The 69,125-nt window shown below is 50.8% G+C and overlaps 3 protein-coding genes across 11 annotated transcripts; 1 reads left to right on the top strand and 2 right to left on the bottom strand.

The window, feature by feature from the left end:
- The first annotated feature begins 7,797 nt into the window (after positions 1-7,797).
- On the top strand, positions 7,798-12,901 carry LOC127542598 (uncharacterized protein CXorf49-like). 3 transcript variants are annotated; one of them, XM_051968331.1, is made up of 7 exons: positions 7,803-7,955; positions 8,605-9,675; positions 10,139-10,292; positions 10,655-10,716; positions 11,187-11,232; positions 11,662-11,703; positions 11,809-12,901. In XM_051968331.1, the coding sequence occupies exons 1-7, from the start codon at positions 7,953-7,955 to the stop codon at positions 11,853-11,855; spliced, it is 1,425 nt and encodes a 474-aa protein (XP_051824291.1). In that variant the 5' UTR covers positions 7,803-7,952; the 3' UTR covers positions 11,856-12,901. The 3 variants fall into 3 exon arrangements, 1 of the variants encoding a protein (XP_051824291.1); XR_007948759.1 differs by having other exon boundaries at positions 7,798-7,955; positions 8,605-9,666; positions 10,655-11,232; positions 11,809-11,819; XR_007948758.1 differs by having other exon boundaries at positions 7,798-7,955; positions 10,655-11,232; positions 11,809-11,819.
- A 3,627-nt stretch (positions 12,902-16,528) lies between these two features.
- RPS4X (ribosomal protein S4 X-linked) lies at positions 16,529-20,474 on the bottom strand. Its single transcript, XM_051968144.1, has 7 exons — positions 20,207-20,474; positions 19,878-19,955; positions 18,450-18,630; positions 18,209-18,306; positions 17,531-17,702; positions 16,999-17,156; positions 16,529-16,687 (listed from the first exon to the last, which is right to left on the bottom strand). Exons 1-7 carry the CDS (start codon positions 20,279-20,281, stop codon positions 16,586-16,588), a joined length of 864 nt encoding a protein of 287 aa, XP_051824104.1. The 5' UTR covers positions 20,282-20,474; the 3' UTR covers positions 16,529-16,585.
- Positions 20,475-21,415: 941 nt separating this feature from the next.
- Positions 21,416-36,149, bottom strand: CITED1 (Cbp/p300 interacting transactivator with Glu/Asp rich carboxy-terminal domain 1). 7 transcript variants are annotated; one of them, XR_007948749.1, is made up of 5 exons: positions 36,054-36,149; positions 35,190-35,307; positions 26,429-31,161; positions 22,515-22,593; positions 21,416-22,090 (listed from the first exon to the last, which is right to left on the bottom strand). XR_007948749.1 is itself a non-coding variant. In XM_051968328.1 (4 exons), the coding sequence occupies exon 4, from the start codon at positions 21,958-21,960 to the stop codon at positions 21,547-21,549; it is 414 nt and encodes a 137-aa protein (XP_051824288.1). In that variant the 5' UTR covers positions 21,961-22,090; positions 22,515-22,593; positions 35,190-35,307; positions 36,054-36,149; the 3' UTR covers positions 21,416-21,546. The 7 variants fall into 7 exon arrangements, 2 of the variants coding, with proteins under 2 accessions (XP_051824288.1, XP_051824289.1); XR_007948748.1 differs by lacking the exons at positions 26,429-31,161; positions 36,054-36,149 and adding an exon at positions 35,586-35,667; XR_007948751.1 differs by lacking the exons at positions 35,190-35,307; positions 36,054-36,149 and adding an exon at positions 32,622-34,272.
- Between the last annotated feature and the right edge of the window lie 32,976 nt (positions 36,150-69,125).

The following is a 69,125-nucleotide window of genomic DNA, read 5'->3' as shown; positions in this document are numbered from 1 at the left end:
GTGCATACCCTTTGATCCAGCAGTGTTTCTATTGGGCTTATAGCCCAAAGAAATACTAAAGAAGGGAAAGGGACCTGTATGTGCCAAAATGTTTGTAGCAGCCCTATTTGTAGTGGCTAGAAACTGGAAAATGAATGGATGCCCATCCATTGGAGAATGGCTGGGTAAATTGTGGTATATGAAGGTTATGGAATATTATTGTTCTGTAAGAAATGACCAGCAGGATGAATACAGAGAGGATTGGCGAGACTGACAGGAACTGATGCTAAGTGAAATGAGCAGAACCAGGAGATCATTATACACTTCGACAACGATATTGTATGAGGACATATTTTGATGGAAGTGGATTTCTCTGACAAAGAGACCTAACTGAGTTTCAACTGATAAATGACGGACAAAAGCAGCTACACCCAAAGAAAGAACACTGGGAAACGAATGTGAACTATCTGCATTTTTGTTTTTCTTCCCGGGTTATTTATACCTTCTGAATCCAATTCTCCCTGTGCAACAAGAGAACTGTTCGGTTCTGCAAATATATATTGTATCTAGGATATACTGCAACATATCCAACATATAAAGGACTGCTGGCCATCTAGGGGAGGGGGTGGAGGGAGGGAGGGAAAAAAATTGGAACAGAAACGAGTGCAAAGGAAATGTTGTAAAAAAAAAATTACCCTGGCATGGATTCTGTCAATATAAAGTAATTATTAAATAAAAATTAAGAAAAAAAAAAGACAACTCTGAGGTACCACCACACACCTCTCAGATTGGCTAAGAAAGACAATGATAAATGTTGGAGAGGATGTGGGAAAAGTGGGATACTAATACATTGGTAGAGTTGTGAGCGGATGCAACCATTCTGGAGAGCAATTTGGAACTATGCCCAAAAGGCTATCAAACTGTTTTGATCCAGCTGTGTTTCTATTGAGCTTGTATCCCAAAGAGATCAGAAAGGAGGGAAAGGGATCCACATGGGCAAAAATGTTTGTTAGCCTTTTTTTGCAGTGGCAAGGAACTGGAAACTGAGTGGATGCCCATCAGTTAGAGAATGGCTGAATAAGTGATGGTATATGAATGTTAGGGAATATTATTATTCTGTAAGAAACGACCCAGGATGATTTCAGAGAGGCCTGGAGAGACTTACATGAACTGATGCTGAGTGAAATGAGCAGAACCAGGAGGTCATTATACATAGCAACATCAAGATTATACGATGATCACTTCTGATGGACGTGGCTCTCTTCAACAATAAAATGATTCAGGCCAGTTCCAATGGTCTGATGATGAAGAGAGCCATCTGCACCCAGGGAGAGGATTATGGGAACTGAGTGTGGATCACAACATAGTATTTTCCTTTTTTTTTTTTTTTTTTTTTTTTTTTTTTTTGCATTTTTTTCCTTTTTGATCTGATTTTCCTTGTGCAGAATGATATTTGTGGAAATATATAGAGAGGAATTGCACATGTTTAACATATATTGGATCACTTGCTAACTGGGGGAGAGGGTGGGAAGAAGGAAGAAAAAAAATTAGAATGCAGGATTTTGTAAGGGTGAATGTTTATTATTGTTGAAGAGGGCCACATCCATCAGAATTGATCATCCTATAGTATTGTTGTTGACGTGTATAATGATCTCCTGGGCCTGCTCAGTAATATCCTTTTAAATAGGATATTAAAGAAGACATATAAAAAGTAATTAAAAACACACAAAAGAAATCAATGAAATGGATGTATGGCAAGGAATCCTGTAATCAACTGAGAGAGAATTAACTAGAGATGGAGAAATAAAAAGCTTTAATTTAAAAAATGGAAAAAATGTGGAGAAAGATAATAGCAGGCAAAACATAGGAGGAAGTGTAATATTTAGGAAGAGAGTCTATTAAAGACATGGCCTCATATGTTTATATGCAAAGCACAAAATGTGGGTAATAAACAGTAACTTATAGAAACTAATGCACAGAAGAAAATTTGACCTCCTAGATACTGTTGAAATTCGGTAGAATGGGATTGATGATGAATTTGGCAATAAAAGGGTATGTTTTATTTAAAAGGAAGACTGTATTTAAAAACTACAATACAATAATCCGAACAGAATAAACAGGTTGGAGAACATTTGGTAAGGATCCAAGGAAGGAGAATCAGAAATGGTCCTGCTGTACAGAGTTATGTGAATTACGTGGGAAAAATAAAAATTTATATGTTTTCTACCTACACTAGACTGACTCAGAACAAACAGGTTTCTCCATCTCTAGTTAATTCTCTCTCAGTTGATTACAGGATTCCTTGCCATACATCCATTTCATTGATTTCTTTTGTGTGTTTTTAATTACTTTTTATATGTCTTCTTTAATATCCTATTTAAAAGGATATTACTGAGCAGGCCCAGGAGATCATTATACACGTCAACAACAATACTATAGGATGATCAATTCTGATGGACGTGGCCCTCTTCAACAATGAGATGAGCCAAATCAGTTCCAACAGAGCAGGAATGAACTGAACCAGCTACACCCAGGGAAAGAACTCAGGAAGATGACTATGACTACTACGTAGAATCCCCAATCCCTCTATTTTTGTCCGCCTGCATTTTTGATTTCCTTCACAGGCTAATCGGACACTATTTTAAAGTCCAATTCTTTTTGTACAGCAAAATAACTGTTTGGACATGTATACATATTTTGTATTTAACTTATACTTCAACATATATAACATGTATTGGTCATCCTGCCATCTGGGGGAGGGGATTGGGGGGAAGGAGGGGAAAAGTTAGAACAAAAGGTCTTGCAACTGTCAATGCTAAAAAATTACCCCTGCATATAACTTGTAAATAAAAAGCTATAAAAAAGAATATTACCCTAAAGAAATATGAAAAAGTTGTTCCTTTTAAAGAGCACACTTCAGTGACTGGTAAAGATATTACAGGAATTGTTGCTATGGAAAATTGAAGATTTCAAGCCAACAATAAAACAACATTAGTCACAATGAATTGTAAACAAACAAACAAAAAGGCTCCAAACTAACAAACTATTTTTGTAAAAACAGAGTAATGAGTCCTCAGAAAATAAAGACCTGCAGAGGGGAAAAAAAAATTATCCATGTATACATGTTGAAAATAAAAAGCTTTAATTAAAAAAAAAAAAGAATGAAAACAATGTGGAGAGAGAAGGGCAGGCAAAACCTAGGAGGAAGTGTAACATTCAGGAAGAGAGTCTATTAAAGATATGGCCTCGTGTTTATATGCAAAGCACAAAATGTGGGTAATAAACAGAGTAATTGATAGAAATTAATGCACAGAAGAAAATTTGACCTCATACTGTTTTTATTTTATATTTAAATATATATATTTTTTGAAAATAAAAGGCTCTAATTTAAAAAAATTGAATTACTCTTTTTTGGTTGTTTCTTAAAGTAACACTAAATCAACATCACTGATCAATACATGATCAAAGCCTGAAAGCTAACATGCTCAATGTAGAATATTGTATATAGACATCTTAAACTCAACATGTCTAAGACTGAACTCATGATCTTTCCTCCCCATTTTCCCCCTCTTCCTAACTTTCCTATTAGCTCAAGGGCACCACCATCTTCCTAATTACTGTCCCAGTCGCAACCTTGATGTCATCTTTGACTCTTTATTTTTGCCCCATATCCATGCCCCCTTCCCTCCTCTGCCACTGCCCTTACCCTGGTGTAGGCCCTCAAGCCTGGACTATGGCATTAGCTGTTGAGGGGGACCTAGGGTGGGACGGTTCTGCCTCCCTTCGGGTTCTCTCCACTCCAGTCCATCCTCCATCCAGCCACCAAAGGGATCTTCCTAAAGTGCAGGTCTGACCATGTCATGTACCGCTCTCCACTTCACTCCATAAACTCCAGGGGCTCCCTATCACTTCCTGTTTCAAAGCCCTCCAGGGTCTGCCCCCTCCTGCCTTTCCAGTCTTCTTACACTTTACTCCTTCAGATGTCCTCTTTCATCCAAAGATACTGGCCTCCTGTTTATTCCTACATGTGATTCTCCATCTCTCAGTTCTGGAAGGCTCCCCCTCCGTGTCTCCACCTCCTGGAGTCCCTGATCTCCCTAAGTGTCAGCAAAAATCCCACCTCCTAGCACCAGCCCTGAAGTCAGGAGAACCTGAGTTCAAATCTGGTGTCAGACACTTAACACTTCCTAGCTGTGTGACCCTGGGCGAGCCACTTAACTCCAATTGCCTCAGCAAAAAAAAGGAGGAAAGAAAGAAAGAAAGAAAGAAAGAAAGAAAGAAAGAAAGAAAGAAAGAAAGAAAGAAAGAAAGAAAGAAAGAAAGAAAGAAAGAAAGAAAGAAAGAAAGAAAGAAGAAAAGAAGGAAGGAAGGAAGGAAGGAAGGAAGAAAGAAAGAAAGAAAGAAAGAAAGAAAAAGAAAAGAAAAGAAAAGAAAAGAAAAGAAAGGAAAAGAAAAGAAAGGAAAAGAAAAGAAAAGAAAAGAAAGGAAAAGAAAAGAAAAGAAAAAGAAAAGAAAATTCCACCTTCTACCTGATTCCCCTTAATTCTAGTAACTTCCCTCTGGGGATTATTTCCAATTTTATCCTGTCAATAATGTATTTCTACGTACTTGTTTGCATATTACCTCCTTCATTAGATTTGGAGCACAATGAAAGCAGGGTTTGTTTTTTGCCTCTTTTTGTATCCCCAGTGCTTAGCACAGTGCCTGGCACATAGTAGGCACTTAGCCAATGTTTGCCAACTGACTGATTTCCTCCAAAGGGTGAGTAGGGAGGGGGTGCCTTTTCACATATTTTCTTTAAAGTTATATTTGTTCCTTATAATCTTTTTGATTCCATTGTTTTTTGTTTCCATTAAAATGTTCTGTTTTACATATATTGGATTACTTGTCATCTGGGGGGAGGGGGGAGGAATTGGAACACTACGTTTCACAAAGATCACTGTTGAAAAATGACCCATGCATGTGTTTTAAAAATAAAAAGCTATAATAATAATAATAGTGAATTAAAAAAAAAAGATTTCTGTTTTCATCAGCCAAGTTCCTCCTTCTCATCCGTGGACCCCAACTCCCCCAGTTGAGACCACATACACACATGGGGTAAAACTCTTTGTTACTAACATGTCTAGTCAATCCAAACACATTTTCCTATGTTCAGAAAATTGTCCAAAAGAAATTGTGTCATTGTGCATCCTGAGTCTTTCACCTCAGGGGGTAGCATGGTACAGCATTAGTCCTCCAGTATCCCGCTAATCATGCTGCTGATAAAAGTTCAGCACAATCACGTGCCATCACGCTTATATACCTTAACTTGCACAGCCATTCCCTGATTACTAGGCACTCTCCCAGATTCCCACTCTTCGCCACCTCAAAAAGTATTGAAAATATAAAATATAAAAATTCATTTTGAACTCGGGTCCTCCAGACTCCAGGACCAGTGCTTCCCCAGACTCCAGGACCGGCGCTTACCCACTCTACTACTTAGCTGGCCCCTCTAAATGTGTAAATTCTCAAAGTTTGTTTTCCTTAGGACTAATCCCTTCCTTAATCTACCTTTCCTCCAATCCCCTCTTCTCACTTTCCCTTGCTACTTTTCCAATGAGTGAAATGGATTTTTGTACTCCTCTCTCTGTCTCTTGTCTTCCTCTCTCTCTCTCTCCCCCTCTCTTCATTTCCCTCCTCCTCCTCCTCCTTCTTCTTCTTCCTCCCTCTACTTCTCCCTCTCCCACTCCCTCTTCCTTCCTTCCTTTCTCTCTCTCTCTCTCTCTCTCTCTCTCTCTCTCTCCTCTCTCTCTCTCTCTCTCTCTCTCTTCTTTTGACCAATTCATTTGAGGGTGAGGTTCAAGTATTAACCACCACCATTGCCCTTTCTCCTTGTTTGTAGGTGAGATAACTTTCCCTAACTTTCCTTTCCCTTCTTCTTCCTCCAACTCCCAGCATTCTCCTCTTCCTCTCTCCTTTCTTCTCTTAAGAGTGCCCTGATCAGAGCACCTGAGCCAGCATCCCCCAGGGACAAAGGAAGCTCAATGAGCCACCCAACTTCTGGTGCTTTGGAGCCTTACCTGGGACCTCAAATATGTTCAAGGTGATTATAAAAACATCTTCGGTCTCATTTAAATCCAACCCAGAGGCAGCATCTCTTGAACAGCAGATAGTTTCAGGGAGGAACCTTGATTCCCTGAAGCTAAGCTTATAAAGGTTTGTCCTATGGTTGGAATAGCTTCTTGTTTGCCCCATTCTACATTCTTGACGTCCATTGTCCATTGAATACCTTTCTCTTCTCCACTTTTGGGAGACTCTAAATGGGAGCCAAGACCTAAGGAAGAAAACAAACATTTATTAAGCACCTACTATGTGCCAGGCACTACATTAAGCACCTTACAAATATATCAGTTGATGCTCGCAAGTCTAGTAGATAAGTGCTGTTATCATCTCCATTTCACAATTGAAGAATTTGAGATTATATGTGACTTGCCCAGGGTCTCACAGCTAGTGTTTGAGGTAGAATTTAACTCAGGTCTTCCAGAGTCCAGGCCAAGTGCTCTATCCATTTTTGTCACTTAGATGCTTCAGGCACTTTGTTTTTAAGTATCTCTTCCCTGGGGATATGGAGTGGAGGTGTAAGGATCGCTTAGTAGGGAGAGAAAGGATTATGCAAACACTAATCGCTTCCTTCGGCAGCTGCCGTTGCTATTATTGTGATAACTCAAGTGTGAGCCCCTTAGCATTGCAGTTACCAGAGAGGATTCTGGTTACTCTGAACTTCTCTTCAAGCAGACATGCTTGTATCTTCTAACGAATCATTTCTGATAGCCGGGCTAATATCCAAAATGGTTTTTGTCTTCTCCAGAAGTCACTTCTCCTTTGGTCACTTTCAAGAGGGAAAGACAGGAAGACATGAGAAAGAAGTGACCAGGGTGGCATAGTGGATAGACCATTGCACAGGGAGTTGCCAGGACCTGAATTCAAATCCTACTTCAGACACTTTCTTGGCTGTGTGATACTGGGTAAGTCATTTAACCTGTCTTGCTTTCAGTTTCCCCCTCAGTAAAATGGAGATAATAATAGGACCTTCTCCACAGGATTGTTTGGAGGATCATAGGAGATAATATTTGCAAAGTTCTTTGCAAACCCTCAAGCCCTGGATGAACGCTAGCTAAAACGGGTCTGGGCAACCCCATGTGAAGGGACACAGGCGCATTGCGGCCATCAATCCCCTCCCCCCCCCCCAATCTGTCACTGTCCAGATCCAAGCTTCTTAAACTGTGGGGCTCCATCTCATGTGGGGAACCCGAAAAATTCAGCAACGGTATAGATAGCAAACATTCCACCAAGATTTAATTCTTTACGTAAAAGTAAACGGGTCCATATATCTCATTAGTACGGAAATTTGCTTTCATCTGTAATAAAGGGTAAAATGATATGCTTACCAAAGAATTGTTTTAAAATACATTTCTTTATGATTTCTTATGAGCAAATGGTTGCTTTGTATACCCATTTTATATGCCCGGAGTCATGTAAAAATTTCATGGAGAGAAGAGGGGTCACCGCCCTCTCTCCCCACTCCCCCCTCTCCTCCCCTGCCTTCCTCCCAGGCTTGCATCCTCGCCCCTACTTCCCGGGAAAAGACTGGGGCGGGCCGTCGATCTACCCCGTCGCCACAGCAGGCCCTACAGCCCCAGCAGGCCACGCCCCTCGGCGTTGCCCGGACGCGATTCGGGGCCCCTGGGCGGCGGCCTCAGAGACCCCGGCGTTCCCATTGGCCGTCGCCTGCGTCTCTACGCCGCGCTCTCCAGATTGGCTGAGTCCTCGAGGGGCGGGCATACAAAGAAGGCGCTGATTGGGCGGCGGGGAAGCCCTATAGGGGTGCGGCACCGGTTTTGAAAGCGAGGCTGCTGGGACACCTGGTGCAGTAGAGGTGCTGGGGCTCGGAGTTCTTTTGCTCTTCCGACGCGGCGAGAGACCAGCGAGTAGCCATGGTAACTTCTCTCACGGGGCCTAGCCCTCCGAACCTTTCTCAGATCCAGGAGAGAGCCGTTCGTGGCCCTAACCTTCCCTACTCAGGCGCCCGGGGCCTGGGTTCCAGTTTTTCCTCAGCCCGCAGAGCTGTGTGCGCCGCGTGGAGGGGGGGAGGGGGGAGGGGGACCTTCCCGCCCAAGGCATCGAGTCTCTCAGAAGGTACTAGGCCCGAGAGCAATTTTGGGGTGGGTGAGGGGCGGGGCAGTGCTGGGAGTACCCTGAGTGTACTCCCACTCTCCTTCCTGCTCCCTATCGCGTTCGTTATCCTGCTCCCATTCTTGCTTCCGCTCCCCATCCTGCTCTGGCTTCTGCTTCCTAACACGCTCAGTATTCCGCTTCCGCTCCCTATCCCACTCCGGTTCCCACTTCTGCTCCCTAACACACTCCGTATCCCGCTCCCATTCCTGCTTCCACCCCCCATCCCACTCCTGTTCTTGACCCTGGTCAGGATTGGTGGGGTGGCCTTTGGGCCTGTGCACTCGGGAGATCCCTCTGTATTCTCCGGAGAAGGGAGGGGCCTGAGGGTGGACCTTCGGTGGGAGCCGCCCGGGATGATCCACGATCACTTACTAATTGATCTCTACGCGATCGTGTTCTTTCCCTCTTCAGCAATCTCCCAACAACACTCTGGGCTATAGAGCTAGCTTTGCCGAAGAGGCCAAGGTGATTTCGGATCAGCTCCAAGGCCAAGAGGGAGCAGATGTTTCCACCATAGAGGCTGAGGTCCCACCTCCCGAGCTGGCTTCCTCTGATTCTTTCCTGGTCTCAGCAGCTGTCGTGGAGGGCCAGGAGCAGCGGCCCATTGACAACCCGGCCACGCCCCCTGCTCCAGAGCAGCAGGAGCCTAAACTAGCAATCACCGGTTCCCAGAACCTTTTGTTTCTCGAGGAGGCGCCAGCTTCAGAGGAGGCTGCCAGCCCTGTCGACTCAATCAGATGGCAACTTAATGTGACCATGGAGCTCTGTAGCCTGTCCCCCGATGGCATCCAGGCTGGTGATCCCAGTACCGTGACCTCTCAGCCAAGCACTGAGCTCAATCAAACCTGTGTGCTTAGTGCAGCTAGTCCTCCTCCCCCTGAAACAGTCCAGGCAGAAGGCAGCCAGACCCCAGATGATGGAGCCAGTGGAGAAGGGCCCCTGTTGACCACCCAGGATCTCTCTGACACACCCATGGATAAGACTTTCTTATTTAGCCAGGCTACCTTTGTGACCTCCACTCCACATGGAGCTTCGGGAGGGTTGAAGCTGCTCAAAGCAGCACCTGGTTTTTCCTTCCCAGACAGCCCCCCGATTCGGGAAGCCCCCAGTTTAGTCAAGGTAGAGCAGCCCAGTTCCAGACGACACGGGGTTCTCCCAGCTGCAGGCAGCCCACCCAAGGTCACTGCCAAAAGTGGCCCTTTGGGAAAGGTAGTCCAAGAGAAGAGATCCCTGGGTGGGACCTCTTTAGCTATTTCCAGGAGAGGGCATCAGGCCCTTCCTCTGCCCGGGCAAAAGAGATGGTCAACTGTCCCCTACAAAGCCTCTGCCTTGCCTGTCCTACTCAAATCCAGAAGGGAACCCTTAGCACCTCCGGGACCTCGGCAGCCAAAAGGCAGGACCATGGAGACCAGCAAGATGAAAGAAACAGAGCCAGCATCCAAAGCAGGGAACAACCCACCCTCAACTGCCAAGGTATCTCAGGTGATTAAGCTGCCCCTTCCTGATACACATGCTTGGTCCCAGACATTTGTGGCTCCTAGGGTAAAGGTCATCCTTTTACATGGTTGAAAAGGGGGAGATGCTGGCCCTCTGAATAATCCCTCTCATTAGATCAGTGTTTCTCCCCTTCCCCAAACCAGTCACACTACAAGTTCACTGGGAAGGCTTGGGCCTTCAGGCTCAGTCCTGCTCTGCTGTCAAATAATGGCCTTTGCCCTCCCTGTAAGGATATCAGATTCTCCACTTTCTGTCTGGCCCTGTGTGATCACTTTTCCCTCCTGGGGTAGCTGAGGCAAGAGCAGTGGATAAGGGGCTGAATCCTCCCTGCCATGTGCCCTTGCCCCATCTGTAGCCAGTGATCCAACTGTGAACAAAATCTGTTAAAACAATAGGGGTGTGTGTGTGTGTGTGTGTGTGTGTACGTACATACATGTATGTATTTCAGCTCCTGCGCAGCAAATCAGTGCCCCCTCGATTCTCCTTGCATCAGAGAGGCCCCGCTACTCGAGACCCTAAGGTCAAGGACCCCCAGGTACCTCGGAATTTGAAGCCTTTGGCTCCCAACCAGAGCACCCGATCCAGAGCTCCATCCAGGGCAGGTGAGTTTGGGAAAAGAGGATTCTAGAGAGAGGGCTTGGATACAGTCACCCCACAGGTTCTAGTCTCCTTTCCAGTACTTGCCAAGCCAGCTGAGCTTCCTTCATTAACTAGGGCTATGAGCCCAGCAAGCTGGGCTCCACATGGCTACCTACTGGGTATGGAGAGCTCAGAGAATCCCAACCCCCCTGCAGCTTGGGGCATACACCTGGGCCTGTGCTCCAGGCTGCCTCTGGCTGCAGCCTTGCTAAGTCTCTTAGCCCCTCAAAGACGGTCATGGTCAGAGCCAGAGACGACATGCCAGCAGGGGGCAACACTGATTCAGCAGCTGTGATCTTACCAGGTCTGGATTCCTTTTTTTCAGAGGATCAACCCTCCAGGCAGGAAAAGAAGTCCCAGTCTTCTCTAGGGCAGTCATGCCCTCAGGTAATTGTGAGCTGGCCTCCAAGCCAGTGGGTCCCTCCCTCTAGACCCAGATTTTTCCCAGTAGCAGCTTTGACAGTGCGGGTAGGGGACTGGCCGGGCCCTCTGGGAAAGAGAGAAGTCTCATATGCGGCCACATGGGACAGAGCGTGGGCTGAGAGGCCATGGTGGACGGAGCCTGCGACCCTGGACGAGGCAGCCCGCCGGAGCTTTTGTCTCCTCACCTGTAAGACGGGCACCATGGTAACTACTGTTATGAGAATGAAATAAGGTAATGGATGGAAAGTGTTTTCTAAACCTCTAAAGCAGCGCGCGCACACACAGAAGCTTCGTGTTAGCTCCATCACTTCGGTGTCCTTTTCCCAAAGGAGACAATCAGGACCCTTGTTCTCCTGGGAAGGGAGGGTGGTTGGTTTGAGTTAGAGGGTGGCTGAAGTATTTTAACCTTTTTTCTGTGGTATCTTTTGGGACAGTGCCTTGTGCTGCAGAAACAAGTTGAGGATCTCAAAAGCCAGCTAGGTATGGCGGGGAGAGTAGGGCAGGGGCAGGCGCCCACGGGCAGGGTTGTCCGGTCATCCTTGGCAGCCAATTCCTCAGCACCCTTTTTGACAAAGGCCAATATCCTAGAGTTGGGAGGCAGGTCGACCCTGCCCTCATGCATGGGAGGAGGGAGAAGTTAGGGCCTTGTTTCTGTGTAGCTGGAAGGAGGCTAAGTCACATGGAGAATATGATGGGAAGCGGCCCTGAGTGAGGAGACCACGGTAGGGGCCAGTCGGGGCCGAGGGCAGACCTGCTGCTGTTTGCTCTCCTTCACGGTTCTTCCCAGTTTTCTTTAGCTTTCTGAGCCCCAGGAAAGCTTGAGTAGGGGAGGAGGGCATTGGGCAAATACACAAAGGCTGGGTGGTGGGTCCTGCTTTCCAGGGCCTCACGAATGCCCTTTTATTCCAGCTGCCTTGCAGTGCCTCAGTGGGGAGCTCCAGGGCCATCGAGGTTTGTAGCCAGGGGCAGGGACGGAGGGCTGGAGCAGGATGGGAGATGTGGAGACTCCCTTTGCTCACTTATTTCTTCTCTTCCTCTCTTGGTTCTGTTTGACAGGCTCAGTTCAGGATTCACCCACAGCAAACACAGGGGGCACCACCTGAATGCCAGCTCCTCCCTTCCCCGACTCCAGGACCCTCTTATCCCAAGAAGGGCCCTATTATAGAGTTTTTCCAGGTTCTTGTTTCCCTTAACTCCACCCTGACCCTGTTCCCCACCCTAGACCATTGGAGCTAATAAGCACACGGGTGGGGATCTACCAGTTCTGTTTGGAGGGTTGGCTGAGGCCGGGTTTTATTGAGAGGCCTCATCACTGCGGGATGATAGCTCAGTGACCTCCAGCCACTCTGTCGAGTGGCTGTTCCCCATCCTCACTTGGGACCCCACTACCCAATTTTAGGTGGATTGTCAGGAAGAAATGCCAGGAGAGAGCTGGGTTCCAATCTCCCATCTGAGGGGATTTTAAATGATCATGGCCAGCCAGAAAACTGGAGGGGACTTTCCAGGCCGTCCAGTCTGATGGGACACACACCACACAGATACTAAGTTATCTGTTGGGATTTGAACTCGGGATCTCATAGTTGAAAGCTGAGGGTCAAAAGAGAAATTTGGAAACCACTGTAGTAACCCCAGCAAGAAGAAGAAAGGCCTAGAGTAGTGGCAGCTTGAGTGGGGAAAATGTGGTTAGGTCACAAAAGGCAGCCAGCCAGCATTTTACTTGTTGGGGATTTGGGGGGTGGGGGGTACATTGTTTATGGAGTTTGAGGTATTAGTAGGACTAAGCGAGGACATGTGGCCGAAGCTTGTGGGGATAGGGCATCTCCCCAAGAGCTCAAGACTCCCTCTGACTTGTGGGAGGGCCCCCTAATCTGCGTGAGGGCAGGGGAGTAACGGGTGCTTCTGTCTTGTCAAAGGCAAGATCTCTTTAGGGCCAGGCAGCTTCATTAAGGTTTTAAAGAGGTTCAGGCAAGAGAAAAACACCCTTTTAGAAGGTCGAGAAATACTAATGGGATGGACGGTGATTACTGTCGTTCAATTTAAATCTACACCTTCAGAGCAGAAAAATCTTCTATACGATCCTCTCTGCATATGAAAATGTCCATGTTACTTATGTTTTAAGAATAAAGAAGTGTTTTTTAAAAAAAAAAAAGTCTCCTGCATATATTTGTACTTCAGGACCATTAGCCTAATTCAGTCCGGGGCCCGGTGGAACCCCTGGCACCCCTCCCAAGTGGCAGCCCTGTTCTCCCCAACTTTTGTCTTCTAGCCTCGTCCCCGCCAGCCAGCCTGTCCCAAGCTCCCATTGTGGGCGCTCTCCCGGCCGGTCCTCTGGGTCCAAAACCATTTTGATTAATGCTAGAAACCTTTGTTCTCGGTTGTGAGGGCAGGTTCTCTGGGTTGGGGGAAGATATATTGGGAAATGAAATGATGGGGCCGGGCGGGATCAAAGGAAGGGGATGTATCCAAGGGCTGTTCCAAAGGTTCAATGCACAGGCCTTGGATGTTGGGGGTGAAGGTGAGGAGTCTGGGATGACGCCAAGGAGGTGAGGCTAGAGGGCTGGGAGTCTGAGGGTGGTCTCCATGGTAATGGAGAAAGGGCGGGGCAGAGGGAAAGAATGAGTTTTGGACGGATCGAGTTGAAAATGTCCACTGGCCATTCAGTTTGAGGCATCCAGGAAGCAGTTGTGGGGGTGGGACAGGGATCCTGGGGCATACTGGGTAGGTCCTCAATACAGAGAGGGTCCTTAAATCCAAGGAAGCCCAGGAGATGACCCAGTTATATAGAGAGAAGGGTAGAGGATCCCCTTTCCCCAGGCCCGACCTCTGGCTTCAGTCCATGGAGTCGTCCTCAGCTCCCCAGGCTCCCTCACCCCCCTATCTCAGCTGTGACCAGATCTTCCCTCTGCCAGGGCCCCCAGTCATGTGCAGACCCTCATTATATCACAGCCAGACCAATGCAAAAGCGGCTGCCTCAGTCTCCCTCCATGTCGGAGCCATCTTCCCTCCAGTTATCTCCCTCTGCTGGAAAACTAACTCCACTACATTTCTCCTTGGATTTCCTGATGGCTCCTTTTGCCATGATCTTTATTAGTTATGGGAGAGAGCTGGACTGCTCTCTTCTCTTCTACCCCATGGGCCATGGTCATCCATCTCCTGAGTTCCAAGGCTAGAAGATGCTTCCCGAGATGGTGGGCAAAGTGCTGGACCTGTGGGCTCTCCCCTGACCTCCCCCTCGCCCCTGGCCGCCCTCCAGTCCCGACGGGACCCTCACCTGGAGAAGGTCCTTCCCCGTGGCCCTCCGTGCCAGCCCCCGCCTGGCACGCAGCTAAGCTAGCGAGTCCCCGAGGCCACGTTGGATCGCGGCCAAACTCGTCAGCCCCGTTTTGCTTAAGCGTGCGTCCCGGCCTCCTGTTCTGTACAATCCGGAGCATAATAGCGTCCAGCTCCCAGCGTTGTTTAAAAAGGAAATTTGATTCTCTTTATCGGGCACTTAGCAGGGTATCAACACTCAATAAATTAAGGCCTGCTCCTTCCCTCCACGCCTGGAGCTATCTGATACCCCAGGGACCTGTAATTATGGCTCTTTCACCACATCGTGGAGTCCTTAGATCTTACTCGGGCATCCAAGGTACCAAGATCATCTACTGTATCCCCAGCCACAGCCGACCACCCGGACCCCGGTCCTGCCACGACTCAGGAGGGAACGAGGCTGGCGACCTGGTGCGGCTCTGGCTCGCTTCAATTCACCTGCGACTCGAGCCAGAACCTGTCACTGAGGGATGAACTGAGCTCGTTCACACAAAGCCAGAAGCTAAGCCCAACTCATTCGGACAAAGCCAGAGGATGGACTGAGTTCCCACAAAGCTATTTGCAGCCCGGGGAGGAATGATTTGCTCAACTTTAACCGGCCAGGAATTGGCCCGACCAGATCAAGAACCCAGCTCCAAACCTTGCACTTGTCCCGCTCCGTCACACTAGGAACAACAGTGTGATGTTCCCTTGGAGAACTGACCCCAGACAAGTCCCCTCACCTCTCCCTCCCTCACAGTGATTCAGGTGTGGTCCATCATCACTTCCATTGCCTTTCTCTCCACTCCCACCTCGTCTAACCTTACTCGCTTCGTGGGGAGAGCCTCCTTGAGGAGCGTCCGGGCATCTGACGGGAGGAAAATGAGCCTCGAGCCGGAGCCTTCCTGAGCACCCCTCCCGACAATCCGGGAACCGGCTCTCGGGAGGATCCGGCAGCCAGGACTCGGTCAAATTACTCCTGGGCTCCCAATCAAAACCCAGCTGATCCCAATCTCCACAGGAGTTTTGGAAGGCTCTTTACCTGAACAAGTCCTCTTCCAATCAGCTTCCCCCGCCCCTCATCCAGAGGGGAAGTCCCTAGGTGCAGCAGCGGAAGTGGAAGCCCCGCCTCAAGTTCAATCTGGCTTCCCATCAGTCGGGCCCAATTGTTACACTTCCATGCCGAGGCTGCCGTGAGCACCCAATGGTCCTGTTTGAAAACAGCGCTTAACTAAGGGCCTGGCACACAGTGGGTCCAGGATGTTTGTTCCCATTCCCTTTGCAGCAACACAGCCCATAGCAGGGCAGAACTTTGTGGGGGGGCTTCCTGGGCACTGGGAAAAGCTTCCCTTCTGTAGGGGGATAGTGGAAGACTAGGAGGCCCAGATGAGGAAGGCAGACAAAGGGAGATATTCCAAAGGCTGGGGGGGAGGAAGGGAAGACGACATGTTTATTGGCACCAGAGGACCCACGGGGAAGCCCAAGAATTGGCCACAGTATGGTTAGCTGATGATCAAAATGAAAAAATGGGGGTCCTCAATGAAGGCCCCTCGGGAGGCTTTTTCAGGCAAATCCTCATTTCTTTCCATGCTGATGTTGACTTCCCAGAGACGGGGCATTGCTCAGTCTGCCTTTCAACAAGTGGCCAGAGGCCTCTAACCCTGACTGCCAATCAATGCCATTTCTCAGCTACTTGGCCCGTGGTCTCGGGTATACCCTGGTGGCAATGAGAACTTTGAACCATCCTCCCGGTGCCTTTATTAATGAGCATCCTTTATGGCGGGCCTATGTTAACTCCAGAAACCTAGCCAGTCTCTGGAATAAACACAATCCTCTGAAAGGAATAAACAATGTTCTCTTTGACGGACCACCTGCAATAGAACATCCCTGTAGCCAAGAAGGGCTGCTCTGTCTCAAAGGTCATGGGTCAAGCGAGAGTATTTAGCACGGGGCCTTCTTTGTTCCCAGTCCATAAACACCCTTTACAGGAAAGAGACAGACCTCAGGAGCACTGATGCCTGGATAGCTGGGATTCGGGTTGTCCTTGAAGAGGTGCTGATGTGTTACATGTCATCTATTGTCTGTTTCTTATGCTGTCTTAGTGATCACGGCATCTCTTAATGGCACATTACTTTTATGCTAATTTTCCTCTTTTCCTCATCTCTTAAATCAAGGTTCTGAGCAGTAATAACCTTGTCCCCACCCTCTCGAAGACTATGGCGAATTCTGAACCCAGATTAATCCCACAGATTTATAGAAGAAGTGGGAACAGACCATTCAGGGCTCCATGCAAGAAAAATCAGCCTTTGCCTCACTCCGCAAGTACGCCTCCAATCTGGCCCAGTCCCCAAAGCCTGAATCGGCCGGCTCCCATCCAGTGAGACGAGGAGCGCTTCTCTCCTGACCCAGAGGGGCGGCTCACCCCTGGCTTCTGGTTCCTCTGGCGTCCTAGAGGAAGGGAGCAAAAATGAAAACAAACAGGGAGAAACACCTTGTGAAGTCTTTATTTGGTCAGAGAAAACACATGGTAACGTGCCGACGTCGTTCACCCGTTGCACTGTTTGGCCGCCAACCTCTTGTCTCTCTCTTCAGCAATGGTGAGGCGGATGCCCTTGCCTCGGGGCAGAGATATCCAAGGCTTGTTACCCTGGAGGGGAATCGGACCGGGCAGGGATCAGCAAACACCGGTTTTGTACCTCCCCAAACCCAAACCCAGATTGGAGCCATCTGGAAGGTATCCCCAAAAGCCGAGTCAGCCCTCAGAGCCCAAAGAGAAGGGCCACACGGCAGTGGCCACCAACTCAATCCCCCAGGCAGTCAACTCGAGGACTGAACCCTATCTCCCGGAGGACTGGCCCCTCTCTGGCCAAGAACCCCCGGGCAGCACTCCACGATCTCAGCGTAGGCCCCCGGCCTTTCTCTCACCAAGCTAGAGAAAAAAAGACAAGCCGGACTCACTTTGCCAATAATGAAAATGTTGGAAAGCCTGGTGGCGAAGCTGTTGCCATTGGCATCCTTCACGTGGACCACATCAAAGGAGCCTGGATGTTTCTCCCTGTTGGTGACCACCCCAATCCGACCCAAGTTGGCTCCACCAGTGACCATGCAGAGATTCCCTGGGCAGAAAGGACAATGGGAGTTTTATGGGTGAGGGTAATCAGAACCTGGGATCGTGGAGCAGGAAGGGGGCACATCTCAAGGGGAGTCTAGTTTGGGGAAGCCCAGAAAGTCTTAACACCAGAGGCTTTCGAGGCCTGACCTGAAGGTCGGGGGCAGGAAATGGACCAATCTGAAGTCGGGATTTTTCAAGTTACCCACTCTGCCCAACACCTCACACTTCCCCCTTGAGGCTTGGGGATCCCCATTTCCTTGGCTGTTGCCTCAATCTGCATTACAGTCCACTGCCTGGCAACCCTCCCCCACTTTGGATGTCCAAGGACGCCCCCCCATCGAGCTGGGTGCCAAGCTCTGATACACAGTGTCCCCATACCAGTATCAAACTTGATGAAATCTGTGATCTTGCCAGTCTCCAGATCGATTTGAACGGTATCATTGACTTTGATGAGTGGATCCGGATAGCGGATGGTGCGGGCATCATGGGTCACCAGATGGGGGATGGCCTTGGTACCCACAAAGGTCTTTCTCACTTTGCACAGCTTATACTGCGGACGCAGGAAGAACCGTCAGTCATCGGAAGCCAAGCTGCGTGTTGATGACAGACTCGGCGCCTCACTGGGAGGGAGCATGGCCAGGCCCTCCCAGTTTGGTCTATGAGGCCCAAGAACACGATTCAGAGGGAGGGCCCTGGGCCTTAAGGTGATGGGGACTAACCGCCAGGAATTAACATGCCTCTTCCAAGGCAGAATATGTTATGCTCCGCCCTCCCCCTGCCTGCTCCTCTTCCACTACTTGTAACCCAGGGCCCCCTTTATTTAGAAATCACTCAAGGTTTAAATCTATACCCGATCCCCACCCCTACCCAAGGGCCACAGGTACTCAATTCAAACCCCATCTCCAACTCTGGCTCCCAATGTCGGTCATCTCCTCATGCCCCCCAGCCCCCATCTCTACTACAAATCATCTCACTTCTGGATCACAGACAGGAAATCCGCCTTCCCCACTTGGGGGGTGGGGGGAGAGCGGGCGCTTGGGAGCGTCTCCCATTCACCTTTGCCTCCTCGGCTGTGATGCGATGAACGGCAAAGCGGCCCTTGGTGTCGTAAACCAGACGGAAATTCTCGCCGGTCTTCTCGATGCTGATGACATCTGATTTCAACCGGTTGTGACAATTAGAGAGGGGACGGGTAACCCTCCCCCACAAACAGGAAGCCTCACGAGCAAGAGAGGGATTGGGGACCCATTTGGGGGAGCCCAGGCTGCGCTCCCGCCTCTGGTTTCCATGTACTCACCCATGAAGCCCACGGGATAGGTGGTGTCCGTGCGGACCTTGCTGTCAATCTTGATAAATCTCTGCATGCAGATTTTCTTAACTTCGTCTCCGGTCAGGGCATACTTGAGACGGTTGCGGAGGAAGATGATGAGAGGAAGGCACTCTCTCAGCTTGTGGGGGCCTGTGGATGGTCTGGGAGCCTGGGGAGTAAATGTCACATTTTAGCTCCCATGGCGAACACAGGATGTCTCACAAAGTTGTCTTTTTTTTTTTTTTTTTTTTTTGGAGGCAACTAGGGTGAAGTGACTTGCCCAGGATCAGTCACACAGCTAGTTAAATGTCTGAGATCAAATTTGAACTCAGGTCCTCCTGAGTCCCACAAAGTTTTAATGAAGTATTAAGCTATCATGGCTTAAAATGGCACTAAGATGTTGGGGGCACGGGGGGGAATGATGACTCACATCAATATATTGACCTGGAGTAGGCTTGGGGGAAGTAAAGGTTGGAACCAAGCCTTCCTAGTACCAATTAGCCTCTAGCACACTGCTAACAAGCCCATGAACCCGGCTCCCCAAAGTGGAGATGAAGGAGGCTCCCAATTCAAATAGTGCTTTCCCCCTTTTTGGCATCCTTCCCACCCCCACCTCCCATCCAGCTGGCACCAATGAGAACTGCAAAGACAGTTGTGAGCTGGTGAAATGGCAAGTGTGAGGGTGTGGAAGGAGCAAAGCTAAGGCAGGAAAAAAAGGAGCAAAACAGCCCCCTGACCCAAATGTCCTTGTCTGATGTCAGGTTTCTCTTCACATTGGGAACAAAGAGTTTTCTATTCCAAAATTGCTCGTGGGAGGTGGGCGGCCACCAAGATCACCAGGAGGATCCTGGACTAGGATCCACACTAGGGATGGCTGGGGAGCCTCAGCCAGGGAAACTGAAAAGCCTCGTTACCCACATTTCCTTAGGTACCCTAAGGAGCTACAACTGCCCTGGACTCTCAGGGCGCCTACATGCTTCCATGTCTCATAAAGAACTTGTCAGCTGAAGGGGATCCAAAATGCCTCCTTGTTCCATTCTGCTCTTGGGGGGTGGGAGGGGAAAACGGCCCCCAACAAAACCCAATGGAAGCCCTGCAGGAAAGGGCTTCGATCAGGGGGCGGAACAAGACAGCAGAGGGCGGAGGTGCAGGTCGGAAGATGGAGGATGGAGCATTTTGGGGCAGGCTCGTCCAAGGAACCCGGATGTTAACCTTCGGACTCGCTTTTAGCTGTGCCTTAGGTACCCCAAGAACGTTTGAGATAGACATCAAGTGACACGGCCAGGGTCAAGGCCGACCCTCCCTCCTCCATCCTTGACCTCTTCCGGCAGGGTTTGTCACTTAACGGTTCGGGCAGGGCCCATCCTCCGCCCCGTGACCCCGATCGGGCCGACCCAGTGCCCGAGGTTTACTCACAAACACGCCGGTCAGCTTGTCCAGCATCCAGTGCTTGGGGGCGGCCACGCGCTTCAGGTGTTTCTTGGGTCCACGAGCCTGCGGACAGACCGCAGGGGTTCAGGAGACTACCGGATCCCGAGGCTCCCCCGCCCCACCCCGCTCCCGGGGGCCCCAAAGCGGGGATATCCGGAAGGTAGTGCGGGACGCCCCGTGTCTCCGAGCGGCCCCGAGCGGCTTTTACCCTTAGGCCCCGCCGCCCCTCCCCTGCCCGGCCGCTCTGAGGGGCCGCCGGCCCGGGGGATGGAGGACGATTGGAACTGGGCCGAAGGCGGACAAGGAAGACCCACCATAGCTGCGACGAGCCGGGGGAAAAGGACCCGCGGCTTCCGGTGATCCAAGGAAATAGGCGAGGGCTGGGGCATTCCAAGGCCCGCCTCTTCCGGCGGGCGGCGGGGCTGAGCGCACTGCTCTGCTGCCTCCTGCCGTTCGGAGGCCGCCAGGCACCTGGCGGCACGCGAACTGGGCGGGGCTACGGGACGGGGCGGGGCGCCTCTTGGGTCGCTCGGAGGACGGTCCGGCCCGGAAGCCCCGCCCTCCTGCCCTCGGGAGGGAAAAGTGCCGGCCTAAGGTGAGGAGATGGGCGCCCTCGGAACGAGGCCTGTGAGGCATGGATGCTGACAGCCGTCTGTTGGAGGCAGGTCCCCCCTCTCCCCACCCCCACCCCGGCCCCTGGCTTCTCTGTCGTAGGCGCCCGGCTCGGCCCCAAGGGAGAAAGCCTTAGGGACGATAGAGCCGAGGCTGCCTTGGCTTGTGCTCTCTCTGAGGATGGGCCAGGAGGCCGCGGCATCTGGAGAGCCGACCCGGCCCCTTCTTCCTGGGCTCTTGCAGCATCCATGGCTTCGTAGGGATTCGAACTCGGGACGCTACAGGGAGTAAACGCGAATGGGAAGGCAGAGGGCTGGAAGAGGGAGGAGGAGGAGCAGGAGCTCTGCTCCGGCAGCCAGGCCTTCTTATGGGGCTCAGGTGGAAGCTTAGCTCGAGCCCCAGATCCCCTTGGGTCTTATAAACAACCCTCTGGCTGGGAGGTTCTAGGATTTAAGGCTACACACAATGGTGAGGTGGAATTCCACATTGAAGGTTGGAAGGGAACTTGGAAGTCCTCAAATCCACCCCCTCATCTAGAGATGCTGGGGAAACTGAGGCTCATAGAGAGCAGGGGACTCAGTCGCTGGGTCTCAAAAGCAGAAAGTAACTGAGGCAGGATTCGCACTTGGGTCTTGGGGCATCCCAGATCAGGTACTGAATATGTTGTGCTGAATCTTCAGGCTGATCCCCAGCCTCTTTCCGGAGACTTAGCTGAAGCCACAGGGGCCCTATCTGAACACAGTGCCTTCTGTTCTCCAAAGTGGGATGTGTCCCGCCCCCTCCCCCCCTTTTGGCCATCCACATCCCAGGGCCTTGCCTTCTTCCCCCCAGCCCCGATCCAGGCCTCCCCTTCAAGAGCACGAAGACTCCGAAAGAACTGGCTGGCCAGAGCTCTGGCCCGACAGCTGTGACACGGGTAAAATTGTTTTATTGATAATGAGCACAGGAGCTTGTCAAAAGGCTAGCTAAGCTGGGGCCCATCTCCATCCCGCTACCCGCAGTGGGTACGGCTGCCCCTCTGCCCCCTGGGATGCCCAGGACTTTAGCTGGGGGGCAGGTCGGTGGACAAGTCAAGGTCATCTTGGTCCAGCCAGAGCTCGGGTAGCTCACCAGCTTGGTCCAAGCCCAGCTCCATCACCAGGGACATGAGCAACTCCTCGTCTATGGGGTCAAAATCGAAGAGGTTGTTGAAGGCCTCGATAGAGGCCGTCTCTGACTCCACGGGCTCGTCCCCCTCCATCGGCCACGAGGGCAAGGCCATTTCCTCGTCTTGGGGCTCGGTGCTAGGCACCCCCTGGTACTGACTGTTAAGCTTCTGCAGCTGCATGCTGGCCACCAATGGGCCCTGTGTGCGCAGGCTGAAGGGGGTTACCGCAGGGGAAGGGGACTCTGCGGGTGGCAGTGGGATCCCTGAAGGGGCCACACGGGTTCCTTCGGGACTTTTGTTCCCATTCATTTCTGTTGGAGAAGTGGAGGCGTCTAGCCGTGTAACTTTTATACTCAGTTTGAACTGTGGACAGTTCTGTCCCCCTTTTATACTCAGTTTTGGACAGACCAGAGAGAGCTCATCTCTTGGAACCAGAACCCTAGGAGACAGAGAAAAAAAGTCGAGGACACACCTAGTCTAACCTCCCTTCACTCACATCCTAGTAGGCTCGGGACTCCACATCTACACTGAGCCCCGTGGTAGCCCTTTTCCGGGGAGAGAACTTCCACTCGGGCCCCACTTTCATCACTTTGGCCGCAACGGGAGCGGGCACGGCCCGAGTGACCTCTGCCGCCTCATCCGCTCACCCCGTGCGGACTCCCAGAGCTAGCTGTGCTCCCCACCGGGGGACTCACGTCCACCCCCACCCCGCATCTCGCCATCAGCTGCTTCCGCCCGTCTAGGACCGTCCACTAAACACTCGAAGTCTTCCCAGGACGTTCACCGTAGCGATTGTCTTCACCGGATCGTGACCCGAGGAAGAGGCCTTCCTGTTTCAGGGGAGTAAACGGGCCTTGACATACCTGTTTCATAGAGTCACGTAGCCCAGTGCCCTCATCAACTTGTGGCGGGCTACGGGAGGGGCAGCCTGGCAGTGGTCTCCTGCAAAGAGAAACTAGTCCCATGAAAGGAATTTTCAAAATGTGACGTTTCAACTATTCCTTGAGCACCTACTATGTGTCGGGCACTCTGCGAGAGCCATAGGGAGCACCCGTCTCATGGGGGCAAAGCGACGCGCAGCCAGAGAAACACAAAGTCTGGGTCCAGAGGGGTTTCTGCAGGACAGGGACAGGGCAGGCACTGAGAGGGGCAAGGAGGAGTTTCCCGGGATCCCAGCTCAGACTGAACTTTGAAGGGAGGTGGAGATTCAGTGAATCAAAGTGAGGGAAAAAGGCATTCCGGGCACGGGGGAGGCTCTGCAAAGGTGTGGAGGCAAGGAGATGGAACGTCCCACGTGGGGAACGGCAAACGGGGCAGCGGTGCTGGAGTGGAGAGTGACAGAATAAGAGAGAGAATGAGAAAGGACCTGCAAAGGAATGCTGGGTGGAGGCTGGCAAGTCAACAAAGCCATGATTAGCGGGCAGCGTGCTGAGGCCCCGGGTTACAAAGAAAAGCAAAAGCTGGAAAAAAACAAGAGGAAGGAAGGTGCTAGCATTAGGGGGATCGGGGAAGCCTTCCAGGAGGAGGAGTTTTAGCTGGGGCTTGAAGGAGGCCAGGAAGGTCAGTAGTTGGAGCAGAGAGGGAGAGCATTCCAGGCCTGGGGGGCACAGCCAGGGAGGAGGCCCAGGGCCAAGAGATGGAAGGGCCTGGAGGTAGACCAGCCAGGAGGCCAGGCTCACTGGTGTGGAGTGAGAGGCAACAGGGACAACATTAGACAACAGATCGGCCAGAGGGTGAGAATGAGGAATCCATTTAAGTCCATGGTTATGAGGCTAAGGGGCTGGCAGGATGGTGTTGCCCTCAACAGTGATAGGGAAGGGGGGGAGGCTGAAGGGCTGGCAGGATGGCGTTGCCCTCAACAGTGATTGATAGGGAAGGGGGGGAGGCTGAGGGGCTGGCAGGATGGCGTTGCCCTCAACAGTGATTGATAGAAAAGGGGGGGAGCCGAGGGGCTGGCAGGATGGTGTTGCCCTCAACAGTAATAGGGAAGCGGTGGGTTATAGGGAAAGAAAAAGGTCACGTTGGTTAAGATGTCCACTGGACCTCCAGTTTGATGTGTCCAATTGGCAGTGGAAGATGCAAGACTGGAGGTCACCACAGAGACTGGGACTGGAGAAGTCAATTTAAGAAGATCGCTAAATCCATGGGAGCAAAGGGGATCCCCAAGTGAAGCAGGACCAGGACAGAGCCCTGAGGGTACCCAAGACCAGTGGGTATGACCTAAGGAGGATCCAACAAAGGAGTCTGAGAGGGCATGGTCAGAGAGGGAGGAGCAGGCAGGGGTGGGGGGGGTCCCCAAAAACCTAGAGAGAAAAGGCTCTCTGGGACAGGAGGGTGATTGACAATGTCCAAAGATGCAGAAATGTCAAGGAGGACTAAGAAAAAGCACTTTTGGCAACTGGGAGATGGATGCTCGGTCATTTTGGAGAGAGCAGTTTGCGTGGGGTGATGGCGTTGGGAATCAGACCACAGGAAGTCAGGAAGAAGTGGAGGCGCCTCGTTATGGATGCCCTTCTCGAGCAGGTTAGCCGTAAACAGGAGGAGAGATCCAGCCGGGAAGCAGTGTAGACGGGGACGGAGGCCATCTCGTCACGTGAGATGGGGCCGAAGGAGAAGACACCTTAACGAGGGGAGATGAGCAAGAGGGGAGAAGAGGGTGAACGGGCTCCACTTTTTCAGTAAAATCGGAGCAGGTTCTCAGCTGAAGAGGTGGGAGAAGCTGTGGGAGATCTGAAGGAAGAAGAAACCCTTCCAGAAGGCCGCTGTGGAGAACGGATGAGAGTCAGTAAGGGAGCTGTTGGAAGATTGCCTTGCCCCAGTGAGGGCCCATCTGGGGTCCTGACCCTCCCGGCAGCCTCCCTACCCCAATGAATGAAAAGACCCTTACTGAGGGCCCTATTATTTGCCCAGCCAAGCTGTCCCTCCCCCTCCCCAGCTCTGGTGGTGATGGGACCTGCCAATTGCCCTGCAGCTGCCAAAGTACCCCACCACACACTCCCACTCCCGCCCCGGCCTCCTCTGCAGCCGTGAGACAAAGTTCTCACTGCCAAGGCCTTGCTTCAGTATCAGAAATAGATATGGTTTTATCAATGGCTAAAGATGTATGACCAGTGTCTGCTCCTGCCCCCTCCAGGCCCCCGGCCTTTTCTGGCTGGACGGCAGCTGAGCCCTCCTACATGGTCTGCACCCCCACAAAATGAGAGGGCACAGAGCAGGGCCGGGCCTCCCAACCTCACAGAGTGCCCGACACGGAGACAATTTTTCCTTGATGCTCTTTGCCTTTAGTCAGTCCTTGGGGATCTGATGCCTGACTTGGAGAGAGTAGAGAGCAGAGGAATGGGGAAGGTAATCCAAGCTTTCCGCTGGTCGACAGTAACAGACCCCCCCCCCCACTCCCCACAACTGCTAGCTGAATTGTCCCCACAAGCCATCCTGTCTGTGGACGTTTGCCCAGGCTAGCCCTCATGTCTGGGACACACTGCTTCCTCGCCTCTACCTTTCTATCTTCAAGAGTTTTTGTATTTCCTCAAAGTTCAGTTTGGGTGCTCCCTCTTCCTTGAAGCCCTCCTAGATTTCTCCAGGTAGTGGGGCTCTCTCCCTCCTCCAGTTCCTTGGCATTTTTTATCCACACAGTTGTTCTAGAACCTGCACAGCTTCCCCCCCACACACACACACACCTTGGAGTCTAGAAGACCTAGCTAGGTTCAAATCTTAGCTCTGGGAATTCCTAGCTTTGGGACTAAGTAACTCAGTTCTTCAGAGCCTCAGTTTCCTCCTCTGTAAAAACAGACAACAACTCCTAGGGCTGCTAGGAGGCTCCACTGAGGTTGCAAATGGAAAACTGTTCTCTCGTGCTAAGCATGGAGACAAAGATGCTTTGAGAGAAAAGCTCTGTTCGTGGGGTAATGAGATAAACCTTAGGCCAGGAAGACTCTGCCAGTGGATCACAAGTTCTAGCCGGTCTTACTGAACTGTAGAGACTGAGGAGTGAGGACTGAGCTGTACCAAGTGCAGAGAGAGACTCCGCACAGGGTTGACCACAAGGGGATGCATTTTAGAGCCTGGGCAGCCCATCGGCTAAATAGCAATCCCTATGAGGAGCTGGAGGGTGGGGCTCTGGGGAGAGCCGCCCAGATGACAATGGCCCAGTCCCCGCTCTAACGTTCAGCATCGGAGCTCTAGAGCCAAAAAGGCCCTCTGAGGTCATCCGGTCCGCCTCCCTCGTCTAACAAAGAGGGAAATGGAGGTGAAAGGGTCACACCCCATCGAGGCTCTGAAGTGGGGTTGGAACACAGATTAAATCAGTCCTGGTGTTTTAACTTCAAACAGCTCCCAGTGGCTGTCACACCCTGTTAAAATCAGCCCTGGAGGTCTTCAGGGAAGAGCTGTCCCCCAAGGCAATATTGAAGGCTTGGGGTCAAAGGTGGGCCTTGGGGTTTGGGACCACTTGTTTTCCAGAAGCACAGTCTTATACAGATACTCCCCCTTTCCTATGATCCGGCCGTTCCCCAAGTCACCGCTCCAACCCAGTTCTGCTTCTAGCTTCCCTAGGCAGAGTCCGGGATTTGCAATGAAGGCCATTAGTCCAGTGAGATCATATTCTTCCCTTCCTCCCTCCAAGCCCCTGCTCCCTCCCCCTTATTCCCAGTTGGCTCCAAAATAATCCTCCTTAGATTTTAAGGATCAGGGAAGAGCCAGCCCCCTCCACCTCACGGCACACAAATCTCCTTCAAGTCATCCATCCCCCTGCCTCTCCAAGGAAAGGGCCTCTGCTTACCTAGGGGCGTGCGCTCATCAAATAGCCACAAAGTCCACCATGTGAAGGGAGCGCCACAGGACGGCACTCTGAGCAGTAAGCGGCTTGGGAGGACTCTGACGAACTGACGCAGAGTGAAGGGAGCAGCGCCACCGGAACTGGCCGGCGGGGGAAAGGGAAGCCACGTGGCCAGACTCCCAAACACCAAGAACGTGCCCAGTGAAGATGAAGAAGTGGGAGTCCCTGACCTAGTTCTTCATCTCGGACTTCTTTGTTACAAGAGACAGTTGGGAACAGATACAATGTCACAGATATCAACAAAAGAACAACAAGAAAGCCTAAAAACAAGGCCACTGCCACACCCCCAGGAGGCCATGGGGGAGGATTGTGGGTTCAAGAAATAACACCACGTAACCCGAATGAACCGTTCACATTTCCAGAACACTTGAAGGTTTGCAAAGCCTTTTACAGACTCCAACTAGCTCTCTAACCATTTTGTAGGTGGGGAAACTGAGGCCCAAGGTGGCAAAGTGACCTTCTTGTACAAGGGGGAAGGGATTGGACTAGCTGGTCTTCAGATCTCGGCTTCCAGCACAATTTCCTGAATGAACCAGCCCTGGGCATCCGTCCCCACTTAGGGCAACGGGTGTATCTTGTTGAGCCAGAGGAGGGCTTGGCTGCTGCAGGAAGGACGCTAGTCGGCCCCTTCTGCAGGCCCACCTCTTTCCCTGCCTCTGGGCCAGACACAAGAACAGCCTGCCTTTTCAGCCTTGAATTAGAAGCCCTGCCCGGGCCTTGTTTGGGGCACAGGCCGACAGCAGCGACAAGCTGCTCAAATAAGGGAACCTGACCTCCTTGCCATGTGGTGGGTGGAATAAAAGGAGATGATGTCATGGCCCGGGCGGCTGAAGGCGGGGGATCGATCTCCAAGGCCACCTGGTCCCAGCAGCCCTCTCCAAGTTTACAGTGTCTCTGGCTTCGATGAGCAAAGGAAATCCCACCTTTGTGCAAACCCGCACCCGCACCCGCAAAGCCAGCCGGCTTCTCGGAGGCCCAGGTGCTCCGATAACCACGGGCGGCACGACACCCTACAGGTCAGCAATCAGCCGATGAATCCCTGCACACGTGTATCAGGCCCTAAGCTAGCTGGGGGGAATACGAGGAGGCCAGGCTTCCAGGCCCACCTCTGCCACCTATGTTTCTGTGCCTGCCGGTCACTCTAGAAGATCCCCAACAGTTGCTAGTCTAAATCTGGAGATGTCGTTTCTTCTTCCGGAGTTCCCTACCCCAGTGAAATCACAGAGGCCCGGAGAGGTCGCCCAACTCAGGGGATATTTATCCAAAATCTCTATTTAAAGGTCCCCTGGGCCAACGTTCTGCCTTGCCTTCCCTTCTGCCTCTACTGCACAAAGGGCCAAGTTCCAGTCACTCCCCATCTCAGGACATCTATCACAGGAGCAATCCCAGCTCTGGAGCTAAAGGGAGAGGAAATGACTAACCAGAGATGACACAGCTACCGAGTCCAGAGTTGCGATTGGCATTCTGGGCTTCTGGCTCCTCCACTTGCCAGTGAGACCCACTCCTCAGTTATACTATCAGAATAGGCCTAGGAGACCACCCAAGTGGGGGCAGTAATTGGGGAAAGGGGTGCCACGTTAGCCATGGGTTGGTGGCGGGACGTTTGAGTAACACTAGCTTGAGATCAAGGCCCCCCCGGTATCCTGCTCGTCTTTTTCCACCTTCAGAGGTTACGTCCTCACTTCGCCCCATTACCAATGTCCGTTTGCTCCCCCTCATGGCTCCACACCACTCGCACAGGTGACCTGCCCTCTACTTGGAGAATCTGTGAGAAGGCTCACAAATTACAATTTGGGCTCATCCCCCGGCTTACACCACAGCTGACCCCTCCTCTCGAGGTCGCCGTAGGAAAGAACGTCAATGGCTGATATTTTGTTGCCTCTTAGCTCTGCAGAGCACTTTGAAAACTTGAATCCTGGAGGGTAGATAGATGTCTTTACTATCCCCACTTCACAGAGAAGTCACACAGCTGGGTTGGTCCTTTCTCCCTGCCAGCCTTCCTTCCTCCTGCTCTGCCTGGCAGATTTCTCCCCAGAGTGCAAGATTGTATCAAAGCAAAAAAAGGCATCTAATAATACCATTTGGCTTTCTGAGCCTCAGCTCAGGGTGTTAGCACCAAGAGCGTGGCCGGGGATGGAGTATACCTAACATACCCAAGTACACAAGAGCTAGTGCATCCCTCACACGGCCATAGTCGGAAACACGTCGTCTCCCCAATTAGATCGTGAAGTCCTTGAGGGCGAGGACCATGTTTTTGCCTTGCTTAGTAACCCCAAGCACTTCACTTGGGGCCCGGCACTTAGCAGCCCCTTAACAAATGTGTCGGCTTTCTGGAGGGTTGCAAATCAAAGCAAAAGGGTTTGCAACTAAAAAAGAAAAAAGAAAGGAAAGACAAAACTCGGTTTCTGTACCTCCACCATCCTAGACAGACAGTCGCTACACTGCAGGAAGGAAAATAGCAGGAGAGATACACCCAGAAAGTCACAGAAAGGAGGCAGCAACAAGCCCCAGAGCCTCCGAGGGTCTACACAGAAGTTCACAAAGGGTGGGCCGGAGGCAAAGCGATATTGAGATCCCGGCATGTGAAAGGTGATTTGACCTCAGATACCACTCCCAGCTGGTTAGAATGGGCCCGGGGACTTGGGGTGACTCAAGAATGGCTCCGGAATTAGTGTGAATAATGACAACGGGGAAAGAAGAGGCAAGGAGAGAGTCCCGCTCTGTGAAGGAAGCAAGGACCACAGGGACTGGAATGAAAGGTCATGGCAGCCGAGAGAGAAGCGCCCCCATACCCGGGCCACGAGGCCCAAGAGGAAATCCACGAGGAGCCAAGGAAACGGAGAAGGAGCTTGGGAAGGAGATGTGATGTGAAATCCTAGCTCAGAACCGATATGCTCCAAGCTGCCCCTTCTGGATGGGGGAAGATGAGGCCCACAGAGAGAAGTAGGCGGCCTACTGAGGCCCATGGAGAGAAGCGGGCGGTCCATCACAGAGGGGAGGCTTTGACTCCAAGTGAAACCCATTGGGCTCTTCCAGCTAATCTGGCTCTCTTCTCCCTTCTTCCCTCATTTTCCCAGCTTCTCTTTTTTTCTCTCTAGCAATTGTTTTGACTTGTCAATGAGAATTAATCCTTGAAAAGGTGTAGAAACCAACAGAGGGCAATTCTCTTGTAGACTCTGGGGTGGGAATGATGGAGCAGCTTGGGAGAAGGACCCCTTATGTCTTTGAACTTGCACTGGAGAAGGGGGGGTGCATATAGACCGACCCTGGAAGAGTTCAAAAGGCAGATTTCAAAGAGTCCAGAAGATGAGGAGGCCAGATCTCTCGGCCTCCAGTTCAACAGGGGAAGTCAACCCAGGAGGAGTGGAAAGCTCTGCAGAAATAAAGCAAATCCAAGGAAGAGGAAAGGAACTTTAAAGAGCCCCATAGAACATGGAAGGGGGGCAGGCAACAGCGAAGCTTGGAGGGCAAAACTGTGGCCCAGTTCCGGAAGGATCACTTCAGGTGGGCCAAGACCCTTGAATAGGTTGAGGCCGGTAAGGAAAAGCCAAGTTATAAAAGGAGAAAAAAAATAAGGAAGGAAGGAGAGGCTTTTTGTGGGGAGGGGGCATGTGAGGGTGGGGCATGTGGAGGAGGGAGCCCTGGCACCCCAGACCAGGCTCAGTGATGACGCCCTTCTTCTGCTTCTGCTTTCTCTGCCAAGGAGAATGTTCTTTGTACTGGAAAGGACAGAACGAGCAGGGCTAACAGGCAGTTGGCATCTCAGATAAGGAGGGAGATAGTAGGAGAGCACTAGGGAAAAGAGGGGCAATGAATCACTCCAGAAATAAACAGAAGGGAGCAGAAAGGGGAATGAGGGGAAGCAGGGAGCTGTGGGGACCCGGTTTGGTCGGGTTCGGTCCGGACTCATCGTAGCATCACCAAGCCGGGGGAGTGAAGGAGAGGGGTTTCGGGAGCTGGGCACAGAGGGTCTGAATGCAAGTGGGCGATCCGTTTGGGAAGGCCCATGCCAGGTGTGCTAGAGCTCGGGAGCACAGGGTCCCGGCCCGTCCAGAACTCGGATCCATTTGTCACACTTCACTTCCCGTGGGCATGTGTGGGCTCTTTAGGAAAGCAGCGTTCTGTGTCGTGAACCTCGAGATCATCGGCAGACTCAAAGAACCAGAAAGAATCTTAAGGGAGCCTCTCCCTTCCATTTGTTCCCAAGTTCTGAATGTGCACAAGAACTCCCCCAGGCCAGTAACCATTTTGTTCCCTTTGGTCCTGAGGTTCATTCCTTCCCCTCTGCACCATGTGTCTGGATTTGGCTGCTATTGCAATGAGCAGCAACCTCCATCAAGATAATAACAGTGATAAATAGTGGTGACTTCTAAGCCGTCATTACAGACTAAGCTCATTAGCTTTTTTGTTTTAATTAGTCTAGATCAGCATTAGAGCTCAAGTACACCTGAGGGAAGCTCAGGTTCTTCAATGGACAAGGTGGGGAAAGGAGGAACAGGAGTTTCGAGCCCAGCTGAGAGAATGGTCCTTAAGAGGTTAATCCCCCTTGGAAGCGGGGGCCCTAGGAGAGTACCCCAGGCCTCTGGGTTCAGCCCGGTTCGGTTCGGTTCGGTTCTTCAGCGCTCCGGTAAGGCCCGGACGTCCTGCTGAGGAAATTTTGCCAGCGCCCAAGTGCCCTGAGGGAGAGTTCAAAAGAAGCTGCTGCGAGAGAGTGTGGGGCCAGATCTGATAAGATGAAGACACTCTCCCAGAGATCCACAGAGCGAACATTTGCATAAGTGAGGGAGCCTGCCCCGCACCTGCCAGCAGTTGGGCCTTAGAGGGGCAAGAGAGGGTAGGGATGGACCTTATTTGGGCCACATCTGGATGATCGGGGGCTTCTGGGAGCCACGTGTGGGCTGCCCCAAGAGGATTGAGGGATTGAAGGGGGGGAGGGGGAAATCTGGAAACAGATTGCTCTGATGGGGGTCTTTCCAGTGTTTGCAAGGCTGTTCATGGAAGGGGGGGAGGAAATCAGCCGTGCTCTAATTGGGCCCCCAGAGTGGGCCAAGGAGTGATGGGGCCAAGAGAAATTAGAGCAGGACAGGCTGGGGGGGGGTGTGGAGCAAATGAGCAAACCTTCCCAACAACGGAGCTGCCCCCAAGAATCAAAGGGTGGACAGTGTCACTGTGCTGACAGCTGCTTGGAACAGGGGCCCCGATGGACCTTAGGGCTGCTGAGCTTCTGTGACTCCCTGTGGCCTTTTGCCTAGGATCTGCTGCCCCCAAATCTCCCACAGTCTGATGCAGCCTTGGGGGGGCAGGGCCCTGATTATTGATGAGGGGTCCTTGCAGGGCCCAAGATCCACTTCACGGCTTCTAATGCCCAGAATGCATCTGGCCCTCCACGAAGCCTTCCTTTCCAAGATATTTCCAAAATAAGTGACTATGATTGCTGCCCCCCAAGTCCCTGAGGCTTTTGACCATGGCCCTCGCTGGCTGCCATTGAGTAAAGCGGATGAGAAGCAGCGGCAGGGAGAGAAGGAAGTAGAGGAGGAGCAGGAGGGTTGCCCTGGGCAGAAATTCTTCATCCCAAGTGAGGAGGGATGGGAGGGAAGGCAGGGGGGCGAGGAGGGATGGGAGGGAAGGCAGGGGGGCGAGGAGGGATGGGAGGGAAGGCAGGGGGGCGAGGAGGGATGGGAGGGAAGGCAGGGGGGCGAGGAGGGATGGGAGGGAAGGCAGGGGGGCGAAGAGGGATGGGAGGGAAGGCAAGGGTGGCGAGGGTTAGACTTGACCCCCAAGCCCGTTTAAGCTGTGGAAGCCTGCGCCAAAGGAGCTGCGGTGTCCGCGAGGCTCGGGGTCCCCGGCGGTAAAATGAAACCCTAACAGTGCCGCGGCTCCGAGCCAGGAAGGCCTGGATTCGAGTCCGGAAGCCCTGGATTCCAGTCGGGTTCTGGTCACAAAAGGGCCGGAGGGCCCCGAGCCGCTCAGTCGGCCCTCGAGGCAACGCGATCAGACTCTGCCTTCTCGTCAGTGGCAGGCCCTCTCTCGCTCTCTCGCAGGGATTACCTGACTCGGCCGAGCTCCCCGGCGGGAGCTCCATCCCACGCCACCCCCCCCCCCCCCCGGGAAGAGATCGGAGTCAGAAGGTCCTTACCTCGCGGAGCGGTCCCACAGAGGTGGCTCTTAGAAAACCAGAAGGCTCTCAACGCAGCGATCTAGTTTCTGGTGCTGGGGAGCTCACTACCTGAAGAGGCAGTCTCTACTGGAGGGCAGCTGGGACCGTTAGGAACGTCTTTCTTAGGCTGAGCCCGAGTCCCCACCCTCCTCCTCCTCCTCCTCCTTCCCTCTCCGCCCCTCTCCTTGCCTCTCCCCCTCCCCCGCCCCCGCCCCGGGCCCCGACCACTGGTCTCAGAGGCCGGCTTCTGCTCAGGGGAGCCTTGGTCGGCCAGAGCCCCGCGAGCGCCGCTGAAGGCGGGCCTCCTTCCCGGTAAAGGAGAGGGGCAGCAGTCGCTCAGGTCACCCCAGGCTCCCTCATTGCTCATGAGCCCCCTTATGACGGAAACACCGACCACCCAACCACCTCTTCCTCCTCTCTTCCCAGCTTTCTCTGCCCTCCCCCCAACCAGAAAGGCGAGCCAAAGGGCCGATGGGGGGGGGGGGAGGCACCTGAGCCAAAGGCTCGAACTCCCAGAGCTCCCCTTAACTGGCCGCGAGGATGGGGGTGGGGTGGGGTGGGGGCCGGGAGAAACCGCTGGGTCTCTCTCCATTAGAGAAAAGGAAACGCCTGGACCTGATTCAAGTCAAGAGATCAAATTATAATGACAATTAAATGACTAAGCCCACTCCGGAGAAGGCGAATTCCGAACTGGGCTTTTGGCTGGGTCCCATTAAGCGCCCGTTTGGGAACCGCCCCGCTGCGTGCGAGGCTCGCGCTCCGCGGGTACCGCGGCGAGAGCCAGCCGTGGCCGTGGCCCGCTGGGCTCTAGGATGTCGAGAGCAGGTGGAAAGGCCCTGGGACTGACGGGGGCGGGGGAGGGGGAGCCGGAGAGGTCGCCGGGGGTTCGCTGAGCCCCACCGACCGCTACAACCGGTGTGACACTTCGACCCCTGGGGCCAGGCTGCCGTTCCGGTAAACTGAGGCTAGGAATAACGCGACGACGCGCACATGAAGTCTAAGCAAATGAATCATGGCCGAGCTCGGGAATCAGCTCCTGGAAGAGGGGGCGCTCGGCTTCCAGCAGGAGCTTGGGGTGCGAACAAATAGAATAGAGGACCCTGAAAGGACTCGGAGAGAAGAGCCGCAGGCCCTGGAGGGCCGCGCCGAGGCACACCCCCGCCCGGGACAACTGAGAACCGCGGAGGCTTTTGAAGCCGTGATTGGCTCGGCTGCAGCCTAAGGACCCGGACTGCTCCTAATCTCGGAAGGGTGGCTTGGGGGTGAAGCGGGCCTCGGGGCCGGCTGCCGCTCCTTCTCTCCCCCCTCCCCTTAGCCCTCCTCTAGGCCTGAGAGCCCCAGGAATAGCTCAGCGCCTGCTGCTGCCCCGGCGTCTGCTTCCCAGGCAGAAAATAGTGCAGTTGGGAAGCCGGGAAGGACCCGGGCACTCCTCTCGTCTGCACGGCTATTTTATGGACGAGGAAACTGAGACCAGCAGAGGCCAAGTGACACACGCAGGGTCACGCAGCTGCGAAGTTCCATCTGGGAAACTCCGTTGCAGTCCTGCGTGACCCCGAGCGTGCTCTCCCCTCCACGGGACGCTATTTGTCTCAGTCAAAACCCGGGAGGTGCAGAGCTGAACTTCGGCGATTTCTGCCTTGGGGGGCGGGGGGGGGAGCGGGGGCCTTACAGCGAACAGCAAGCTCTCGGAGCGGACCTACCCCCCCTCCCCCCCGCCCAGCGCAGCAGCCAGTTTGCGATACGCAACGTCCCCCTTCGCGGGACTGCGGGCTCCCCTGGGGGCCCCCAGCCAGGCTCAGGGCCCCCCAACCCCCGCTGCTGGATGTCCGGACTCCCCCCGCCCCCAACCAGCAGCCTCTGCCCAGCTGAGTGACCTTAGCGAGGTCTCCTGCCTAGTCGAGGCTGTCACGTTCCCCCTCGGAAAAAAGGAGGCGGGAGGGGGGGGGCGCGGAGAGAATGGGAAGAGGTTTCCTAGGTAGAAGTGGCGGAGCGCCTGGGTTCGCTCGGAGGGACCTAGTCCGGGCTCGCGGAGCCCCGGGCCGCCGCCGAAGCGGCCACTCCCCCCGGGCCTCCGAGCCCCGCGGCCGAGGGATCTCTCGGTCTGCCTCCCTCGGCCTCCCTCGGCCTCCCTCGGCCTCCCCGGGCCTCCCTCGGTCTCGAGTGTCTCTATGTCTCTGGCTTTCTGTCTGTCCCGTTGCTTTTCAAGTTTGCGAACACGTGCGGCTCGGCTCCGGCCGGGCTGCAGGGGCAGCGGCGGCGGCGACGGCCAAGGACACCTCGGCCGAGGACTGGGGGAGGGGGAGCCGCGGGCCGTGCAGACCGTTTGCACTTGTTCGGCTTTCCTCCCGCGGAGCTCGCCGGGTCCCGGAGCGCAGACGCCAAGCGAGCGCTCGGGAAGCTAGGGGCGCGGGAGCCAAGCGGGTGCGGCTCACCGGCCGGCCGCCAGGCTTGCCGGCTGGCAGGGAGCGAGGGGGGTCTGGCTCCCGGTCCTTCGCCTCCCCTCCCCTCTTCCCCCCTCCTCTCCCCTCCCCGCCGGCCCCTGCTTACCTCCCCGTCCTTCCCAGGAGCGGCTTCGCAGCCTCTCGGACTGTCGAGCGGGCGGCGATGCCCGGGCGCTCCGCGGGGTCGCTCCCTGGCGAGCCGGACAAGCGGCGACAGCTCTCACCTGGATTTGGAAAGGGGACTCGGGTGAGGGGGGCGGGGCCGGCCTCGGCGGCCCCCGGCTGCTGCCCCCGCCTCGCCTCCTGCCCCGGCCGCCGGGCCAGCTGGCCCCGAGCCAGCCCGCGGGGAGCCAGCCCCCCGGGTTCCGTCTCGAGGGGATCCCGGGCGGCGCCGCACGTGGCCCCGGCTCGCGTCGGGCAGCGGCTCCCCTGCCGGGTGCCAAGTCCCCGGAGGCGGCGGCCGGGCCGTGGCAGCCCGGGCCAGCGCGAGCGGCTCACTTACAGGAGATCGGGCAGCTCGCGCACGGGCTGCTCCTGGCCTTCCGTGCGCCTCTCTGCGCCTATCTGCCTCGCCTCCCACTCCCGCTCCTGCCCGGCTAGCGCTCCTCCTGGCCCCTCCGCCTTGCCCCGCCTCCCCCGCCCGCCCTCCTCCCCAACATCCTTTCCTCCAGCACTAACCGGTGGCTGAGCCGGGTGGAAGTTCTGTCTCTCCCTCCCTCCCTCTTTCCCTGGCTTTCTTCTTCTCTCTCTTCCTTCCTTTTTCCTTCTTTCCCTTTTTCCTTCCTTCCTTCCCCCCTTTCTTCCTTCCTTCCTTCCTTCCCTCCCTCTTTCCTCCTTTCCTTCCTTTTTCCTTCCTTCCCTCTTTCCTTGCTTCCTTCTTTCCTTCCTTCCTTTCCTCCCTCCTTCTCTCTTTCTTCCTCCCCCCCCCCCAGCCGCAATAATGCTCTCCCTCCCCGTCCTCCCTCCTTACCCCCTGCTCAGGAGGCTGTGGCTGTAGCTGCCCAGTCCTAAGCGATGCCCCGCGGAGCAGAGCCTTTTATACCTAGGAGCAACTCTCCCGACCTTGGGGATGGGGCTCTTTCCTCCCGGATTGGGTGAGAGCGTCCCACGGGAGCCCGGGAGGGGCCAGAGCGCCGCGCGCCTGCCCCCACGAGGGCCCTGTTGGCCAGCTGGCCGGCCGCCCTCCCGCTGATCCGGGAGCTGGGGAGAGCCCAGCCTGGCCCCAGGACCACCGGCCCTGACACTGCCCTGAGCTAGCAGAGCTGCCGTGGCCAGGGCCAGAGGAAGATCAGGGTCTCAGCTGAGAGGGAAAGACCTGGGTGATGGGGACACGTTCAGAGTGTGTGTGTGTGTGTGTGTGTGTGTGTGTGTGTGTGTTACCCTGGGCACTGAGTGTGTGACACAACTTGCACGGGGCCACAGCCTTGGCTGACGAATTCTCCATAGGACAGACAGCTCTTTAGTGCCCCTGTGGGGACCCCAAATTAGGAAAGCGGGCTGCTTGATCTCCCCTCTGAAACCCAACATATAACCAGCTGGGATTTGAACTCGGGCCTTCCTCGCCTCCTGACTCTAGCCGGCAGGTCACGTTGCCTTTTGAGTCAAAGGGCATCGCTTAGACCCGTGGCAAGGCCAGAACGTCAGGGGCAGACCCAGCAAAAAAGCGAGCTCTGCCCTGGAGGGCTGTCCGGTCTTTGGGCTCCCACTAAACTCCAAGTTACAAGTAGTGTTAGAGCTCCCGCCCCCGCAAAGCCTGGAGCCTCCAGGCCCCTTCTTGGAGGCTCATCTCCACCGTGCTCCAGCCGCCCCGGGGGCAGCTCACCTTTGTTAAACAACCCAGAAGGGCATGAACCCCGAGAAGCTAAATTTAAACCTGAGCAGAAGGACACGAACCTTCATTTCAAACAGAGCAAGTCGTGGAATGAGACTCTAGCAGCAGCTTTTGGTTCACCCCAAACACCTCCCCTGATGGGGCTCCAGGTCCCCCCCCCCCAGGCTTCGCTGACTATGACTTCCTGCTGTGGCTAGCCAGTCCGAGGGGGTGCAAGGAGAGCATTCCTAGCCTCCGTGGCCCGAGGTTGGGTGGGAAACGAGGGAGGAAGCCCTCCGGCCCAACCCCTGGCCCAGAGAGAGCTGGGAGCCGGGGAGGCGGCAGGGGGTTTGTGGCCAGAGCGCTGGACTTGGAGGTGGCCCTGCCCCCCCCTGCCTTATTTGCCGTGTGACTGTGGGCCCCTCACCTCACCCTGGCCCAGAGCACTCTGAGCCTGGAAAGGACACATGGACTGGTGCTCCGGCCTGAGCAAACTGTGATTCAGGACCAAAAAAATCCCCAAAGTCCCTCTAACTGGACAGCGAGGGCAGAGGATGCTCCATATGGACAGAGACAGAGACAAACAGAAAGACAGAGAGACAGACAGACAGACACAGAAAAACAGAGGGACAGACAGACAGAAAGAGAGAAAAACACAGGGACAGAGACAGAGAGGCAGCTAGAGACAGAGAAAGACAGAGACAGAGATGCACAGTGCTTGCAAAGCTGAAAGACTTCTAGAAAGGTTGATTGTCCCGAGGACCAGAACTGGACCTGGGATTTCACTGCAACCAGGAGCTCCCTGGTCAGGGATCCCCTTCTCCCGAGGCAATTTGCCGTGTGTTCTGCATCTTTCAGGGCTGCTCCCAGCCCTGAGGGCGCCGGACTGGCCCAGAATCACCTAGCCAATGGGGATCAGGGGCCGAGATGGGACCTGGATCTCCCTGCTTCGAAGTCCACTCTACCCATCCCACCACATTCCTCCTCTCGGCTATTACTGTTTCTCCCCAGAGGGGCAGAGAGGACCCAAGTAGTGATGGGAAGCTGAGCTGCCCAAATGTCTGGGGGGGGGGGACCGCGAGGGAAGAGAAATCCGCCTGGTTTGACCGGACCCCAGCCTGGGGGTTCAGGGCACAATCCTCGGAACGGCAGAAGGGGGAGCTTGCGGAGCCCCAGAGCTCCCTGCTGGAGGGCAGGAAAAGCGAAGCTGCTCGCCCCGGCACTCGTCCGTGACCCGCAGAATGTGGCTTTGAAAGGGACAGACACAATGGAGGATTTCAAAGGAGGCAGTTCTATTGCAATTAGACGCCCTTGTTTTTCTCCATCCCAATTCTCAGCTCCTGGGTGATCTGTCAGGAGACTGCAAGCTAAGAATCCTTCTGGGGGAGCCATCCCAAATAGAACGGGCTGCTTGGAGAGGTGGTGAGCTCCCTGTCACTGCAGGGCTGTGAGTGGACATTAAATGCCCCATGCTCTGGACCTTTTGGTGTCCGTCATGGGAAAAGCTAGCTTGCTTGGAAAAGCTCCGGACTGATGGAGAGAGACAGAGACAGAGGGACAGACACAGAGAGACTCCCCTTTTGTCTTACAGCTGGAGCCTCCGGAAAGCTGCGGTGTGAGAGGCCTAACCTGGGAGCCTCGGCTCTAACCTGGGAGCCTCGGCTCTACCTGGGAGCCTCGGCTCTACCTGGGAGCCTCCGCCCTTCCCATCAGCACCGCCCAGAACAGGATCCCACTTAGTTGGTGGAAAGCAGCAGTAGACAGGCTAAGTGGGCTAAGAAGGGCTAAGTCCTTAAGCTTTGGGGGTGTCTTTCCGTCTGGAGCCTGCAGTAGTGTCAAGCCCTTGAAGGCAGGGCAGGCCTAGGAGTACATTCCACTTTCTCTCAGTAGCCCCAGGGGAAGGGAAATCCTCACCTCCTCAACATGGGCTAGACCGCTCCTTCTGCAAATCCTGATTTCCATAGCTCTTCGGCTGACATAAGAGACGCGTGGGGACAGAGCACCTCAGTTCCAAGCCTGGGGCTGTCATCCGTTAGCTGGGCACCTGCAGCCAAGTTCCTTGCCCTCTCTGAGCCTCAGCTTTCGCATCTGTAACTTAGCTCTCTAAGGTCGATGCCATTTTTTTACACTACCTGTGCCCCCGTGTTAGACTGGCAAGAGGGAGCTAGACTACACTGGGAGGTGTGTGTGGGGGACACACACACATTAACCAAGTCAGAGGCTTGGGATTCCAAACCCGACTCTGCCGCTTACCTGCCAGTGTGACCCGGGCCACTTCTCTCTGGCTTCAGTTTCCCTCTGAAAAACAAGGGGGCGACATTCGAGGGTCTCTGTGGTTTCTTCCAGCTTGGAATAACTAGGAAGGAACTTCTAAAGGGAAAAATGCGGTCCGTGAAAAGACTTTCCCGAGCAGCTAGGAATAACAAGGGGACGCACCGCAACAGCCCTTTAAGATTTGCAAAGCCTCTTGCTCCCACTCATCCTGGAAGGAAGGGACTCTGAGTATTTTATTCCCATCTTGCAGATAAAGCAACTGAGGCACTGCCAGGCCAAGCCACTTCCCCACATTCACAGGACTATTACCCACCTGAGTTGGGCTTGACCTCTGATGACTGATCGATGAACAGTAAGGGGGATCCCCCCAGGGTCCCTGGGTGTATTTGGGGAGTAAGGGATAAGAAGACTGGGGAAGAGAGGAAAAGGGAGAGGAGGAAGGAAGGAGGGAGAGAGGGAGACAGAGGGAGGAGGAGGAACTGCTTTGGGAAGATCCCTTTGACAGCTGAGCAGAGAATGGTCCCGACCATTCCAGAGAGTTCCACATCCCAGAGAGGGGGTGACCATTTTTAGTGGGGAGAGCCTGGAGGCGGTGCCTCCTCCCACCCCCCAGCAGCTACAGCAGTAGTCCGGACCTGAGGGGATGAGGGACTGCAGCAGGGGGGAGGGGAGCGTCCGAGAGGAGCAGGGGTAATACTAGCAGCCTTTGACCTCAGTCTGGAGAAGGAAGAAGAGGAAGAACAAGGAGATGCCCCTGCTCAAGGGCTCTCCAGTCATTCTTCCACTTTCTCTATATCCCCCGGGGGTCCAGCACTGGGCGCAGCACACAGTAGGACTTCAACGATGCTTGCCAACTTCTTGACGCTCCTGTTCTGAGAAGGCCTTGCCGTGCTGCGATTTTTCCATTGGGGAAATCGGCAAAAGTTCAGGGCGAAAGCGCCCTTCCAGGCCCAAATCCCTAAAATGGGGATGGAGACAGTGGAGCCCAGATTGACTGAAGAGGCTGGGGCTGGGGGCGGGGTGTTCGGGGGGGGATCCCGCTTTTCTCCAAAAGCTCTTGGCAGGACATCCAAGGGGAATGCTCCATTCTTCACCTAGATGGGAATGTTGGACTACAAAGCCCCCAGGAAGTTGGGATCGCACGTGGCTCGGGGAGTCCCCCACGTGGGACGCATTGCCACAGTCCGACTCCTTTTCCTCCGCCACCAACTGAGGAAAGAGAGGGTGACTTTTTTCTTCAGAGCCTCCCCTGCGTCACTACATCTCCTCAGCCCTCCCAGACAGCTGCTTAGTTAAGTGCACAAGCTCTATCACCCCAGGGGGAGGGATTCTCCTTTTATAAATCGAGCCGGGATAGGTAAGTCACAGATAGTCTCACATTCTCAGTTTAGTCGGAGTTAAAAGCATTCCAGGCCCTGCATATATCACCTTTTTTTTGGGGGGGAGAGTGGGGGGGCCTGGCTCTTCCAGTAACTCGATCCCTTGGATCCTTCTGCTTCACCCTTCTTTCCTGCTACAATCCCAGACCAGAGCTATTTCTGGATTTCTCTGGTTGCCAGCAAAGTCTCAGGCACCTCCTTAGCTCTCAAATGTTCTCCTCCCGATCCCTTGAACCCCGAGGTCCCCCCCGGGGGGATTTTGCCTGCCCTCTTCTTCTCCTACCAAATCTCCATGAATCTCAGGGCCTTCCGCATCTCAAGAACTTAAAAAAGTGTGAGCCACTTCCCGGGACACGGAGCCCTTGTTCTCTTGCAACGAGCCCGGGCTTCCTGGGAAACGGAGCCCTTTTCCCATCTTAGACTCGCCCGTCACAAATGTCTTGAATCGAATTGCTTTCCAAAGGGCTGACTTCCTGAGCCAAAGTGGGGGGCTTCTAAATCCACAGATGATTCGGGGAGGCGAGGGGGGGTTTGAGTATAGAGCTCGAGGCTCTGGGAAAAGGTGGAAGACTCCCCCCAGTCCGCCAAGCTACGGTCACTAGGTCGGCTTTGCGCAGAAGCCTGTGGCTCAGGGTTCAGAGGGATGTTGAAGGCCCCAGAGCTTCCAGGTGACTGCTCGCTCCCCGGGGACTAGTCTGCGCTTGACCCCAGGAGGGAGCTCTCCAAATCCAGGTCCACGGTCTGCTTGCTAAGTGGGCCTCTCGTCAGGGAAAAAAGCCCTTCTCTGGGGAATACAGTCCAAGCACAGCTCTCTCCCCTTTCTCCTACCCCGCACCTCCCCTACCTCTAAGAGCCCCCCCCCCCCAATATCTTGCCAGAGCGGCGATGAGAGTGGGCTTCCATTCACGTGGGAAATTTGGTGGCCACTGTCCCAAGCTCCCAGCGCTCCCCTCCCCGTCTGTCCCCAGCCGGGACTGTGGTGGTCGCTTAATCCCCGGGCGCCCTTCCTCTTCCCTCAGCGGCCCCGCCTGGCCCTGCTTCCTCCCCCCATTGGTCCGATCCCCAGGCCTCCACCCTCAGCCTCCTCAGCAGCTGCTTAGAAACCTCTCCGGTCCCGGGGTGTGCTTCCCCTCCCCGCTGGTCACACCTCGGAGGCCGCCCTGCCCCCTGTCCCCCAGCTGCCGCCCCCCCCCCCGCCCCCAACAGCAGCCAGAAACATCAGGACGGCGGGGGAAGGCTCCTCGCCCGGCTACGCCCCCCAGGAAGCTCTCCCCTCCACCTCCTCCTTGTCCCAGGTAGGGGAGTCACTGGATGGGAAACTGGAGGAACGGGGAGGGAGGGAGAAAAACAAGGAAAGGAAAAGAAATCAGATGAGGAGGACAAAGGCCCGAAGTGGGGGTGAGAATAAGCGAATGGCCATCTGGAAACAGACCCTGGCAGGGGAAGGGGGCGGGGTGGGGGGTGGGGGGGAAAGTTTGTATGTAAACTGGGATAAGAGATGTACTGACAGGTGCAGGGGGAACAGCTGCGGCCAGAGCCCATCCTGAGGGCTGGACAGGGAGGAATGGGTCCCAGGAGCGAGCAGGCGCAGGCCGCTTCCCTTCAAGGGCGGGGCGGCTTCTTGGGGGAGGGGGAGGGGCAGGGCCGCGGCAGGCCAGCGTGCCCATCGGCTCCTGGCCGCTCAGACCCTCCGGGGCCCAGGTGAGCTTTGCTCAAGGACGCTGGCTCGGGCCTCTCTCACATCCCCCTCCCTGTTTCCCAGCGGTCTCGGGGTCCCTCCAGCTGGCTATGGAGGCTCAGGTTACTTCCAGCCCCAAGCCCACAGCCTGGGGAAGAAAAATGGCATCTCCCGTCCACCCACGAATACTGTAGCGTTTCCAAAGCACTTTTTCCTCCTCCTGATCCTCTGCAGTTTATAGGGAGTCCGAGAATCATTCCCATTTTACAGAGGAGGAAGTTGAGGAACAGAGAGTTGATACTCCCCCTCCCTCTCCCTCTCCCCCTCCTCCCCTTCAAATACAATCGGAGAGCAAAGGCTCATCGGGTGAGAGCATAAGGGACATTTATCCCTGGTCAGCTAGCTAAGGTATGGATTTGAACCCAGATCTTTTGACTTCAGCACTCTGGAGCAGCTGCTGCCCCTACCGGAAAGGCTGAATGTGACCCTAACAATTCAGAGCAGGCTTGGGGAGCGGCTCTTACTGCCCGCCTAGATTGGTTCTAAGAAGCAGCCTTCCCCATGCCCACCCCCATCCTCGAGTCACCTCCTTCATCTCCTGCTGACCCCATCGTTCCACGTGGGCCAGAAGAATCCCTGGCCTCCCTCTAGGCCCCTTGGCAGCTCCCAAAGCACTCTGCCCCCACTCTCATTTTTGAGCCCTACGACCCTGCCCTGTGTGAGGCAGGTCACATGAGGCTTCTTATTCTCACGTGAAATTGGGAGAAGGGGACATTGGGAGGCGAAGCTGGGCCCAGGCAGGGGCGCCCCGAGCTTTATCCCGGGGTATCAAAATGGCCATGGTTCTTCGACGGGCAGAAACGACCGGCCTCAGTGCCTAGTTAGCAAGACAAGTCAGTTAAAAGGAGTCACCTCTCGGCTAGGAAAAATCATTAAGTAGAGAAGCATGCCGGGACTCCGAAAGGCCTGGCTTTTCACACACGGACCCAGGAGGATCATCGTCCCGGGCGTCCGGGACCCTTAAACCAGAACCGGCAGAACGCTGTTTATCGGCACAGCCACAAAAGCCCGGGACTAAGGCCAAAAGATGGCCCTGAGAGGTGGGGGGGCCTTCTGGGTGGGAGGTACGGCCTGTGTACCAGCAGAGAGGTAAGAGAGAGCATTCCACGTTGAAGAAATGGGCAAGTAACTGGGTTGGGTTGCTCCCAACAACAACAACAACAACAACAACAACAACAACAACAACAACAACAACCTAAATCTCGAGGTCGTGAGTGGATACAAGAAGGACAGGCTGTACAATAGGCTCACTGAGTTTCCAGCAGGGTGGGGGATGGGGTCAAGACTTTTCAATGCCATGGAGCCAATCTTGTAACTAATTGGAGAGCCGTGAAAGGTTTGTGATAAGCAGGGGGCTGGGCGCTGATGTGCTTTGGGAAGATTACTTCGGCAGCTACGCTGTGGAGGGGCCAAATTATAGAAGGTCTTGAATGCCAGATTAAGGATCTGGGCCAGTGTTCCACAGACACGATCAGAGTCGTGTACTCCAAAAGCTGTGGACAAAAGGCATCAACACCAATTCCTATTTCTGCAGTGTCGGGAGGTCTGCACAGTGTTGGGACTCCCGATATCTCTACAGAGTAGGGAGTAGGCCCATTTTCCAGACAGGTGACTTGAGTGAGGAGGGGAGGAGCAACACGGCAAGCTGTGTGGCCCAGATTGGGGAGCGTAAAGATTCGCACCCTAGCCTCCTGCTGGACCAATCCTTCTTCCTCTGGGAATTGAAGGAGCAAGAAAGGAGGAAAGAAAAGCTCGTGTAATAAGTCCAAGAAGAGAAACTGAGGGTTTATACAAGGAGTGGAGGGGAAAGAAAAGCTAAGGCAAAGACGGGAGGGTCAGATTTGACAAATGATTGGATGTGAGGAGAGGAGCATCTACCATCCCAGCTGCCTCGGGCCGGTCCCTTCTCCTTTGGGCCTCCTTCCACAGCTGGAGCAGAAGGGACTTGGACCAGAATCTGTTCGAGGCCCTTCCCTCCTAGTGTTTGCAATAGCGGATTCTGTGACTATGTCCCTTGGGAATGACACCGTTTCCCCGTCTCCTGGGCCAGGAATATAGAGATCTGGGTTCCGGCTCAAGCTTCCCTGTCACTCAAACCAGGGGGTTGGACTAGATGCTTTCCAAGGTACCTCTGACCTTCCGTGAATCTAGATCACATCCAGTTCTGAGGGGACAGGGATGAGACAGGGGGCTCCTTTTGGCCATCACTAAAATAAGGACGCACCATAGTAATGGAGGAACCCCGTCCATATGTCATTGACAAGTACATCTCCCTGTTTCTCCGTCTCTAGCTTTCCATTTGTCTCTGTGTCTGTCTGTCTCTTTCTCTCTCTTCCTCCAAATGCAAATCCTGTTTCTTTCCACATATTTTGAGTCCTTAATAAAAGTTCTCGGGCCCGGAAGACGAGTCTGCTCATTATTTTGCTATCAGAAGCCCAGATAAGAGTTAACAGGGCGAGATGTTTGTCTCCTGTAACTGCTACTTGTTAAATAGCTAAGGATTCTTTTATCTTCCAACAGTTGCAAGAGAACTTTCTATTTCCCATTTTTGGAAACAATTAAAAACAAAGAAATCAAAACTATTTACATTCAAGGTTAGAGTTTGCCTTTGATTGGAGCCTCCCAGACTCTGTTCAGGCACTTACTTTGCCACAAGGTAACAGTCTTCCTCATTCAAGGGTACAAGAGGAGTGGGAGAACAGGAACAAAAAACACATCTGAGTTAGACTGTGTCAGTGGGGCGTGATCTGTCCCGGAGAAGGGAAAAGCCAGATCTTGAGGTCAAGGCTGCGTCCCAAGCGTGTCAGGGTCTCCAGCTCGGCTGTTTTCAACGAGCTGACCTGCAGGGAATATTCCATGGCTTTAGTGGTTCTTTGCCCATGATGATGGGAGCAGAAAACTGGTGGATAAACCCATGCGGGTCACTGAGATCTGCAATATCGGGAGGAAGGGAGGAGGACCCCTGGCGGGACTTGGGGGGAATTTATGAGAAGTCACAGACAAGAGTGGCCCGCGATCAGCAGTCATGCTAAGTGCATGCATGTGCGTGAATGTGTGCGTGAACACGTACATGTGTATGCAAATGTGTGCGTGTGTGTGCATGACCGTGTGTGAGTGCCCAAGTGCATCGTGTAGGTGAGACTCACAATCTGCATGGCTGAAGCCAATGTGGATACACGAAATCCCAGGGTGGTTGGAACATCTGCCTGAACTCCTCACCAGTTCCCCTCTAACCTCTCCCCTTTCCTACCCCCCGCCCCGTACCTACTCTGTCCAAAAGTCCGGTTCCAAATCCAGTGGCTACAGTTGGGTTGTCCCTAAGGGTGACCCTTTGCCATATCCCTGGGAATCATAATACTGAGACAACGGAAAGGGGCAGGAACAGCCTCTGAGTTCCTCAAAATCATCCCTTTCATCCCGACTCCCAAGAGGAGCATGGGATCTGCACAAGTGTGCCGGGGACTTCTGGCCATGGCTCTCTCCTTAGCTTGGGATCGCCTTTTCCTCTACTCTCCTTCCTTTTTAGTTGCTTCAAATGACTGAGAGCTTGCCGCTGGTGGGGAGGAAGCAGAGGGGCAGGGCTCAGCCTCCCAGCTGTGGGGGAAGGACTCCGTTCCAATGATGGCAATCTTACCCGGTTTTCAGAAGGCATCCCGGGCAAAGTCCGAGGTCCACAGCACTCCAGGAGGGCCAGCTCCGAGTCGAGGGCAGGGCGGGTATGGCCCCTGAGCGTCCCTGGCCTTGGGGAAGCACCATTTCTTGAGGAGCTACTTGGAGACCTGGGTGGCAGGGTACTACAGATGCTGCTGGAAAGTCAGTTAGGGAGGAAGTATTAGGAGCAGCTGCTGCTCGAGCCAGTCCATAATGAAGAAAACTGGACGGAGAGGATCGTTTTCAAACATTTGATTGAAAAAAAGAAAAGGACGTAACAGATTTGAAAAACACACATGATTTCTTTTCCTTTCTGGACTGGATCGGCCGCCCCCACCAGCATTCCTCAATTCCCCAGGCCTGCCTCAGTGGCCCAGCCGCTCACTGACCAACTGACTGAACTCATCGGTGACAATGGCCACATGTAGCCTCTCCGGCCCCTAAATGGACTTTGCTTTTAAAAAATCAGAGCTATTCACTCTCGACTCCATCTAAAATATTTTAAACCACAAAACATACTTTTATCCTTTGAAAAAAATAGAATAATTTTGTCTTAATGACATTGTCTTCTCTCCTCCCACACCAGCCCTCTATTTCTTCCTTTGGGGGTGACTGCCCATCGGTCCATCTTGGCTAAAGCCCAGGGTATATAAAGGGGAGTTGGAGCAAGGTTAGAACAGTAAGTTTGGGCTAGGTTAGGAAAGGCCTTGAATGCCAGGCTGGAGAGTAAGGACTTAATAGTATAGAAATTAGGGTATTTGGGGAGTAAGTACCTAACCCAGGAAGCCAGCTGCCATTTGGAGTGTTGTGAGGAAGCTTTCTAGGAGTCACTTCTTCCACAAGTCCCCCCCCTCCCTCCCGTAGCCAGAATTTCCTCCCTGCCTTCACAGGAACACAGCGTTGGGATTACAGGAAATCTTCCTGTGCCACCAGAACCAGGGCTCACTGTTCTATGAAATATAACCTTCTCTGGGAAGGAGAGAGAACTGTCTTCAGACTGAGGTGATCACTCGAAAGCTTCTTCTTTGAGTCTGTGGGTGCAAAGCCAGAGATGAGGGTTTCTGCAGCGGCGAGGCAAAGAGTGACATCGAGCCAGTCTCCTCTGGGAAAGAAGGATATAAACCCCTATAGAACAGGCATCTGGGAGATTAAAGATTGGTTCCTGGTCCCTTCCTGAAGTTCTCTTCCTGTCCTTGGCTAAGGAGGAAATTGGGAATATACCAAGCCCTAAAACCAAGGTCAGCTCCTGTTCCCAAAGGCCCCTCTCTCACCAATCTCTTTCTCTCTGTCTCTCTCAAATTTATTTATTTATTTTAATGAATATTTTTTGGTTTTTATTTTATTTTTTAAACAAGAGTTTTTTTCATAATACATGCAAAGATAATTTTCAACACTCACCCTTGCAAAACCTTGTGTTTCAAAATTTTCTCCCTTCCTTCTCCCACCTTCCGTCCCCTAGACGGCAAAAAATCCAATATAGGTTAAACACGTGCCAGTCTTCCTTCCATATTTCCACAGCTATCACACTATACAAGAAAAGTCAGATCATTGTTGATGAAAAAAGAGCAAGAAAACAAAATGCAAACAACAAAAAGAGTGAGAATGCTACATTGTGATCTACACTCGGTGCCCACAATACCCCCCCCCCCCCCGGATGCAGATGGCTCTCTCCATCCGCGGTCTATTGGGATCAGCCCGAATCACCTCCCTATTGAACTACCTCCATCAGAACTGATCACCACACAATCGAGTTGTTGCTGTCTCCCCAAATTCTCAGCCCCTACGAGTAGTGATGATAGCAGCCCTCTGGTACTTCCCTGGCGTGTGGGGAGAGAGCTAGAATTCTGGGGTAGAGTCCAAGTTGAGACTCCAAGCTGGAGCCCCCGAGCTAAGGGAGGGAAGTCTCCTCAGCACACGAGCTCCAAGGCGAAGAAGCTTTGGCTCCCAGAAACACAAGATTTTCAAATGCCTCCGACTTTTGTTCTTCCTTTAATCCCATCAGGAGCTGAAAGCTCACTGGCTTGGGGGCTGGAGTCTGCTTGGAGGGAGTCCCCACACCCATCAAATTTCAGCTCTGAGAAGGATTTGAGGCTGTGTCACAGCCAGAGGCGTTCGAAGGTTTACAAAGAGCATTGGCCACAGGGAGCTCCCCAAAATAGGATGTGCAAATGGAGCATCCCCATTTTATGTGCCGATCTAGCTCTGAGCAGGTTAATCCTTTGCTCTCTGGAACCTGACACAGTGCCCCAATTTCCACGCTACTGAGTCCTTCATTCCCAGCCTGGCACTCAAGGCCTTTTCTTACCTAGCCTAAATTTACCATTCCAGCCCAACTTCGATTCCTCTTTATATACTGTGGGTTGTGGCCGAGCTGGACCGTCTGATGAGCCTACCCAGGGATCGCTGCTGCCCTTCCTACACTTCCTGCTGCCCACAACACTCTCCTCTCCTTGTGGATAGGTCACAATCTGAGCCATCCTTCAAAGCCCCAGCTGGGCTTGGGGAAAAGGCCTCCTGCTTTCTTTCCAGCTTCCTCAATCTTGGTTGGAATCTCACCCGAGGCACTGAAGACATTCTGTGTTGGCTCCTCACTGTTCGTGGTTGGGTGTTTGAGGTCCTAGGGCTGAAAGGCCTTGGTAAGGTCATTTGACTGGGGAGGAAATCCATGGCCAGAAGAGGGAGGGGAGGGAATTGCCCAGTGAGAGGAAGGAAGAGGAGAGGCGGAAGGGAGAGGGAGAGAAAGGAGATGGAGACCAAATACATATAGAAAGACTGAGGCAGAGAGAGGAAGAAGAAAGAGGAGGAGGAGAAAGAAAAGAGGAGAAAAAGAAGGAAGAAGAGGAGAAAGAGAAGAAGAAGAAGCATGGAGGAGGAAGAAGAGAGAAGGAGAAGAAAAAAGAATGAAGGAGGAAGAGAGGAGGAGGAGGAGGAAGAGGAGGAGGAGAAGAAGAAGAAGAAGAAGAAGAAGAAGAAGAAGAAGAAGAAGAAGAAGAAAGGAAGAAAGAAGAATGGAGGAGGAAGAAGAGAGGAGGAGGAAAAGAAAAGAAGAAGAATGGAGGAGGAAGAGAGAAGGAGAAGGAAGAAGTTGAATGAACTTCAGCTGACTGAACTCAATTCAGATCAGCAAGGGGGAAGGAATGGCACAAACACAAGGCGTTCATGGCAAGGAGGAAGCATGCAGCCTTCCTCAGGTTTCTCAGGCTCCTTTTGGGAAACGATGAACAAAACCCAACATAAAACAATCTCCATTAACAGTTACGATTGATCTGGATTGGGAATGTGTGCGTGATGGCAAAATTCATTCCGTAAGTGAGGTTCAGGGCTTTCCTGCTACATCCAGCTTCCTGCCACGTCTGTCTTTATCACTCTGTTTCTTTCTGAGACTGAGAAGTCTCCAGCTCTCTCCTGGAGGAAAAGGCAGTAGTAGGTAGCAGCTGTCTGAAAGATTAAGAGGCTCATTTCCAGAGAAGGAAACTGAGGCTCAAAGAGGTAGCTCAAAGAGTGGGCTACCCTCCCGCTGCAACCCAGTCCACCTTCTTTTGCATGGTAGCACCACCCAAGTCCACTGAGAATGTGCCCAAGGCCATGTTGGACCTGCCAGACATACAGCTCATTGATTCCTGGATAAGTCGATGGAAATTTGCTAATGCATTCAACTGCAAGTGAATACGCCAGTCCACTTCTCTCCATATCCTTATTTCCATATCCTTGTTTCGTATCCTGGACACATATAATAGGGCCACATATTTAGAGCTTCATACATAGAAAGATCACTCCTGTGATCACATGGCTCCAATCCCAAGTCCTCACCTACATGAGAGCCATCGACCTCTTTGCCATTGATGATTTTGACGTAGACCTCGAAGGCCACCTTGCCCGGCCCTTCCGCCTTCTGATAACTGCAGCCAACATTCCAGGCCCATTTTAGGGTTGGTTACAAAGCCCTTTCGTGTACGTGATTTCATCCTTTTTTTTCCTTGAAGTTTCATGAAACCTCACTTACGAGCTTTACAGATGGGATCTCATTTGATACTGCCATCTTGTCTCCATTGTACTGATGAGGAAAGTGGGGTTCAGGGAAATGCTTTAGGAGACCTGAACCTAGAGTTGCCAACCTGATGGTCAGTGGCCCTTCTATTACAGCATGCGTTAGGAACCTTCTATGTAGTCCATACGGAATTTCGGTGGGAAGACCCAAAATGCCTCTAGTCCAGGCTCCTCTCTCCTGCAACATCCCTGCCGAGTAGTCATGTAGCTTCTGCCTGGGGCCTTCAGGGAGGAAGGCTCCTCATCCCCATAGTGACAATCCATGACACTTGGGGAACTTCCTGCTTATTCCTTTGGCTTAAACTGAAATCGATTTCCCTGTAACTCATTCGTATCGTGTCTAGTTTAGTTTGGGACCAAGCAGAAATAGCTTAATCGGCCTTTCCTCTAATGGGGAGCTAGAGCAGCTAGGAGCACAGTGGATAGTGGAGTCAAAAAAACCTGAGTTCAAATTCCTCAGACACTATGTGATCCTGCTCAAGTCACTGACTATCTCCTTTGTTTCTTGTTGTTTTTTCATCTATTAAAAGGGGATCATAATAGCACCTACCTCCCAGGGCGGTTATGAGGATCAAATGTGACAATAATAGGAAAGCTATTAGCACACAGCCTGGCACATAGCAGGCACTCTAGAAATGTTGGCTGCTATTAATATTATTTATTTTGCTGAAGCGATTGAGGTTAAGTGACTTGCCCAGGATCACATAGCCAGGAAGTGTTAAATGTCTGAGACTAGATTTGAACTCAGATCCTCCTGACTTCAGGGCCCCCGCACTATCCACTGCACCCCGTAGCTGCTCACATGCTATTAATATGATTAATGGTCCTTCAACACCTGGACATCTCCAGTTCATGAATCAGCTGGGCTCTCTGCAGTCACGTACATGGATAGGCATCTGGGACCCAAAGGAACTTTTACAGATGACAGAACTTAAGAGATGGAAGAGAGTCACTGAAACCGGTGCAAGCACCTTCTCCACAGTATCTCTGGCAAGCGGTCATCCGGTGGTGGAGGGCTCTCCCTTTGTGTTATCCTGGAGGCTGACTCTGCCGGACTAAACAAACCCGAGAATGGTGAGATTGAACCCTTCCCCAAGCTCTTCTAGTTCTGATGGGGTGGAGTGGGAGCAGGGAAGAGGGGAGAGGGGCGAGTCCATCCTTCACGCACTCAACAGAGTCAGCCCTGCACCTCCGGAGATGGGGGCCGGAAACCTGCCTCCGGATGGGACTCTTCTTTGCCCGATGGACTTTTTTTTTTCATTTGAAGTGCATTTAATAAATAATGACTTTAAAGTTGCAAAAATGATAAGAGAAACAAAAGCCTTCGCCCCCACCCCCGCCCCCTCTTCCAGGCTGGTTCCTCCATACAGTGTCACCGTAGGCTGGCCATTCCTCCTTCGGAGGCCTTCAAAGCCTATTATTTAGGTCTCGATGATTGTTTTTCTGGCCCCGCAGAAAATCAATTCATTTTCTTTTCTCTTATTCAGGTCCTCAATTATGCTCCACGGGTGCATTTAATCACTCTGATGTTTGCATTCTCTGGCACTTGGGCCCCACTCCTGCCAACTGGCGGGCAGGGCCAAGCTGCACGGCACAATAGGCTCGAGATTCTAACTCGCCTAAGAACTTTGCATGGAATTTCCCTCCAAAATCATCTCAGGGATGTATGTAAAGATTCGGAAAGGGGAAGATGATGCGGCTCCCTTTTCTCTTCAAGCATCCCCCAGACCACGAGGCGGCAATGGAAGGAGTCTGTTAGGGGGTGGCAGGGCCTGGGCTCCATTCTCTGGGCATCAGGAGCTAGGTCGTGGCACTCTCAAGTGCCTGACTGACCTGCCAGGGCAGCTCTCTATGGGAACAAGAGCCTCATTTCCATGCCTGGGAATCGGTGGCCAATAACCTTCCTTAGGGTTGGGGAGGGGGACCCAAGATGGCTCTGAAAGCAGAGAGAGAAGAGGAAGGCTGCCATCCACTCCCTGAGGGCCTTGGTCACACGGCTGTGCGGCTCACCCTCATCTGGGCCGTGCCAAAGGCTCTTCCCTTCTGCCAGAAAGCCCTGCACGAGACCCTAGACTGGGAGAGATGGAGGATGGGGTCAGTAGGTTGGGTGGAAGGAGGTAAGGGGAAAAAGAAGATTTAAGAAAGGGCTGGAAGCCGGGCTTCTGGGCCTTCGCCCGGAGAATGGTTCTGTACAACTACTATGTTGAAGGGGGGCCTGCTCTCTTAGAAGTCAGAGGCAGGGCTCCCGTGGCCCACAGGTGTAGCCAAGGCAGCCGGGAAAGTTTGGACCAGGAGCCAAAGGGAACAAGGGATTTTAGTTTCTGCAGGTACGGGGGAATGGGCGGGGGGGGGGGGATTGTTCCGATGCCCCGCCGAGATCTCGCGCCACGTGTGCTTCTTCTAGTGCTAATTAACAACTCCATGTACAAAATGTAGGTTGGTCTCCTTGTTAGATGAAAAAGTGAAAGGGCTGGCCCTCTGCACAATAGCCAGGAATTAAATTGAAAATAGAGGGGGGTGAGGGCAGAGAAAACTGCCCACATACAACTGCTAAGCCAGACACCACAGAGAGTGGTAGGTGGGAGGACATAATAAGCCCAATCACGGGCATTTTTTAGTGCTTTACGGTGGGCAAAGCACTCTACATACATTATGTGGCTTGAGATCTCGGAAGAGTAACATTCATTGTCTTTGTGCACATTTGCCGAGTCTGGGTAATAAAGAATCTGACCCGCTTAGGGACTGCTGGCACAGTCAGAGGGGTCATGAGGGACAATGGAAGGGGCTTTCGGACCAGAACCTCGCTCAAAAGGCACAGGAGAGACAGCAGAAAGAACGGCAGAGTGGGATTGTCTGTGGAGGAGACGTAGTGCTGTGTGTGTGTGTGTGTGTGTGTGTGTGTGTGTGTGTGTGGGGATGGAAATCCCATGAGGAGCATTTGGGTGAGGGTCCCTGGCAGGGGGCAGTCAGCACAGCTCCGGCTGGGCTTTGAATCTCCAATCCCAATGTGGACTGACGTTTGTCATCTGGGGGGCCCTAGGCAAGCCATTTCTTCTCTGGGAAGTCTCAGTTGCTCCATCCAGAAAATGGGAATGTTATTAGCACTCATCTCACACAGGAGTATTAGGGAGGATGAAGTGAAAAGCGCTTTATAAAACTTACAAGCACCATTGACCTGCCAGCTGTTTATGAAAGCGGCAGCCACAAGAGATCCCATGGGGAGAGTGTATCATGGGAGGAGGAAATACCTCATGAGTTCAAAGTCCACAAAGCTTGAAGCAGTCAGGGGATACTAGAGATGGGGGTCTTCACTCGGTGGAAAGGATGGGAATTCATCCATCGTCTTATTGGCCGATGTTGGAAGAAGCGGCAAGGGGAATTCTCTTATGAATCTCATTCTGGGTGACTGGAAACTTATTGTGTTAAGTGACTTGCTCAGGGTCATACATCTAGTAAGCATCTGAGACTGGATCTAACTCAGGAAGATGAGTCTTCCTGATTCCAGGCCTGGAACTCTGTCTACTATGCCATGTAACTACATGCTAGTAATGCTCAGAACAAGAAAAAGACATCTTTTATTAAGCTTATGCAGTATGGCTTGATTCCATTACCATTAATATGTGTCCCTGACGTTGTCTTTCATAACAATTCTTATTTATAAATCATCATTAATAATATATTGCATTTTACTTGGAGCCAATGTACATTTCTCATTGTCTTATGGGCTGAGGTGGGCTAATAAATGTTTAACAACTGGCTTCTGGAGAAAAAAAATGTATGTGTGATATACTTTTAAATTTAATCTGTATTATGAACATTTTCTCCATCGGTTTCCTAAGTCTAGACACTCGATAAAACAATAGATAAAAGAAAAGATAATGGAAACTGATCGCTCGGGCAGAAATGACAGGGATCGAGCAGGCCATCGTGGAGCAACAACAATCTGAGGTGGAGCCTCGGGTCTGAAGAGAGCCGATGCCCAAAAGTGCAGAGGAAGATTTGGCAAGCAATCAGTTGGCAAGCATTTAGGAAGTGCTCGCTATAGGCAAACTCTGAGCACAGAGTAAAAAATATATACTTCTTGCACCCAAGAAGGGTTTCTGCCACAAGTTCTTGGTATTGTCCAGTGGCTCACCAATCCAAACAGAAGGGAAAGTAACACCAAAAAAGGCTTGAGCAGCTGCTTTATGGTTACCGCTGAGGATCCCGGAATCTTTATTTCCAACAGACTTGCGGCAGAAACCTTCCTTAGGAGTTGTCTCTCCTGTTAGAAAGGGAGTTCACTGGAACTAGGATACTTTTCGATTTGTATCTATTTATCTCCAGGGATCTGGCACTTAGTAAACACTTAATAAATGCTTTATTCATTCATATATTCAAAACGTTCCCAGTCTAACAGAGGAGATGAGTAAGATCCCCTGATTTTGAAGGAGGAGTTTACTAGAGGGGGATAGGAAGAACACATTTTTTGATGACCAAAGCAAGAATGATCCCGATGAAGATGAAAATGGGAGCCATCTATGCAGAGGGATGTGGTCCCATAGGGACCATTTAAAATCTTTTCAAGAACTATTGAACAGGAAAGCAAGGGCTGGGGCCTGAGGGTGATCCCAAAAGAGTAGCTTTGGGGTAAGAGAAAGTACTAGGAATGGTAATGAGCTGAGAGTGTGCTGTTTCCCACCCCTAGATGGGACTAGGGGTTGGAACTTGTCTTGGATTATGGCCCCAGTGGGTTCCATAGCAACTGATGACTCTGTCTCAGAGGTGAGTTCTCAGAATCATAGAATCTGAGAAAGACAGAGACCTTGAAGGTCACATCTAGCCCAATCCCCAAAGTGTGAATGCCTTCTAAAAATGATCTCCAGGGACGGAGAATTTCACCATCTCAGGAATGAGAAATCAATGGGAAAGTTTTCCTTATATCAAGTTAAAATCTGGCCAAGCTATAGACGTTTCCACCTGTTGCTTTCCCCCCCACACGCATATACACGCTCACGTGCACTGTGTGTAAACATGTAGATTTTGTGCATGTGTGTCTGTGAGTGTGGATGTATGTATTATGTGTGTGAGTACTTGTGTGAGAGTGTGTGTGTGTCTCGATTGTGAAGGTGTGAGTGTGTGAGTGAATTTGTGAGCGTGTTTGCATGTTGGGGTGTGTCTGCCTTTGAAAGTATATATGTGTATTCTAAGCATGTATTCATGTGTTTTTGTGTTTGTTTGTGTACACAGTGAGTGTAGATGCGTTTTTGAGTATGCCTGTGAGTATAAATGTGTGTTTGAATGTGCATGTGTGTGTGTGTGAAAAGGGGATTTTTTTTTCCTGAGGCAATTGGGATTAAATGACCTGCCCAGGATCACACAGCCAGGAAGTCTTAAGTGTCTGAGGCAAGATTTGAACTCAGGTCCTCCTGACTTCAGGGCTGGTGCTCTACCCAGTGTGCCACCTAGCTGCCCCAAGAAGAGGATTTTTGATTTGCTGTACACAACTGAGATCTCAGAGCAGACCGAAGACTATGTGTTCGATGAGACAATTAGTGATTGAAATAAAAGCACCTAAGGATCTAAATGGGACCATGGGACACCGAGCAGAAAGGGAGCAACTCAGAAAGTGTCTAAGGGGCCTTTGGTGACTTGCCCTGCCCTCTACATTATTTTCTCCACTTTTCCTTTCAGCAAGAGGGTCAGATTTGTACTTGCTTTAGACCTTCTCACAACAGGAACAGGGCCAAAGTGGCGGGCATGGGCCACCTTGGGAAATGTGGAGGCCGGGCCAAGCCTCTGTTTGGGAGCGTGATCCTGCTTGGGTGCAGGCTGCACAACTGGCCCGCTACGGTCCCTCCAAGTGAGCTTTGCCGTGTTTAGTTCAATAATTCCTGCCCCCCTTCCCCACCCCGCTCCTTTAGACTTAAAAGAGCCCAAGGTGTGGAGAGGAAAGAGCAAATCCAACTTCAGAAAACTCTGCTCTTTCATCTGGTTTCAGTAAACAGGGAACCAGTGCTTAATTAAGCATAAAGAGGCTTCGAAGTGTCCTTCAGAAGTTCTTGAACTGGGCTAAACAATACCCTCACCCTACAGGGGTGATCGTGGCTGGGGGGTGGGGTGGGAGAATTATGCATAGAAAGACTTTTATTTTTTCCTCAGAAATGAGAGAAAGGGCTGCCCCCTGCCCTCACCTGATTGTCCCTTTGAGGGCACAGGGCTAGAAAACTAAGGAGGAACTCTGATCTCACACTCAGCAAATTGGCCAAGATGACAAAGGAGAGTGACAGTCTATATTGGAGGGTTTGTGGAAAACCTAAGAAAGGGAGAGTCTACATTGGAGGGTTTGTGGAAAGACAATGAAAGTGACAGTCTACATTGGAGCTTTGGTGGAAAGACTAAGAAAAGGACAGTCTACTTTGGAGGGTTTGTAAAAGACTACAAAAAGAACAGTCTACATTGGAAGGTTTGTAGAAAGACAAACTGACAGTCCACATTGGAAGGTTTGTGCAAAGACTATGAATGGGACAGTCTACCTTGGGGGGTTAGTTTAAAGACTATGAAACAGTCTATGTTGGAGGGTTTGTGGAAAGACTAAGAAACTGACAGTCTACATTGGGCGTTTGCGGAAAGACTAAGAAAGGGTCAGTCTACGTTGGAGGGTTTGTGGAAAGACTATGAAAGGGACAGTCTACATTGGAGGGTTTCTGGAAAGACTGAAACTGACAGTCTACATCAGAGGGTTTGTGGAAAGACAAAGGAGCAGTCTACATTGGACGGTTTGTGGAAAGACTAAGAAAGGGACAGTCTACGTTGGAGGTTTGTGGAAAGACTATGAAAGGGACAGTCTACATTGGAGGGTTTCTGGAAAGACTGAAACTGACAGTCTACATCAGAGGGTTCGTGGAAAGACAAAGGGGCAGTCTACATTGGACAATTTGTGGAAAGACTAAGAAAGGGACAGTCTACGTTGGAGGGTTTGTGGAAAGACTTAGAAACTGACAGTCTACATTGGAAGGTTTGTTTAAAGACTATGAGACTGTTATACTACGTTGGAGGATTTGTGGAAAGACTAAGAAACTGACAATCTACATTGGAGTTTTGTGGAAAGACAAAGGGACAGTCTACATTGGAGGGTTTGTGGAAAGACTAAGAAAGGGACAGTCCGCGTTGGAGGGTGTGTGGAAAGACTACTGACAGTCTACATTGGAGGGTTTGTGGAAAGACTATTGGTGCATAATCAGTGACTTGAGTCAACTACTTCTGGAAGACAATCGGGAAAAATATTCAGAAAGTGGTGAAGATGTCCAGCTTCTTTGACCCAAAGATTCCACTTTGGGGCATATATTCTAAGAAAGTCAATGAAAAAAAGAAAGCCCCCATCATGTAGCAAAATAGTGTCCCCAAAAGCTTTTGGGAACCCCACATTTATAACACCATTTTGGGTTGTCAAAAAGAACTGGACAGCATGCTCATCAGTTGAGGAATGGCTCAACAAACTATGATACATGACGGAATAGAAAATTACTGGCCTCTGAGAAATGAGGAACATGAGGAAGGCAGAGAAGTGGGCGTTTCTCATTTCTAGCGGTCCTGTAGGTCCTGTCTTCTCTGGACACCATCCCTACACCATTGAGCACTATGGAGCATCTACTCAAGGGGCATTTGGGCTTGCTCATTCATGATTTCACGTGCAATCATCTAGGCTCCTTCTTGAGGACAAAGGGCCAAATCTTCAACTTCTCTTGTAGCTCCCGTCACACCTAGCAAAGGTCTAAGTACCTTCTGATTTGGATGGGAATCCTTCAGTTCATCTAATGGCAAATCTCTTATTTGATGGAGAAGAAAACTGAGGCCCAGAGAGGACCGGACCCTTGCCTGACCAAGGTCACCACCCATCCTGCCTCACCCATTACTCTTTACATCCCACCATACCCTCTAATGGGTCTTCCAGAGTTCCAGGATCCCCAGCGAGAATGCTCCAGTTTTCTGCCATGTTTTCAGGACCGAGTGTCCCTTCCAGCTCTAAAAAGCCCTGATTCTACAGTGCATCCATAATGGGAATGCCAGAAAACAAAGCCAAATAGAGAAACCAGGTTGTTGGTTCTTTCATTTTCTTTCAGGATCCAAGAGGGAGAGAAGGGCCTCGGCAGTGGGGCAGCCCCCTGAGGAATCGGGGAGCTGGCCAAAATAGGAGGAAGGAAAGGGCTTGGGAGGCCTTCTCTACTCGAGAAAGTTGGGGGAATTCTTTCAGGTGGCTTTGAAGCCAGTATAAATGGATGAGGAATAAGCCAAGGAAAAGAGGAAGCATGGGGGTGGGCGGGAGTGGGGAGGGGAGCAAGGGAGGAAGCCACAGGAACCATCTCCTGAATCCATGGAAACGGAATCGGGATCGTCCGGGGCTCTCGTGCCCCAAGTCAACTGAGACTCCCCTTAGCTGTGGTCCATGGGCCTGGCCTTGGCCCCGGCACAGCGCCCTTAAGGCTTATTAGGAAAGGAGAGAAACAGAGGGAGGGGACGCAGTTTCCAGGGAACGGAGTCACACCAGACTGGAGATATTATAACAGCTTCTTGGGACTAAAACCAAGTGTGTCTTGGGCATGCCCAGACTGGACTGCCTGCTAGTCTGGAAGAGTCTGGAGCTGATCGGATCTGCCTCAGTTTCATCGGAAGCTCACAGGGGTATGCTGGTGCAACCTGGGGACTGGCTGCTGTTGGTAATGGCCACAGAGGTGTGTGGGTGGAAGAGAAAGGTGAGTGAACTCCCTCCATTTTCTAGGCTTCCCTCTCCTTCCTGGCCTTCACCTGATGCTCCCCACTGGGAGGATGTGGGAGAACATGGGGCAGGTGGGAGTGGCGAAGCCTCATTCCTGGTTCTAGAGCCAAGATTGTGGCCACTGGTTCCGCTGCACTTCAGGTGGGGATCAAGTAGTGGAGTTCTGAAACCGTGAAGGTGGTTTGGGAGGACAGGCCCAGCAAGGAGAAGCAGATGCTGAGATAGTGAGAGGAGATTCCTCGTCGTCCTGATGTGGCACAGGCTTGAAGAAGCTTCAAGGATGGCATGCAACTCAGGGTTATCTAGTAAGTAGGAGAGACAGGATTTGAATCCGGGCCCGTCAGTCTTCCAAGTCATTTGTTTTGAGATAACTTTGGTCTCTCCGCACTCTTGGCTAGGATTAAGAGGTGCCAGCTCGAGTTCACTGCGGACCTGAATGACAGGGCCCTCTCTGTTGCCCTGGACAAGGAGTTATTGAATCGCTCCTTGAAAAACTCTAGTGAGGGGGACCTACCAAGCTCATTTCAGTTTTAGATTGCTTTAATAATCATAAAGTTTTTCCTGAAATCAAAATTAAATCTGCCTCTTCTCATGAACTCTTCTGTCCTATGGGACCCGATCCTTCCGCCAGTGAGAACACCAGACACTCGTTGTTTATCCCCCATCCTCTGTGTGGTCCCAGATCTAGACACTGATCTCCTTCTTAGATGGTGTCTCCTGGAAATTACGGGGATTAGCCACTGCTGTCCTTTCTTCCTGGGCCATATCTGGTTCTTATTCTGCCTGCCATCTGGCTCAGTGCATGGAGCTGGACCATTTTCTCCTTTCGCACTACTTCCAGTTTCCCCTTTCCTAGTTCTCTAGATCTCTAGATCTTTGGGAGGTCTCGGGGAGGTCTCCTGTTAGGATGCTTCTATTTTAGAAAGCCATCAGATCTTTTGATCTTTAAAAGGAGTGCTTGTGTCTGCACACACTGCACATGTGTGTCCCATGCACAGACAAATTCATGGCTCTGTATCTCTGTCTCGATCTGGGTCCTTGTACTTGCATGTAGCTGTAACGGTCCAGACTGAGGTTTTCCCTTTTTCTTTCTTTCTTTTTTTTGTTTTCCCTTTTTCTGCTCTTTGGTTATGTGAAGGACGACTGGAGGTATGGGGGTGCTGAGGCAGGAAATGGGCAAATGTGCCCCGATATCAAAATCATGCATATCCTTTGACATGAATCCCAAAAGGGATTTCTTTTTTTTTTTAATTTTTAAAGCTTTTTATTTTCAAACCATATGCACAGATAATTTTTCCACATTGACCCTTGCATGGCCTTCTGTTTCAGATTTTCCCCTCCTTCCCCTCACCCCTCCCCTAGATGGCAAGCAGTCCAATATATGTTAAACATGTTAAAATATATCTTAGAGATTTTTTTTTTAAAAGGAAAAGGACCTACATGTACAAAAATATTTATAGCAGCTCTTGGAGCAAAAATTGGCAATTCCCCGTCAGTTGGGAAATGACTGAATAAAGTGTGGTTACGTGATTATGATGGAATATTCTTGCTCTGTGGGCAATAATGAGAAGGATGCTCTCAGAAAAAGCTGGAAAAGAAAGTGGGCAAAACATTCTCAGTCTGAGTCTTGATGGCGGGTACCCAAAGGGAGAGGTCCAGAGTGATGGCAGCCAGACCCGGTGTGGCAGTGCAGGGTCCCCTAGCTGGGTCACATGAGACTTGGACTGATGACAGTTAAGGGGTCAATGCTGAAAACTGACAGTGCTATACCAGGCCTTGGCTCAGGAAGGAGGAAGGGAGAATCTGATTCCGAGCAGGAAACCAGGATTGCTCTGGGGATCATTTTCTGAGCCAGTGACTTGTTGGCTTGTATATTTGGAGTGGGGAGATTGTACGGAAGGGGGAAGGGAGCCTACAAGGAAGGGGGCAGACACCTGATGTGGTTTTCCAAGTGGATGTGGTCTCCCTTTTCAGATTAAGCTTTTTCCCCAAGCCAGAAAGGAGGGAAAGTGAGAAGTGGGATCTTCTCTCTTGTTTGATGGGGAAGGGCAAGGAATATCACTTACCAAGCTGAGCCACGGAATCACTCTAGACAGGGTTACAGCAAGGTTCTGCAAAGAAGTGAAATCCTCAAATGAATTTCACAGACTATCACAATCCTGATTCCAAAGAGGCTGCTGAAGAATTCTAGACCTGGAACCCAACACTAGAACCACCCCCACCCCAGAACTCTCTGAAGGCTGGCTCCGTAGGTAGTAAACTTGCTTTCGTTTCAAATATTTTCCACTCACGCCCCTCTCCATCTGCTTGCACTGAGCCCTGACCCCCTCCTGACGATACAAACTCCCTGTACCATTTCCACCACTGGTTGCACTTTTGCTCCTACCCCAGCCCCTCTCCCCCAAACCCTATCTCTCTGATCCTGGGACAGGGGAGTTGGAATCCTCCTTGCTCCCTATTGCCACTCCCAGTTTCTCCCCCATCCCCATCTCTCAGCAACCTCTCCTTCTTTGAGGTTCATTGAACCCATATCTACCACCCAGTCAAGATTCTGCTAGATCTCTCCAAGACACTCTCCTTCCTTTCTTAAAATAGTTCAGGGCCTGGCTCACAGTCTCTCTCCTCCAAGACTACTGCTCTCATACTTCCACATATATAATTATACTTTCTCAAACACCCTCTGGCTTCATATTTCTCATGATCCACTGTTCCACGCTACCTCAGCTAAACACAGAGATGGACAGTATCGTCCGGAAATGTGCCATTTACATGTTTGTAAACTCTGAAGTTCCCTTTTCTGATCTCAGTCTGTTGTCATTCCTTCTTTCCCTCTGCCTTGCATTCCCTCCCCCTATACTTCATCCTCACTGTAGCCTCCAATCCCTGGACCCTGTGGTTCTTTCTTAGGCTGTAATCTTCACTGGCTATACTCTTCCTCTTTCCCCATCTTGATGCTTTGGTGAACAATTCAATCCTCCACCGTCTTCTTCTCTCGAGTCTCTCACACCTTCGCTCCAGTCTTGGATAACTCTCACCACCCACTGCCCTCACTCATATCCACCTGCTGCTTAACCTGGCTGGAAAAATTTGAGTACCACTATCGATTTCTGTCCCATAATCTCACCTGAGCCTTCACCGGGCTGGGGCATCCTTCTACCCTGGTCTCATTGACTCAGTATCAGTGCCATATGAGGGCTACTGGAGAGCATCCCTACAGAGGTCAAGTGGCTTTGTCCAAACAAAGGCTTTCAAGAGCTGATCTAATCCTGTCCTATGGCATGGAATGAAAGGGGAAGAAATTTTTCCCAAGTCACACAAGGAATAAGTAGCAGAGCTAGGACTGGAACCCAGCCCCTTCAGGTCCAGAGATAGTAGCCTGCCTAAGGCCCCAGAGATAACAAGTAACAGGCTTGAGATTTGAACCCTAGTTTTTTTTACTTCTAATCCAAGACTTTCCATACTACACCACACTGCCTCTCTGAGGTCTTTGAATAGGAAATGGTGTTTGTTAACTCATTTTGAGGGGAAAAACAAATCTCTCTGCTGCATTTGAACAGAAATGGTATTTGTGCTCTCTCTCTGGAGAGAGGGCATTATGTGCTCTTAATAGCAATGCTGTTAAGAGAGAAATAAACTGAGGAAATCTAAATTCTGGAAAAAATGGGAGGGAGGGAAGAGAACAAAGCCTTTGGAGATTTGTCACCTTTCAAAGAGGCTCTCAAAACTAATCTGTGGGCCCCATTAGCAGCCAGCAATACTGATTAAGAGACTCTTGGGAAGAGTCTGGATGCAGACCAAGGGCCGAGAATGGAAGGGCTTTGTAGAGGCCCTGACCAGAGGATGGCTTTTCACAGGTCACTGACAAAGAGCTCCACATGCTTAATTGACATGAAAATGCCCAAGACTGTGCCGCTTGCCCATAATGGATTTCTTTTTGGGTGGAGGGAGGAGGTGGTGGGTGGATGGACGGAAGGGCAAAAATTATTTGTTGGATTAGTTCGCCAAAGAAAACGAGGGGGGGACCTCTGAGAGTAGCAGAAGAGCCCTGCAACCAAAGAGCCCATCACTCAGAGGATGCTTTCAAATTCCCTCACTGAACTTTCTGAGAACGGCTCCCTGCTACCGCAAGCTCCTACCTTGCTTCAAACTGCTAGCCCTCCCCCAAAGGGTTATTTACTAGCTTGAGAAAGAAAGGTCTGGGGGTGAAACTATACAACTATACAAACAAATACATACAGAGCAAGTGATACACAAGACTCCCCATCCACTGCACCAAAGCAATCCCCTGGAAAAGCAGTCGGGAAAAGGAGCTATCCCCCCAAATGAGGCCAAATCCACTTGGGCTAGATAGGCTACATCACAGGAAGAGGGCAAAGTAACTCTAACCTTACAAAAGCAACAGTTTTGAGTTGTTTGCACAAGTGTAGGAGTGCCGAACCATTATTCAGTGTACGATGAGTGCTTCCCATATGTTCCCCCACATTTTACACTTTGGGCTCAACCTCTGTAGAATAAGAGAGATCGAGGTGGATGAGCTTTCAATTCTCGAGGATCCTTGGAGCCAGAATGAGAGTTGGCCCCAGACTGACAACAGAGCTAACTGTGCTCTTCTGCAGAACCGGAGCCCTCACTCTGGCTCATCACACTGGAACCAACTAAGCCACACAAGAGTCAAAAGTAATCGAGAGCAACTCCAGGTGATGGTTCCTTGGTTTCTGCAGATGCTGGGCCAGCTGGGTATTTTCATGTTTCGTTTACACCATTTTACAAAAGGTGTTTGGTCTAAGAAAGAAGGAGGGGGAAGGAGGAAGGCTATGAGACACATAAGATCTCATTTGATTCTTCCCCTTAAGGCTAACCAAAGCTTTCGCACAAACAGAAGCAAAGCAGGTAGAATAAATAATAATAATAAGAAACGATAACTAATATGTAATAATAATATATTATGTTTAAAGAATCATAATAAAATCATAATAAAGCAAAGCAGCTTCCATTCGGAAGCTAGCAAAAGAGGGAAAATGTTTTGCATCGATCATCTCGGAGAAAATTCTGATATCCTATGTAGATCATTGAATATATATGTATATATATGTACATACATACACACATACATATGTGTGTGTGTAAATATAAGGCTAAACCCTTGAGATAAAGTGGTTAAAGGATATGAAGAGTTTTCTAAAGAAGTGCAAAGGATTAACCATAAAAAAGTTCAAAATTACTAATAAAGAAATAATAGCGAAAACAACCTTGCGGTAGGATACTGTGGGTGTAGAACGTTACATATATCATAAGACACAATGTCAGTTGATTTCACTTAATGGATTTTCTGGTATAAGTAAGGGTTCTATTGAGGCAGACTGGGAATATACCTAAAGACTGCCAGTCAGTTGTCTGGATATGTGTTCCAAAAGATGGCCCAATGGCAGCAGAGTGAGACAGTTGATGTCTGGCTCCTACTCTGGGGGTGATTAAGGCTAAGGAGCAACTGAGGAAAAGAATCTTCATAAGTGGCTTCTGTGTGCCAGGCACTGTGCTAAAGGCTGAGGATATAGAAGAGGCAGAAGACAGGCCCTCTGGTCTCAGGGATCTTTTCATTTAATGGGGGTGAAACTATACAAACAGATACATACAGAGCAAGTGATACACAAGATAAATAGGAACAGGCTAACAGAGAGAAGGCACTGGAAGGAAAAGGGATTAGGAAGGCTTCCTGTAGAAGGTGGGATTTTAGCTGGAACTTAAAATCAAGTTGATTAGGAGGCAGTGCAGGAAAAGAGGATTCTGGGCCTGAAGGACAGCTAGAGAAGATGCCCAGGGCTGAGGGGAGGAGGGACTTGTGGGTGAAACAGCCAGGGGACCAATGTCACTAGATAGAGGAGGAGGAAGGTGCAAGAAGACCAGAAAGTAAATCCTTTGCCTCAATTGTTACCCAGCCTCAATCACCGAATGGGTGTTGTTTTAGTCAAACTGAAACTTGTTGAAGATCTTAGTTTAAAAAGACCAAGGTTCCCCATTTCATCCAGGGCCATCTCCAGTTGTCTTGATCTATGTCTTACCACTGGACCCAGATAGTTCTGGAGTAGAAAGTGAGGCGGATGACTTTCTCCAGCCCTCCCTCCCTCAGATCTAATTCACTTGCATGTCATGGCTCCCTGACATCATGGGCCTCTTCTAGTAACAACCCTGAGCGTCTCTTTCCTTCCAAACTCTAAACCCATGGGATGAGACCTAGTATAAAGTAGAAACTGAATACTAATGACGACCTGTAGCCCACATTCACATAATCAATTAAGGTTTACATAAGTGATCCCTTTTAATCTTCCCAACCACCAGGGAGTTTGTGGTTAAGTGATCTGTTCAGAGTCACACAGCTAGGAAATGTCTGAAGCTCCATTTGAACTCAGGTCTTTTTGTCTCCAAGTCAGGCTCTCTCTTTATTAGACTAGGCATTTTATTTACAATCTGTGCAACCTTAGAAATAGTGAATTGGTATATGAAAACCCACTTTTTGCTCTTTGCTGCTGGGGGTGGAAGGAAAGAAGTAGTGGATATAATTGGGAGGCAGATTCCAGCTCTATGGAGGAGCCGTTGAGTAGCAGCTTGGTTTGGAGTAGGTCTGCCTCTGGCAAATATCCAGTTGGGCAAGTCCAACTTTTACCAATGAACTCAAAAGTTCAGCCTTCAAAGGGACTGATTGCATAAAAATGTTCACTTATTTATGACCTATTACTGATTGTTGTCTCATATCTTTCAATAAAGTTTTTTAAAAATTTCACACACTTGGTTAGCTATTTAAACCAAATTAACTGAATAATTACCCAATGACTATTTTAAAGTAACTGTCCTGTGTACTGGGACATACACAGGGCTTTTAAAAAATAATAATAAAGCATATTTAATCACATCGTTCTCACTGAAAAAAATTTAATATTTGAGTGGGAGCAAAAAAGTTTTTATGCCGTTAACAAACAAAATAAAATTTAAATTTATTTATGTCATCTTTAACTCCTTTTTCCATGTCTATTTTTGTGTGTGTTTCATAATGTAACATGTTAGAATGGTAATGCATAAAATTTACAAATAAACACAATTTGTTTTACTGACGACATTGATCTGCCCAAAGAATTGTTAGTCCTTTATGTTCAAAGAGGGTCAGTGACAATCTGGAGGGTGATGTCTTGATTTGTTTTGGAGGCAAGTCAGCATAAAGCCCTAGATGAGCATTCTAATCTATTTATCCCCGATTTACTTTATCATTGCTTTTCTTTTTGGATAAACTAAGACAACTCTTTTGTCTCATGTAGTTTTTTTTTCCTTCCAAACATATTTTCACATTTATCAAGCTGCACAAGAAAAATCAGATCAAAAAAGAAAAAAAATGAGAAAAAAAAAAAAACAAGCAAACAAGAACGACAAAAGGTCAAAATACTGTGTTGTGATCCACATTCGGTCTCCATAGTTCTCTCTCTGGATGTGGATGGCTCTTTCCATCAGAAGTGTACTGGAATTGCCCGAAACACCTCAATGTTGAAAAGAGCCAGGTCCATCACAGTTGATCATCATATAATCTTGTTGCTGTGTACCATGTTCTCCTGGTTCTATGTAGTTTTCATTTTTGATTTCTTGAAATATAGCTTTGAAAAATCAGGCTTTGAAAAAGCCCAATATGATTCAAATATTCGATTATCTCTTTAAACCCTTTAGCTCTCGCAAATTGATCCAGGAGGGCTCTCAGTGAGTGGAGATAGCAATTGTTTCTGTTCTGGCCAGAAACCCTGAGGGTCTTCCCTTCCCAAACTGATTCTTTTATGAAGGGAAACTAGGGAATCTTTGGACTCAAATCTTACCTGGCCTTTAATTCCATTACCTCAGGCATTGGCTCAGACAAGGTGAGATCTGGGAATGATCTTATTTCTTTTTCTTTCTTTCTTTTTTTTTAATTATAACTTTTTATTGACAGAATCCATGCCTGGGTAATTTTTTTTTTTTACAACATTATCCCTTGGACTTACTTCTGTTCCGACTTTTCCCCTCTCTCCCTTCACCCCCTCCCCCAGATGGCAAGCAGTCCTATACATGTTGAATATGTCACTGTATATCCTAGATACAATATGTGTGTGCAGAACCGAAGTTCTCTTATTGCACAGGAAGAATTGGATTCAGAAGGTAAAAATAACCCGGGAAGAAAAACCAAAATGCAAACAGTTTACATTCATTTGAGACCTGGGAATGATTTAATTTGAAAAGGTCAAGGTCTCCCACTGTGTCAGGGACCATTCCTAGTCATCTTGACTTAGCTTGCCATTGCATTTGGGTGACTCTGGAGGAGTCACTTGAGCCTCATTTAAATCCCATTTGCAAATCAAGACATCACCTTTCAGATATCATTGGCCCTCTTTGAGCAAGAAGGACTAACAATTCTTTGGGCAGATCAATACCATCAGTAAACCAGATTGTGCTACAAATTATATGCATTTATAACTATACCAATATGTTACGTTATGAAACAGATACAAAAATAGACATGGAGGAGTAAAAGGTGAAATAAATAATTTTAAATTTTATTTTATTTGTTAAGGGCACAAAAACCTTTTTGTTCTCACTAAAATATTAATTTTTTTCAGTGAAAAGACTATGATTAAATATGTTTTATCACTATTTAAAAAAAAGTTTTGTATATGTCCCAGTAGACAGGACAGTTACTTATAAATTGTCATTTGGGGGGTAATTTTTTAGTTAATTTGGTTTAAGTAGTTAATCAAGCACATGAATTTAAAAAAAAATATTTATTTATTTTTTATTTTATTTTTTTTTTCAAATAACTTTTTATTGACAGAACCCATGCCAGGGTAATTTTTTTTTACAGCATTATCCCTTGCACTCACTTCTGTTCTAATTTTTCCCCTCCTTCCCTCCCTCCACCCCTTCCCCCAGATGGCAAGCAGTCCTATACATGTTGAATAGATTACAGTATATCCTAGATACAATATATGTGTGCAGAACCGAACACTTTTCTTGTGCACAGGAAAAGTTGGATTCAGAAGGTAGAAATAACCCGGGAAGAAAAACAAAAATGCAAGCAGTTTACATTCATTTCCCAGTGTTCTTTCTTTGGGTGTAGCTGCTTCTGTCCATTCTTGATCAATTGAAACTGAATTAGCTCTCTTTATCAAAGAGATCCACTTCCATCAGAATACATCCTCCAACAGTATCGTTGTTGAGGTATATAATGATCTCCTGGTTCTGCTCATTTCACTCAGCATCAGTTCATGTAAGTCTCTCCAGGCCTCTCTGTATTCATCCTGCTGGTCATTCCTTACAGAAAAATAATATTCCATAACATTCATATACCACAATTTACCCAACCATTCCCCAATGGATGGGTATCCACTCAATTTCCAGGTTCTAGCCACTACAAAGAGACCTGCCACAAACATTTTGGCACATCCAGGTCCCTTTCCCTTCCATAGTATCTCTTTGGGGTATAAGCCCAGTAGAAACACTGCTGGGTCAAAGGGTATGCACAGTTGGATAACTTTTTGAGCATAGTTCCAAATCGCTCTCCAGAATGGCTGGATGAAGCACATGAATTTTTAAAGCTACTTTATTGAAAGACATATGAGACAGAAATCAGTAATAGGTCATAAATAAGGGAACACTTTTTTATTATTCAGAACAATCAATCCCTTTGAAGATGGTGGCTGAAGACTGAACTTTTGAGTTCATTCCCCTATACCCTCCTACTACTCCCCTCCCTTACCACTGATGAATCTTCTTTCTCATCTCCAGACTGGCACTGAAAGCTTTGGACTTCCTCAGGATTCCACAGCTTGTATGTGTCAGAGGCTAGGCTGGCCCCCTCTGGCTCTTTTTTTTTTTTTTTTACTTAATAGTATTTCTTCCCAATTACATGTAAAGATAGTTTTCAATATTTAGTTTTAAAAAGTTTTCCTTTTTTATTATAGTAGGTTTATTTTTAATACACATTTCTTTATGAATCATGTTGGGAGAGAAAAATCAGAACAAAAGAGAAAAACCATGGGAGAGATTAAAAAAAACCAGAAAAAAGTGAACATAGGATGGGTTGATTGACATTCCATCTCCATAGTTCTTTTTCTGGATGCAGATGGCATTTTCTGCCCAAAGTATATTGGGATTACTCTGAGTCACTGAACCCCTGGGAAAAACAGTCTTTCATAGTTGATCATCACACATTCTTGCTATTATTGTGTACAATGTATCCTTGGTTCTGCTTCTTTTGCTCAGTAGCAGTTCATGTAAATCATTCCAGGACTTTCTACAATTGGCTTGTTCGTAACTTTTTATAGAACAATAATATTCCATTACCTTCACGTACCACAAGTTGTTTAGCCATTCCCCAATTG

The sequence above is a fragment of the Antechinus flavipes genome, chromosome X, assembly GCF_016432865.1.
Source record: "Antechinus flavipes isolate AdamAnt ecotype Samford, QLD, Australia chromosome X, AdamAnt_v2, whole genome shotgun sequence".
Taxonomy (NCBI): domain Eukaryota; kingdom Metazoa; phylum Chordata; class Mammalia; order Dasyuromorphia; family Dasyuridae; genus Antechinus; species Antechinus flavipes.
The sequence above is the reverse complement of the archived record's forward strand: the minus strand, read 5'-3'. Positions and strand labels throughout refer to the sequence as shown.

Coding starts and splice junctions, on each gene's coding strand:
- CITED1 (XM_051968328.1), bottom strand. CDS start 21,960: ATGAATGGGAACAAAAGTCCCGAAGGAACCCGTGTGGCCCCTTCAGGG.
- RPS4X (XM_051968144.1), bottom strand. CDS start 20,281: ATGCCCCAGCCCTCGCCTATTTCCTTGGATCACCGGAAGCCGCGGGTC. Junction 18,631..19,877: donor ACAAGCTGACCGGCGTGTTT/GTGAGTAAACCT, acceptor TTTACTCCCCAG/GCTCCCAGACCATCCACAGG. Junction 18,307..18,449: donor CTATCCCGTGGGCTTCATGG/GTGAGTACATGG, acceptor GGTTGAAATCAG/ATGTCATCAGCATCGAGAAG.
- LOC127542598 (XM_051968331.1), top strand. Junction 10,717..11,186: donor TAGGGCAGTCATGCCCTCAG/GTAATTGTGAGC, acceptor CTTTTGGGACAG/TGCCTTGTGCTGCAGAAACA. Junction 11,233..11,661: donor GGATCTCAAAAGCCAGCTAG/GTATGGCGGGGA, acceptor CTTTTATTCCAG/CTGCCTTGCAGTGCCTCAGT.